This window comes from Peromyscus leucopus, chromosome X (assembly GCF_004664715.2).
Source record: "Peromyscus leucopus breed LL Stock chromosome X, UCI_PerLeu_2.1, whole genome shotgun sequence".
Classification (NCBI taxonomy): domain Eukaryota; kingdom Metazoa; phylum Chordata; class Mammalia; order Rodentia; family Cricetidae; genus Peromyscus; species Peromyscus leucopus.
This window is the reverse complement of record NC_051083.1, coordinates 15,787,805-15,859,893: the sequence shown is the minus strand read 5'-3', so window position 1 is coordinate 15,859,893 and position 72,089 is coordinate 15,787,805. Positions and strand designations below refer to the sequence as shown.

The 72,089-nt window shown below is 44.6% G+C and overlaps 1 protein-coding gene and 1 long non-coding RNA gene across 8 annotated transcripts; one reads left to right on the top strand and one right to left on the bottom strand.

Annotated features, from left to right (window-relative positions):
• Positions 1 to 12,068: 12,068 nt before the first annotated feature.
• On the bottom strand, positions 12,069 to 62,983 carry LOC114701314. 7 transcript variants are annotated; one of them, XR_003735807.2, is made up of 7 exons: positions 58,354 to 58,393; positions 55,355 to 55,431; positions 53,986 to 54,095; positions 44,542 to 44,647; positions 43,108 to 43,306; positions 40,222 to 40,359; positions 25,124 to 26,114 (listed from the first exon to the last, which is right to left on the bottom strand). It is a non-coding gene; the product is annotated as an uncharacterized LOC114701314 (long non-coding RNA). The 7 variants fall into 7 exon arrangements; XR_005090060.1 differs by lacking the exon at positions 53,986 to 54,095 and adding an exon at positions 46,783 to 46,870; XR_005090062.1 differs by lacking the exons at positions 25,124 to 26,114; positions 53,986 to 54,095 and adding an exon at positions 12,069 to 12,752.
• LOC114701335 (putative protein SSX6) lies at positions 43,296 to 49,413 on the top strand. The gene is made up of 6 exons (XM_037199458.1): positions 43,296 to 44,048; positions 44,384 to 44,479; positions 45,473 to 45,522; positions 46,055 to 46,142; positions 48,760 to 48,870; positions 49,283 to 49,413. The coding sequence occupies exons 1-5, from the start codon at positions 44,015 to 44,017 to the stop codon at positions 48,864 to 48,866; spliced, it is 375 nt and encodes a 124-aa protein (XP_037055353.1). The 5' UTR covers positions 43,296 to 44,014; the 3' UTR covers positions 48,867 to 48,870; positions 49,283 to 49,413.
• Positions 62,984 to 72,089: the final 9,106 nt, after the last annotated feature.

The following is a 72,089-nucleotide window of genomic DNA, read 5'->3' as shown; positions in this document are numbered from 1 at the left end:
TGAGAAATGGGGGTTCTGGCACCTGTCTGAGCAGGTAAGCATCAGGCAGCGTAGCTGTTTTCCTGCTAGCCCCAGTCTCAGGTATCCCGGGTGTCATTCACTCCACCAGACGGGGCCTTGTGGGTCACGGTCAGCTCGTCCATATCTGAGCAATTAACCGCAGGCAGGGGGTGCTGTCTTCTTGCCACCAAGAGCCTTGAGAACCACGGGTGGCCTCTTCCTGCCTGACAGAGCCTCGGGGGTCCCAAAGGCTAGCCTGCAACACAGCAGTTACTCATGATGCATGGATGGCTGGAATCCCACCAGCCGGGTCCTTCGGGGTTCAGGCCAGCTAGCATCTGTCTGAGCAGTGGTTAGGGGTTAAGCCCCAGGTGGGGGGTGCCTGTCTTCCCACCAGCCACAGCCCTGAGGACACCGAGTGGCAGTCACTCCAGCAGCTGTGGCACTGACAAGCCGGGGTGGCTGTCATCCCAACAGCCTGGGCCATGAGCACCCTGAGTGGCTGTCATCCCACCAAGGGGACCTTGGGGTTCCCAGTCAACCCGCCCTTTTCTGAGTAGTTAGTTAAGCATCAGGTGGAGGCGGCTGTCATCCTACTGCCCAAGTCCTTGAGGACCCTGGGTAGCTCTCTCCCCACCAGCCAGGGTTTTGGGGTTCCCGAACGGCCAGCACCCATCTAAGCAGTAAAGCGTCAGGCAGGGCAGCTGTCTTCCGACTAGCCAGAACTTGAGGAAGCGGGTTGGCTGTCTTCCCGCCACACGCAGATATGTGGTTCCCTGCTCCTATCTGAATATTAAGCATCAGGCAGGGTGGCTGTTTCCCTGCCAGCCGGCGCCTTGGTGGCCACAGTGAGCTGACCCCTGTCTGAGCAGTTACCCATCAGGCAGGGGAGGCTGTCTTCTTGCCACCCAATGACATGAGGACCATAGGTGTCCTCTTCCTGCCTGCCAGAGCCTCGGGGATCCCAAAGGCTAGCCGGCAACGCAGGAGTTACACATGACACATGGATGGGTAGAATTTCACCAGCCAGGTTCTTTAGGGTTCAGGCCAGCTAGCATCTGTCTGAGCAGTGGCTAGGGGTTAAGCATCAGGTGGGGGGTGCCTGTCTTCCCACCAGCCACAACCCTGAGGACACCGAGTGGCAGTCACTCCACCAGCTGAGGACTTCAAGACCCTGGGTGGCTGTCATCCCAAAAGCCAGAGCCATGAGGACCCTAAGTGACTGTCATTCCTACAGCGGAGGCCTTGGTGTTCCCAGGCAGCTGGCCCTTGTCTGAGCAGTTAATCATCAGGTGGAGGTGGCAGTCATCCTACTGGCCAGGTCCTCGAGGACCCTGGGGGGCTGTCACCTCACCACTCAAGGCCTTAATGACCCCGGGTGGCTCACTTCTCACCAGCCAGGGCCTTGGGGTTCCGGAACAGCTAGAACCCTCCTGAGCAGTTAAGCATCAGGCAGGGGTGGCTGTCTTCCTGCTAGCTGGAGCCTTAAGGACCCCAGGTGTCTGTCTGTATGCCTGATGGAGCCGTGAGTTCCGGAGGGTGGTCTAATTTGAGATTTGATGCCACAGGTACGGGTGGCTGTCTTCCAGCCACCATGGGCTTTGGAACACGTGGCCCAGTAGCACCCCTCTGAAGAGTTAAGCATCAGGCAAGGGTGGCTGTCTCAAGGCTACCTGGAGCCTTGTGGACTCCTGGATATTTTCATGCTCCAGCCAGGGCCTTGAAGACCCCAAGTGGCTGACATGCTGCCAGAGAGCACCTTGAAGACCCCAGGTGGCTGTCTTCCTGCCTGATGGGGCTTTGGGGGTACAGGAGAGTGGCCGAGTCTGAGAGGTTAAACCTCAGGTTGGGGTGGCCGTCTTTCAGTAAGACTGGGCCTTGCAAGTTCCTGCCGCCTAGCAACTGTCTGAGCATTTATTCATCAGGCAGGTGTGGCTGTCTTCCCACTGGCAATAGCCATGAGGACCCCGCTTGGCTGTCTCCCTGCCACCCGGAGATATGAGCGTCTGTGCCCATTCTGAAGAGTTAAGCATAGTGCAGGGTAGCTGTTTTCCCACCAGTCAGAGACTTTAGGGCCCCGGGATACTTTCATTCTCCAGCCAGGGCCTCGAAGACCCCAGGTGGCTGACACCCTCACAGCCATGGACTTGAGGAACCAGGATGGATGTCTTCCGGCCACCCGGAGACATAGGGGTTCAGGCACCTCTCTGAGCAGTTAAGCATCAGACAAGGTAGCTATTTTACTGCCCCAGACAGGACCTTGAGGAACCAGGGAGGCTGTGTTCCTGGCGCCCGGAGATATGGGCGTTCCCGGATCTGTCTGAGCAGTTAAGCGTCAGGCAGGGTAGCTGTTTTCCTGCGTGGCAGATCCTTGAGGACCCCTGGATGTTGTCATCTTCCAAACAAGGACTTGAAGACCTCGGGTTGCTGACATCCCCCCAGACAGGGCCTTGAATACCCTGAGTAGGCGTCTTCCAGCCACCTGTGGACATGGGGCTTCTGGCACCTGTCCGAGCATTGACCATCAGGCAATGTAGCTATTCTCATGCCAGGTGGGGTTTGAGGAACCCTGGATGTTGTCATCCTCCAACCAGGGCCTTGAAGAAATCGGGTTGCTGACATTTCCTAGCCAGGCCATGGAAGAACCCGGGTGAATATCTCCTGGCCACAAGGAGAAATGGGGGTTCCGGCCCCGTCTCAGCAGGTAAGCATCAGGCAGGGTAGCTGTTTTCCTGCCAGCCCTAGCCTTGAGGATCCCAGGTGTCATTCATCCCACCAGCCGCAGCCTTGTGGGTCAAGGTCAGCTCGCCCATGTCTGAGCAATTAATCATCAGGCAGGGGAAGCTGTCTTCTTGCCACCAGGAGCCTTGAGGACCATGGGTGGCCTCTTCCTGCCTGCCAGAGCCTCGGGGGTCCCAAAGGCTAGCCGGCGAGGCAGTAATTACTCATGATGCATGGCTGGCTGGAATCCCACCAGCCGGGTACTTCGGGTGTTCAGGTCAGCTAGCATCTGTCTGAGCAGTGTCTAGGGGTTAAGCCCCAGGTGGGGGGTGCCTGTCTTCCCACCAGCTACATTCCTGAGGACCCCGAGTGGCAGTCACTCCAGCAGCTGTGGCACTGACAAGCCGGGGTGGCTGTCATCCCAACAGCCTGGGCCATGAGCACCCTGAGTGGCTGTCATCCCACCAAGGGGACCTTGGGGTTCCCAGTCAACCCGCCCTTTTCTGAGTAGTTAGTTAAGCATCAGGTGGAGGCGGCTGTCATCCTACTGCTCAAGTCCTTGAGGACCCTGGGTGGCTCTCATGTCACCACCCAGGGCCTTAAGGACCCTGGCCGGCTCTCTCCCCACAGCCAGGGTTTTGCGGTTCCTGAACGGCCAGCACCCGTCTGAGCAGTAAAGCATCAGGTGGGCAGCTGTCTTCCGACTAGCCAGAACCTTGAGGAAGCGGGTTGGCTGTCTTCCCGCCACACGCTGATATGTGGTTCCCTGCTCCTGTCTGAACATTAAGCATCAGGCAGGGTGGCTGTTTCCCTGCCAGCAGGAGTCTTGAGGACCCCGAGGGGCTTTCACCCCGCCAGCCGGCGCCTTGGTGGCCACAATGAGCTGACCCCTGTGTGAGCAGTTACCCATCAGGCAGGGGAGGCTGTCTTCTTGCCACCCAATGACATGAGGACTATGGGTGGCCTCTTCCTGCCTGTCAGAGCCTCGGGGTCCCAAAGCCTTGCCAGCAACGTAGGAGTTACACATGACACATTGATGGCTAGAATTTCACCATCCAGGTTCTTCGGGATTCAGGCCAGCTAGCATCTGTCTGAAAAGTTGCTAGGGGTTAAATATCAGGAGGGGAGTGCCTGTCTTCCCACCAGTCACAGCCCTGAGGACACCGAGTGTCAGTCAATCCACCAGCTGAGGACTTCAAGACCCTGGGTGGCTGTCATCCCAACAGCCTGGGCCATGAGGACCCTAAGTGGCTGTCATCCCAACAGCGAAGGCCTTGGTGTTCCCAGTCAGCTGGCCCTTGTCTGAGCAGATAAGCATGAGGTGGAGGTGGCAGTCATCCTCCCGGCCAGGTCCTGGAGGACCCTGGGTGTCTGTCATCTTACCACCCAGGGCTTTGATGACCCCTGGTGGCTCACTCTCGTCAGATAGGGGCTTGTGGTTCTGAACCTCTAGAACCCTTCTGAGCAATTAAACATCAGTCAGGGGTGGCTGTCTTCCCACTAGCCCGAGCTTTGAGGACCCCTGCTATCTCTCTTTAGGCCTGATGAGGCCTGGAGGTCCCGGAGGGTGGCCGAATTTGAGATTTGATGCCACAGGTGCAGGAGGCTGTCTTCCAGCCAGCCTGGGCTTTGCAAGGCCTGGCTCGGTAGCACCCCTCTGAGCAGTTAAGCATCAGGCAAGTCTCAAGACTCCTTGTAGCCATGAGGACCCCTGGATATTCTCCTGCTCCAGCCAGGGCCTTGAGGACCCCTAGTGGTTCACATGCTGCCAGTTAGGGCCATGAAGACCCCGAGAGGTTGTCTTCACGCCTGATGGGGCCTTTGGCATCCCGGAGAGTCGCCGGATTTTAGAATTTAGGCCCCAGTTGCTTGTGGCTATCTTCAAGCCACCTGAGTTTTGCCAGGCCTGGTGCGGTAGCACCCCTCTGAGCATTAAGCATCACGCAAGGGTGGCTGCCTCAAGGCTACTCGGAGCCTTGAAGGCCCCAGGTGGCTGTCTTCCAGCCTGATGGGGCCTTGGGGCCCCGGTGGGTGCCCGAGTCAGGTTGGGGTGGCCGTCTTTCAGCAAGACTGGGCCTTGCAAGTTCCTGCCACCTAGCAACTGTCTGAGCATTTATTCATCAGGCAGGTGTGGCTGTCTTCCCACTGGCAATAGCCATGAGGCCCCCGCTTGGCTGTCTCCCTGCCATCCGGAGATATGGGCGTCTGGGACCCTCTCTGAAGAGTTAAGCATAGGGCCGCGTATCTGTTTTCTCAGCAGTCAAGATCCTTTAGGGCCCCGAGTGGCAGTCATTCCACTAGCTGATGTCTTCAAGACCCTGGGTGACTGTCATTCCTACAGCGGAGGCCTTGGTGTTCCCTGCCAGATGGCCCTTGTCTGAGCAGTTAATCATCAGGTGGAGGTGGCGTTCATCCTACCCGCCAGGTCCTCGAGGACCCTGGGGGGCTCTCATCTCACCACCTAGGGCCTTAATGACCCTGGGTGGCTCCCTTCCCTCCTGCCTGGGCCTTGGGGTTCCCGAACAGCTTGAACCCTTCTGAGCAGTTAAGCATCAGGCAGGGGTGGCTCTTTTTCTAGCTGCCAAAATCTTGAAGACCCCGGGTGGCCTTCATTCCACCAACTGGTGCTTTGGTGTTCACATTCAACTGTGCCATATCTGAGAACATAACCAACAGGCAGGGAGGCTGTCTTATGTCTCCCGGAGTCTTGAGGACCCTGTGTGGCTCTCTTTCTGCCTGATGGGACTTTGGATTCCTGGAGGCTGTCTGAATTTGAGCTTTTTAGCCTCAGCTGCTGGTGGAGTTTTTGTAACCTGCCTTGGCCTTGGAAACCATGGCTCACTCGCACCCCTTGAACAGTTAAGCATCAGGCAGGGTTGGCTGTCTTCTCAGTAGCTGGAGTCTTGTGGACCACGGTGGCTGCCTTCCTCTCTGAAGGGGTTTGGGTGTCCCATTGCCTGGCTGAGTCTGAGATACTAAGTGTCAGGTTGGGGTGGCAGTCTTCCATCCAGCCTGGGCCTTGGAAGTTCTGCTGGCTAGGACTGGTCTGAGCAGTTAATCATCAGTCAGTGCTAGAAGTCTTAACATCTCGAGGAGACTTGAGGATCCTGGGAGGTGGCATCTCACCAGTCAGGGTCTTGAGGCCCCCAGTTGGCTGCTTTCAGGCTAGCCAGGGCCTCAAGGATCCCAGGTCACTGTCTTCCTACCACCCGGAGTTATGGGGATCCCCGCACCTCTCTGAACTGTTAGGCATTAGGCAGGGTATCTGTTTTCCCATCAGCCAGAGCCTTGAGGTTCTCGGGTACTTTCGTCCTCCATCCAGGGCCTTGAAGACCCCGGGTGGCTGACATCCCCCCAGACAGGGCCTTGAGGAGCCAGGGTGGCTGTCTTCCTGCCACCCAGAGACATAGGCGTTCCGGTACCTGTCTGAGCAGTTAAGCATCAGGCAGGGTAGCTGTTTTCGTGTCAGGTGGAGCCTTGAGGATCCCCTGGATGTTGTCAATCTCCAACCAGGGCCTTGAGGACCCCGGGTGGCTGACATGCTGCCAGACAGGGCCTTGGGGACACTGCTTCACTGTCTTCCCACCAACTGGAAATATGGGGGTCTTGGACCCTGTCTGAACAGTTAAGCTTCAGGCATGGTTGCTCTCTACCCCCTAGCAGGAGCCTTTAGAATCCCGGGTTGCTCTGTTCCCACTAGCTGGGGTCTTGGAAGTCCCAGTTGGCTTCTCCCTTTCTCAGTAGTTAATCATGGCAGGGGTGGCTTTCTTACTGCCAGCTGGTGTCTTCAGGTTTCCTGTTGGCTATCCCCGGCTGAGCAGTTAAGCGTCAGTCGAGGGTAGTTTCGTTCCTTCCAGCTAGAGTCTTGTGGACTCCTGGCAGCTCTCTTCCCACCAGCCGGGGCCTTGGTGGTACTAGGTGGCTTGTTCCCAACTGAGTAATTAAGCAAGGGGTGGGGGGTGGCTCTCTTCCTTCCAGCCAGGTCTTTGGGGTTCCTGCCTGCTATCCCCGGTATGAGCAGTTAAGCATCTGTCGTGGATAGCTGCTTCCTGCCAGCCGGAGCCTTGTGGACCCTGATAATTATTGATAGATGTGTGAAGCTAGAAGGGAAGGATCAAGTGGGGAGGGAGAAGGGATAGGGGATTGTGCATGGGAATATGGGGAGAGACATCTAAAATTAAAGAACATTTAAGTGGTAGTATGTAAACCTATTATGGAAGAAACTCCCTCATATATATGTTCGATCTAAATGAAATTGCCACATAATGGGGGAGACAGAGCCCTATCTGGCCATCCTTTGTCACCAAGTGAAGTTTCTGGTACTGGGATTGGGTTTCATCTCGAGTTGTTGGCTAAAGGCGTCCCAAGGGAATCCCCAAACAACCCAGGCTGTTGCCAAGACTCCAGGTTGTTCTCCACAAACTGCCAGCAAGGCCCCACTGCTGAAGACAACACCCACACAACTCATTGAACATGGAGATGTTGAGCTGGTCCCTACATAGAGCCTTCACCCCTACATTTCTGGGTCTTTAGTGCAGGAAGGTACTCGGTTTCTTCCCATCCACAAACCCTTTATCTACAGTGCTGTCCTATCTACAAGATACGCTAGGGCAATGGTGGCACAAAGTTTGTGGGAGTTACCGACCAACGTCTGATCTGACTTAAGGTCCACTCCATGAGATGGAACCCATACTTGACACTGCTTGGGTGACCAAGAACTAGAGACTAGATAGCTCAGGGACCTAGGGTAAAACCAAATAATACTGGTCTAAGGAAAGGGAAAAAAATCCAATGTGATAAAATGACTCCTAATGATATTTTACTATATTCATGTATCAGTGCCTTGTTCAGCCATCATCAGAGAAGCTTCCTCCTGCAGCAGATGGGAACATATACAAAGATCCACAGCCAGACAGCAGTAGAGATTGAGAGACCTTGGCACATTTAGCCTGAAATGAGATATCTACATCAACACCCCCCCTCCCCGAGCTATGGAAACCATGAGGAAGAGGAGGCAGAAAAGAATACAAGGGCCAGAGGGGATGGAGGACACCAGGGGAACAAGGCCCTCTAAATCAACTGAGCAAAGCCCTTGTGAACTCACAGAGACTGAAGCAGCATGCACAGGGCCTGCATTGGTCTGTACCAGGTCCTCTGTGTATATATTATGGCTTCCATTTTAATGTTTTTATGGGATTCCAGAGTGTGCAAATGAGTGGGTTTCTGATTCTCGTGTATTGTTTTGGGCTTTTTACTTCTGTTGGTTTGTCCTGTCCAACTTTGATGTGATAGTTTTTGTTTTATCTTATTTTATATGATTACTACTTATTGTTATTATTATTATTATTATATTATTTTAAGAAGCAGGGTCTCATTACATAGCTCTGGCCATCCTGGAACTCTCTCTGTAGAGCAGGCTGGTCTTGAACTCACAGAGATCTACCTGCTTCTGCCTCCTGAGTGCTGATATTAAAGGCATGCACCACAACACCCAGATCTTACTTTGTTATATTTAAAAGTGAATGAATGATTGAACAAATGAATGAAAATCTAGCCACTAGGGTAAAGGTTAACAACTGAACTGTCACTTTTACCTGCTGGGAGAGGGAAAATCTGTTTTCTTCAATGGAGTGGCACTAGGTATACTGGCCACTCCAGGGCAGGCCTCATGCTCAGGGGTAGTTGACAAACACATAGTGGACTCCACAGTTTTTTTAATGTGTGTTTAGTTTCATTTGGTTACAGTTTGTTTTTTTTCCTTTTGGGGTGTTATTTTATTTTGTTTTCTTGGTTTTGGGGGTTTTATTGTATTGGTTTTTTGTTTTTTGAGGAAGAATGTAAATTTGGGTGGGTAGAAAGGGGGAGTAGATTTTGAAGGACTTGGGGGAGGGGAAACTATGATCAAATATATCATATAATATATATGCACATATATCAAAATATATTTAATATTTTCACCAGCAGTGATGATTTCCTCTCATCTCATGTCCTTCTTATCTCTCTTATGGTTTCAGTTAATAGACTTGGATCTTTATTTCCCATTCTCTCAAACATACATGTTTGTCACCTTCCCTATTTTCTTTCTTTTTTTTTTTTTTCCTGAGACAGGGTTTCTCTGTGTAACTTTGCACCTTTCCTAGAACTAGCCCTGTAGCCCAGGCTGGCCTCGAACTCACAGAGATCTGCCTGGCTCTGCCTTCCGAGTGCTGGGATTAAAGGCGTGCGCCACCACTGCCTGGCTACCTTTCTCTATTTCCTATTTGACACAGTGTCTTGCTACATAGTTGTCAGGGTCAGGCTTTTGTGCACTTGACACAAGTAGAGTTATCTGGGAAGAGGAACCTCACTTGAGAAGATGTCTTCATCAGATCTCCTGTAGATAACTGTATAGGACATTTTCTTGACTAGTTATTGAGGTGGGATGCCCAGTCCACTGTGGGTGGTGACAGCCCTAGGAAGGTGGTCCTGGGTTGTATAATAAAGAAGACAGAAAACCATGGAGAGTAGCCAGTTAGCAGTGTTCTTCCATGGTCTCCAGTTCCAGCCACCAGTTCCTGCCTTCAGTTCCCGTCTTGGCTTCCCTCAACAGTGGACTGTGATGCAGACATGTAAGCCAGGTAAAACCTTTGCTCCCAAAGTTGCTTTTGGTTTTAGTGTTTATCACAGCAATAGAAAGCCCACTAAGACAGCAGCCTAGGTTGTTTTCCGTGTCACAATGCTTCTGATCTAGTGCCTTGAATGATGAGATTACAGATGTGCACCACTACATCACAATCAATTTCTTCTCTTACCCAAAGACAGGACTTGTCTAATCTTTAGCCAAACACTAATTCACAAACCAAGGAGGCAATGGCAGCTTCATTTATGCACTGTGCCCAACGCGTATTGAGTTGTTCTAGCGGGGACCTAAAACGCTGTTCTGGTCACCTGTATATACTCCACTTCCAATCTCGAGTGAAACAGTTTCCTGGAAACCGCCTATGGAGATGTGGCAGAAGCCACTAGGGCTGCAGAGAGAAGAACATGAACATCTCTTTGCTCCCTAACTCTTCCTCTCTGCCCTGTTCTCTGAGCTCTTCTAGCCTTCCTTTCCATTCTTCTCTTTACCTTTCTTGCTTCACCTTTCTGCTCCACATTTCCTCCCCTCCATGCCCTTGAGCACTCATTAACTCCCCTCTCTTCCTCTCCTCTCTGTCCTTCTCATCTGTTCTCTAGGCTCCTCTTCCTAAAGTGGGGTTTTTTTTTTTAAAATTTTGGGAGTTGGGTCTCTGAGGTGGGCAGTCAGAGACTGAAGATATCTACAGAGTCCTTATGTTTGTAAACAAAACAAAATTCATCTTAAAAAGCCCATTTTTGATTCTTTGAGGAACACCTATATGTTGTATAAAGTTTTAGCCAGTAGCCAATCGGTCCTGACTCCTAGGAATTTACTCTCTTCTCCCTTCGTCCGAAGTTTCAGAGCTGAATGTCCTTCTGAGGGATGCCCCTTCCTTTCCATAGACTGCAGGGTGTTCCAGTGTGTTGCCTTTTCATGGTGAAGACCCAGGCTTAGCTATCTTTTCACAAGCCCTTGAAGGGGATTATGCATATGCCTGAACGTGGGGTGGTGGGTCGGGGAGGGGTGCTGCAAGGTGGAATGTCCACGTTAAATGGCAATGGGGTAGAGTATTACTTCGGGCTTCTTGAGCTTTTAGTAGGATTTGTAAGAAACTCTTGAAGTCTGTGGTATTTTTGCAGCTTGTGCGGCACCCCTTGGGTGTGATGACTACAGGGCTTGGCAAGACTAAAATCCACGGGATGGCCTCCAAGCTAGATGTCTAGGCAGATGAAATGGCAGTTAGCAGCTGACTAGAGAACCAGGAAGACTTGACACACTCAATCAGTTCTGCAGGCAAGCTGGACCCTCACGGGCTCTCCTTTTCTGCCATTCCTGTTTGATTACACACTCAACTTTGCACAAGTTACTTAACCTCCCCAAACCTCACTTGCCCCGCTGTCGGCATAGCCGGCTCTGTATCTTTACACCTACATGAGCTTTTCCAGATTCCTCCCCTCATTGGAGTCTGCACTCAACATTTAGAGACCAGAAGTTAAACATGGCTTTGTGTTCCCCAGTGACTAGCACAAGTCACCAGATCATGTTCAATGAAGCTGATACCAGAAGGAGACTTGTTCCTTGTCCCCAGACACAGGGGGGGTTTCCTATAACTTCTGGTGATGTCCTTAACCTAGTCTACCCTTGTAAATTGCTGAGGATGCCATTAAAGAGAATAACAATGCGGCTTAACCACAGAAGCCTGTTTTCTCCTCAAAAATATTTTCTGTGATTGCTCAGAGTCTCTGCAGCAATTCCTTGGACCTGCCTCCTGGGTTGGGTAATTCAACCATGACTTTGATCCTCCAGGGAGAAAGATGACAAAAATTTTCTCTCATTTCCTATTTGCATAGAGATCTAAAGTAATAGTCTATACTCAACCCTGTCTCAGCCCTGCTACTGAGCCAACTCTCTTTTGTCTGGGTGGCAACATTCCTCTTCCCATTTCTTCACCTCGCTCTCCACAGTCTGAAGGCTCTACACGTGGAAAAATGACTCCACAACGTGTACCCAGAGTCTGGACTAGATTCTGGGCAGATCCATTTCTCCCTCCCCAACTTGCACCCTAGGCATCCTCAATGTTCCTGACATTGTAATGAATTTCTAACTCTTCTTTTCCCGTGGGAGACAAATACTGGAGCTCTGGCAGGAGGCCTCACATGTACCAGGGTCTCCAGCTTACATGAACACGAGGGTAAGAAAGTTGAGATTCCACCCTCTATGGCTGTGTTTGGTCCAACAGTACGAAGTTATAATTATTCCTTAATGACTCCATTTGGGAATATTGGTTCAAGACCACTGGTAATTTCTTTGCTTAGTGCTGAAGGACTCTCCCAGAGCTTCAAACGTGGAAGGAGGCATTTTTAACACAGATGTACACCTCGTTTAACGTGGGAGTCTTTCATTTCCTCCAGCACAAAATGGTATGCTCTGAAATACAGTCCTCTCTCCCACTCCCTTCCCTTTCCCAGAGCTGACTGCTTCATCTCTGTACCTTGCAAAATATACTGGGAGAAGACTGTTCCATCCCAAGTCTTTATCCCAAAGCCAGTCCTCAAGTCCTCGGTTGTGAAATATCTGATGGTCTGTTTATCATAGCTATACCCCCACTTCTGGACGAGAACTTTCTGTACTAATGTACCACATCTTTTTGATTAAATATCAAAAGAAGCAACTGAAGTGAGAAAGGATTCATTTTGGCTCACCATTGAAGAGAACACCATCTACCGGGTGGGTGTGGGGGTGGGGGTGGGGTGGGGTGGGGTGGCAGGCTGGAAGCTAGGGCTCTGTCTGTGGTTATAGGAATTTGTGGCATATCTTATTCATCTCACGTCAGCGGACCTGAAAACTGAATGCTTTGTCAGGAAAAGGATCTAGTCTTATAGCCTCAAGCCTAACCCCTATGAAACAGTGTCTAATAGCTGGGTCCCATGTCCAAAAGATTCCATAGCCTTCCACAAAACACCAGTGGTTGAGGCCCAAGGCTCAAACACATGAGTGTCCATATTATTGGGTTTTTTTTTCACTCAACTTCATAATTTGAGGATTCAACTGTGTTCTGTTTTTGGCATATTTCATTCCTTCTTCAGTTGGGCATATTTGCAATGTTATCTGTTCTGGCACCATCTAAAGACAAGGCTTATGGAATGCTTGACACCGAGTCGGAGCAGCGGAACCCAGTGTTGGACACAGAGCATGAAAAACGCAACAGCGTGCTTGTCAGTCAGAGCAGTGCTGATAGAGTGCTCCAGAAATGGCGAAAGCAACACATACTGAACAGCACCAAACGAGAGCAATGGTGATAGAAGCGGTAAGAGAAGCACTGACCAATCTCGCACATGGTAAGAAGCAGGCTTTGCTTGCTGCAGATGTCTCGGCAGTGAAAAATACTTGCTGCTTTTCTAGATGACTTGAGTGGGGTTCCCAGAGCACACATCTGGAAGCACACAACCATACATAATTCCATCTTTATGGGATCTGTCAAACTCTCCAGGCCCCACAGGTAGGTTTTTCTGTCTTTCTCTCTCCCTCCCCCATCTCCATGCACAGAAACAGCATGCACATGCAGAGACCAACACACATACACACAAGTGAAAATGAAAATAAACCGCAAGAAAACAGAGAATCAGGATTGAGAGTGTGCTTGGCACAGAGTAATAATGGTTCACTATAGGACAATTTCCTTTTGTTTGTTTTAAAGCTGGTTTTTAGGATTTTAGAGTTGTGCCCATGATCCTGAGTGTCCTTTTCTTCACAGGCATTTTTTTCCCACCTGCCTGGGGTTGAGACAAGGAGAAAGAAGGAAAGGAAATGCCAGTGAGCCAGGTGGTGTTGGCACCTGCCTTTAATCCCAGCACTTGGGAGGCAGAGGCAAGCAGAGCTTCCGATTTGAGGCCAGCCTTGTCTACAGAGTAATTCCCAGGACAGCCAGAGCTACACAGAGATACCCTGTTTCAGAAAAAAAAGAAATGCCAATGAATTCCCACTGATACTCAGTCATGAACTCTTTACCCTACCTCCAGAAGCCTGCATACCAGCACTTAGGACACTCTGGCTCTCTTTGGAGGTTTTGTGTTAGAAAACCAAGAGAACACATCTGGTCTCCTCTACCCTGAATTAATTCCTTAAAAGCACAAGGTTCTGGACAACTGTCCAGTTTTACCCTATGATATTTATATTGCCTGACAAGATAAGCCCCCCCTCTCTTCCTCCCTCTCTCTCTTTCTCTCTCTCTCTTCCCTGTAACACATAGAAAATATCAGTGTCTTCATGTGTGTATATGAGGTGGAATGTGACTCTGTGTTTAGGATGGGATACCACACAGTGCACACTCTAACTGAAGGTGGTACATATTTGCTATTTACTCATCATCCATAAAGGAGCTGCCTATAACCTTCTCAGCCATCTTGACTGAAAATAATATCCTTCATAATGAATATGTGAAGAGATCTTGAGTCTCTATGAAAGGTCAGGTGCTTGTTGGATACAGCAGGTACAGGAGGACAGAAACCACAACGTTCTCATCCATATGTGGAAGGAGAAAAGTTTCCTTTATAGAAAGTAGGAGCCAGAGGCGTCAAGGACACCACAAAAAACCTCACAGAATCAACTAACCTGGGCTCATGGGCTCACAGACTGAATCGGTAACCAGAGAGCTTGCATTGGACTGACCTAGGTACTCTACATGCATGTTACAGTTAGGTAGCTTGGTCCTCTTGTGGGACTCCTAACAGTGGCAGCAGGGGCTGTCTCTGAATCATCTGCTGGCTTTTGGGACCCTGCTCCTCATACTGGGTCACCTTGTCCAGCCTTAATACATGGGGGGGGGGTGCTTAGTCTTACTGCAACTTGATATGCCATGTTTTGTTCATACTCATGGGAGACCTGACCTTTCCTGGATGGAGATGGAAGAGGACGGGATTGGGGGGTAGGGACAGAGGGGATGGGGTTGACAGGGAGGAGGTGGGAGGACAGGAGGGAGGGGAAACTGTGTCCAGGATGAAAAATAAATAAATAAATTTGTAAAAAAAAAAAAAAGAAGGTAAGAATCAAACACTGGTCCCAAGAGGCTTGGCAATGAGGAGTTCATCAAAAGTAGGTAGGATGATAAGTACCAAATACAGTTGGAGAGGAGGTCTAAGCTCTAGTGAGTCTTAAAAACATTTACTACTATGACTACTACTACTACTACTACTCCTACTACTACATGCATTCCTGATGTGCTTATGTGTGTACATGTGCCACTGTGAATGGCAGACAGTAAATCTGTATAGTCGGTTCTCCTTCCATCTTTATATGGGTTCAAAGGACCCAACTCAGATAGTCAGGCTAGCTATGCAAGAACCTTTGTGGTTGAGCCATCTCTCTCTATCCCAAACGACAATATTTTGCAGTAGATTTCGAGTGCCTGCAGTTTATAACATGTTATGATAGGTTATGTAGGAAAGCAGGAGAGAAGGCAGGTCTGACTTCAGAGACCTGCAAACAGATAATCTGGAGGCTGAGAAAGAAGAATCTCTTGTTAAAGGACTGCCGTGGCTTCATGATCAGAGCCATTGTGGGCATTGTGATGATATCCTGAATAAAGACTGAAAAGAGGTGAGAATGACACACAGACATGGTCCTGGAGAAGTGCTGGAGAGTTCTGCATCCAGATGTGAAGGCAGCAGGAAGAGAGAGCCACCTGCTGGCTTGGACTTTTGAAACCCTAGAGCCTGCCCCAAGTGACACACCTCCTCCAACTAAGTCACACCTCCTCCAACAAGGCCACATTTCCAAATCCTTCCTAAACAGTTCCATCGAGGACCGAGTATTCAAATACATGAGCCTATGGAGGCCATTCCCATTTAACACATCACATTCTACTCCCTGACCTTCACAGGCTTGTGCTTGTATCATAATGCAAAATTTCCTTAATCCAATTTCAAAAATTTCCATAGACTTTCACAGTCTCAACAGTTTAAAAGTCCACAGTCTCTTCTGAGACTCAAAGTAATCTCTTAATTGCAAACCCCTGGAAAATCAAAAAGCAAATTACATGTTCAATATACAATTGAAGAGAATATGCACTATGATTCCGAAAGAGAGGAATGTGGGCATAGTGAATAAATATTGAACCAATACAAGATTGAAACACAGCAGGACAAACTCCAACTCCTGTAGCTCTGATGTCAAAGGGCTTAGATGCCTGCCCCTTCAGCTTTGCGGACTGTAACATACTTCTTTCTCTTGGGCTGGTTCCACTCCTTGTCTGCAGTGCTCTTTGGGAGATATCTCACCGCTCTAGAATCTCCAACATCTTGGGGTCCTGAACACAATCTGGACTTCACTTTCAAAGCTTCATGCAATGACCTCTCGGTACCTCTGTGCAGGGGCTCCCCTGCCACACACCTGACTTCATAACATTCCTTAACGGTGGAGGAAGATTCTACAACCCCTTCATTCTGGTATCCTTCATGACTCTATTGGCAGTACCACCTGGCCGATGCTGCCAAGTTTGGCTGCCTGCTCCGGATGGAACCTGGTGCCCACCTTGAAACACAATTGCATAAGCTTTGAATTATTGATAACCTTTTAGGGACAGACAATTCTTTAGGCCTTTCCTTTTTACAGGTTGAAAGCTCAGCTGGTGGAGGGCTTGCCCTGAGGGTGTCACCCCCTTTATTACCTCCTGTATCAGGCCTGCCCTTATCTCTTTTAGCACAAGCCTTGGCTCTAACATTACATTTCCTGGTGCTCTTTTTTCCCTCAAACTGTATTTTTTTTTTTTTTTGCTCCACTTGCTCTTTCTCACTGTAGGTCTGCATAAGAGCGATTGCTAATTGCCACACAACAGAATCAATAACAGGCTGTCCTGAAATCTCCTCTGCCAATGAAATTGGACCAAGACACTTTAATTCAGCCTCGGGCATATTCTTAGGACAAGGACAAAAACCCAGCCATCTTCTTTGCCAGAATATCACAGGAATGGTCTCTAACCTAATTGCTAGTATTGTTTACCTTTGAAACCCCCTGAGCAGGGTTTTAATAGTTCACATTGCTCTCAGCACTTTTGTCTTCCAGACTCCTACTATTAGTCTCTTAATCCCCGCTTAGAGCATGGGGAGGCCCATCACAGCAATATCCTACTCTTTGGCCCAACTCCTGTCTTACTTTTCCATCGCTGTGAAAAGACCATGACCAAGGCAACTTATAGAAGGAAGAGTTTATTGGGAGCTCACAGTTTCAAAAGGTGAGTCCATGATAATCATGATGGGGAGCATGGCAGCAGGCAGGTAGACATGGTGCTGGAGCATTGGCTGAGAGCTTATATCTTGAGGCACAAACACAAGTCAGTGTGTGGGGAGGGAGAAAGCCAACTGGGAGAGGTGTGGGCTTTGAAAGCCTGTCTTCAATGACACACCTCCTCTAACAAGGCCACACCTCCAAATCCTTCCTAAACAATTCCAACAACTGGGAACCAAGTATTCAAATACATAAACGTATGGAGACCATTCTCAATCAAACCACTACACAGGGTTTCACTATATAGCTGGGACTGGTTTGGAGCTCTCAGTGTAGATCAAACTGTTCTTGAACTCATAAAGGTCTGCCAGCTTCTACCTCCTTAGTGCTGGGATTTTGTAGTTGTGAGCTACCCCATGTGAATGCTGGAAACTAAACTGGGTCATCTGGGATCTCTTCATCCTCTTAAACTTTTATTAAAACAAGAAATTACACGTTTCTGGGGAAATCTTAGACATCAATCCATGGATATACATCATTAGGTGTGTCCTTTTAATTTTTTCCTTTGAGATACTGTGTGGCTAAGATGCCAAACTGATAGAAAACCCTAGGATACAGACTTCTGCTCCATGAGCAGGTTTCTTGCTTTTTTTTTTTTAAATTTATTTATTATGTACACAGAAGAGGGCGCCAGATCTCATTACAGATGGTTGTGAGCCACCATGTGGTTGCTAGGAATTGAACTCAGGACCTCTGGAAGAGCAGTCAGTGTTCTTAACCTCTGAGCCATCTCTGCAGCCCTCAAGTAGGTTTCTTTTGTGTGTGTGGTTTGATCTGACATAAAGTGGGTGAGATGATTGTCACAGGTAGAAGAATCTCTCTTACTGGTGCTTTTAGTGGTTAACAAAGGGGATATGTGGCTCTGGTGTGCTGAAGAGAAGTGGATTTGCTAAGCTGAGTGAATTGTAGGGCTGTCACTGGGCTAATTTAGAAAGTATTGGAGAGGAGAAGAGAGCTGGAATCTCCAAGTCTACAAGACCAGCTCTCACTCAATTGAAGGAAGGTGGAGTGTTTCGGTATGTACCAATCTGGGACTCCCCAAAATGAAGTTGTTGGGAAAATTTCAGTTAGTGGACACTGAGAAGTCTCTGGGACCATGGTGATTGTACCTTTATACCAGAGGAGATAGGAAATTCATCACTAAGATAGAGAGTACTTGACCTTATCTCTGACTGAAAAAAAAAAAGCCCTCAAGGCATCTAACAGATTTTGAAGTTTGTAGGGTAAATAGGAGCACTGTTTTCCTCAGAAATAGTGGCACAGGAGTCTGTTAGATGTACACTTGTTGTAGTTTCTGGACTCAATAGGGAATCACCTAGTGAGTAGTTAGCTCAAAGAATAGGTCTGAGGATCACTGAAGCCACAGAAAAGGCATGAGTACTTGGGCCTTCTACAGAGGCTCCTGGATTTTCCACCTGCCCAGGTTTAATTTGTTCAGGGTGTCTCTCATAGAGGACCTACCTCTGGTGTGAAGGGATCAGGCAGTATTTTCCAGAAAGAGACCAAATGCCTTAGTTCAGCTGCCCCTTGAGAATTATAATCAAGCAGGGTCATCAGTGGCCATGGATGATTCAGGAAAGTGGGTTGGATGAATGAGACAAGTTCTGGCCCAGGGTTCCGTGGTGAGAAGGACTTAATAAAGGTGTGTTCCTTGAATGTCCCACCTAAAGTAGCATATTTGTTCTTCCTGGCACTGACTACTCCAGGATCTGCTGACCTGTTGAAGTGCAAGTTTCTATGCCTGCTCGGCTTTCCCCTCATGTCCAGATCCATCATTCCACTCTGCTGCATAGTAAAAATATGATCTATGTGACCAGCCACACTAGTGAAAGCCCATGAACTATAGGCTAGTGGCTGTGGAGCCCCACGGGACTGGACTAGGCCATCTGGATGTGGAAGATGGTTGTTTAGCTCGAATTGTTTGGGGAGCACCCAGGCAGGGGGATCGGGATCCATCCCTGGTACGTGGGCAGGCTTCTGGGAGCCCAATGACTGTGGTGCCTTGCACAGCCTTGGTGCAGTGGGGAGGGGCTTGGACCTGCCTAGGCTCAGTGTGCTGGGCTCTGCTGACTCCCTATGGGAGACCTTGATTTGGGGGATGTGGGGATGTGGGGTGGCTTGGGAAAGAGGGCTGGGGGTGGGAGGAGGGAGGAGGGGGGTCTGTGGGTGGTATGTAGAGTGAGTAGAAAACTTCTTAATAAAGAAAAATATAAAAAAGACAGACGATCTATGCTTTAGTGTGCAATCTCATGTCCCCCTCAGTCTGTTTCTTCCTTAAGAAATCTATCCTGGGATCTCTCTGCAATAACTTGACAACACTGAAGTACTTTATAAAATAATTACTAAAATTAAAAATCACTTCTCACTGGGCGGTGGTGGCACACACCTTTAACCCCAGCGGATCTCTGTGAGTTCGAGGCCAGCCTGGGCTACAGAGTGAGTTTCAGGAAAGGTGCAAAGCTATACAGAGAAACCCCGTCTCAAAAAACCAAAAAACAACAAGAAAAACCAATCTCTTCTCTATGTGATTTTTTTTCCTCAAGAAGGAATCCAGAAGAGTGTCTCATACCCTGGAACTGAAGTTACATGTGGTTGTGAGCTGTCCCAAATGGGTATTGGGAAACAACTTAAGACCTCTGCAAAAGCAATATGGGTACTTAATCATCGAGCTATCTCCAACCCTTTTTCATTGTTTTCAGAAATACATTTCTTTCTTTTTAAAAAATTAACTTCTAGGTTAGAATCCAAATTGTTTCCTCATTGCGTCTTCTTCCACATTATTCATTTGCTCTCATTCCCTATTGCCCTCTCTTTTGTAGCCTTGCAGCCTCCAACTTCTTTCCATTTCCCCTTAGTTTCCCTCTCCAATAGCCTATTACAAGTATTCAATTACTCTCTCTAGTCTATACCTGTCTTAAGATCTCTTCCTGTCCTTTCATGATCCACTTGCAAGTTTGGTGACCTACATAGATAGATGGGTGGATGATGGACAGGCAGATATAGATAGATAGATAGATAATAGATATGTACATGCATGCGGATGTACACACTTCTAACTGATATATATGATGAATTTAGGTTTGACAGATAAAAGGAAACATTCAGCATTTCTCTTTCTGACTCTGACATTGAGCACAGAAGTAGACACATGATCAGTAATGAGCCAACATTGGCTGTTGCTCACTTTAACCACAAACCCGGTACAAATGTGCATTTATTCTGTAGCTACTGGTTTTATGCTTTCAAAGAGTCTTCCTCTTTTCATTGAAACGCTGGCAGTAAATTCCAGATATGCTGTTGTATAGCTCTTCTGTATCATTGAGGAGCACCACTAGTTCTTCATAGAAAATCTTAACATTAACCTCCAAGAAATGTGTGATTTTTTCGAGACAGGGTTTCTCTGTGTAGCTTTGCGCCTTTCCTGGATCTCACTCTGTAGACCAGGCTGGCCTCGAACTCACAGAGATCCGCCTGGCTCTGCCCCCTGAGTGCTGGGATTAAAGACGTGTGCCACTACCGCCCGGCGAAATGTGTGATTTAGAGGAAAGGATGTGTTACATATTTTATTTATTTTGCAGTTGAGGGACATTTGGAATGCTTCTAGCTTTAGGCTTTTATGAACAAGCTGCACTGAAATTTATTTGTACAAGTGTTGGTAAATACATTTATTTGCTTCACTTTGGATAATGATGTAAAAATGGAGTAGATGGATCTACTCTAGATAGGAACTATTTCACAAAGTGTTTGTCCACTTTCCTTATTTATTCTTCCATTCTTTCTTTCTTTGTGGTTTGAGATAGGGCCTTTCTATATAGCCTAGACTGTTTTAGGACTCCCTATGCAGAGCAGTCTGGCCTTACATGGTGGCGGTTCCTCCTGTGTGGTCTGATGATTGCTAGGGCTCTAGGTGTGCACCACCATACCAGACTGTTTCACATTTTCTATTTATTTTCCTTTTAATTAAAAAATGCTTTTGAAACAAGGTCCCTCTATGAAGCTCTGGCAGGTCTGCAACTCACCATGTAGACCAGGCTGACTCACAGAGCTCTACCTACTCCTGTCTTCCTAATACAGGGATCAGAGGTGGGGATCACCAAACTTGGCTTGTTTCATTTTTTTGAGACAGGTCACTGCACTTCTACCCAGACCAATCTTGAACTCATGCTCCCCCCCGTGCCCCCCCCCGGGTGTGTGTGTGTGTGTGTGTGTGTGTGTGTGTGTGTGTGTCTGTGTGTGTGTGTGTGTGTATGTGTGTCTGTGAATGCAGAGACCAGACCAGAGACTGGCTTTGGGTATTTTCCTCGATTGCTCTCCTCATTATGCTTAGAGGCAGAGTCTCTCAAGTCTCTCATTGAATCTTGCACTCACATATTGGCTGGCCTGGCTGGCCAGAGAGTTCTGGGGACCAGCCTGTCTCCCACAGCCCCTGCCCCCGCCACATGCTGGGATTAAAGACTTGTGCAACCATGGCAGTTTTTTTTTCCATGTGTTTCTTGGAAACCCAAACGGAGGTCCTCATGCTTGAACAGAAGTCATTTTCCTAACCGAACCATCTCCCTAGCCTTCCTGGTACCTGTGCAGTGACCTTCAAAGCACCTGGGACCAGAAGCACATTCTGACATTCTGTTGATGTCTCAACACATAAAAATGCCTTGCAGCAATGACAGAATGCCCCAGCTTCTCCAGGTATGTGGCTTGTATGAGACTTAATCTATATTGCCCAAATGAGAAACTCTAGAACCATTTAGGAGACAAGCCCCTGTCCATGCCTACAAGTGGTTCTCTCCATTAGCCTCTAAGCACAGCTATGAGGAATCATCTAGATTAGGTTCATGGATGTGCAAAATATGCCCACTGTGGTCACCATTCCAGGGATGGCCTGGACTGAATGAAAAAGGAGAAAGCCAGCTGCATATTCATTATTAATAAAGGTCACATGGTACCTTCTCCCATTTATTTATTTATTTATTTATTTATTTATTTATTTATTTATTTATTTATTTATTTATTTATTTAATTTTTTTATCCTGGTGTGACTGGACTCCAGATGGCCTGGGAATTGAACCCGGTTCCTCAGGAACATGAGTCAGTGCTCTTAACCGCTGAGCCACATCTTTCCTCATGGCATCCGAGTTGGTCTCTTCAAGAGGTAGATGTCCAGTTTCTAGGGACTGGAATCCTATCTCAGGTAAAACAGAGTTCGAGATGGGTTGAATGCATATGGCCAGAAGGACAGAGAGAAAGGCTGAAGCCATATGTGTGTGGCAAATGTTGTGGCGAATCTTTGGGGCCAAGATCTGTTGCAGCAATGGAATAGCCAGATTTAAATTTCTCCCATCTCAGAAATAGAATACAGGGTATCATGTGATCCCTCTCTCTTCTCTTTATCAGAGGTCACTTAGAATGGCAGGAAGCACCACCTCCTTTGGGCCAGATAGGTCATGGGGAGTTTTAAAAACATGCATTTCCACATTTGACACTGGTATTATCTTTTTCAGCTCTAGGGATCTGTTCTAGGGTCTTGCCCATGGTAAATAAATGCTCTACCAGTGAGCAACAAATCCAGTATTCTGACATGAGTTTTTAATGTTTTAATTACTTTTTTTTTGGTTTTTCGAGACAAGGTTTCTCTCTGTAGCTTTGTGCCTTTCCTGGAACTCACTCTGTAGCCCAGGCTGGCCTCGAACTCACAAAGATCCTCCTGCCTCTGCCTCCCGAGTGCTGGGATTAAAGGCGTGCGCCACCACTGCCCAGCTAATTTACAGTATTTTAATATATGTGTGTAATGTATTTTGATTATAATCACCTCACACTATGCTCACAAGGCCCCGTCACTCCCTGAGGATCCATAGGCAGTTAATCTTCTCTGAAGAAGGGTGACATTTACTTTCGGGGGATAGTCACTAGTAAGGTACCCATTCTTCTGTGAAATAACCCATCCACTCACGCTCCTTGAGGTAACCATAATAAAACTCATGGCTTGACAAAATAAAAAGGAAATGAAACTAGAAGAGGTATTATTTGGGAAGAGTTAGGGAGTAAGCAGGAGTGCGAGGGGTGAATAAGAGAGCATAATGTGAGGTAATTGAAATCAAAACACATATGCATCTATTAGAATATCACAATGAAAATATTTTTAAAATGGTAACACAACTACCTCCAAAAAATCATGTCAGAATATTGGGTTTGTGGGCTCACTGGTAGAGTATTTTCATGCCCTTAAAATCTATTGATCTTTCTTTCTTCCTACCCTCTTCATTCCATCTTTTCCTCTTCTCTCCCTTTGTTCCTCTCTCTTCTATTGAACCACACTTCAAGCCAATTTCACTCTCCAGATTACTGAAGGTTGCTGTAGTGGATTGAATGAGAGTAAGCCTCATAGGCTGATCTATTGAAATACTTAGTCCCAGTTGGTGGAACTGTTTGGGAAGGATTAAGAGGCGTGGCCTTGTTAGGGGTGTGGCACTAGAGTGGAGGCAGACTTTAATGTTTCGAAAGACTTATGCGATTCCCAGTGCTTTCTCTACCTGATAGCTGTGGAACATGGTGTGAGCTCTCAGCTGTTCCTTCACTCCACCGTCATGGACTCTAACCCTCTGAAACTGTAATCCAAATCAAACACTTTCTTTTATAACTTGTCTTGGTCATGGTGTTTTATTCAAAGTAACAGAAAAATAATTGAGACAGAATTTGGTACCAAGGAATAGGCTATTGCTATGACAGGCCTGATCATGCTGTGTTTTTGGAGGAATGTGGAAGACTTTGGGACTTTAACTAAGAAAGTAGTTGAATGATGTAGAGAAGCTTAATGAGCTATCCTGGTAGGAGCTTGGAATACAGAAGTGCTGAAAATAACATAGACTATGGAAATTTTAGAGGGAAACTGCTGTGGGATGGTCTGTATTTCAAATTGCTCTGATTGGTCAATAAATAAAACACTGATTGGCCAGTGGCCAGGCAGGAAGTAGGTGGGACAAGGAGAGAGGAGAATTCTGGGAAGCGGAAGGCTGAGGCAGAGAGACACTGCAGCCGCCGCCATGACCAGCAGCATGTGAAGATGCCGGTAAGCCACCAGCCACGTGGCAAGGTATAGATTTATGGAAATGGTTAATTTAAGATAAAAGAACAGTTAGCAAGAAGCCTGCCACGGCCATACAGTTTGAAAGCAATATAAGTCTCTGTGTTTACTTGGTTGGGTCTGAGCGGCTGTGGGACTGGCGGGTGACAAAGATTTGTCCTGACTGTGGGCAAGGCAGGAAAACTCTAGCTACAAATGGCGCCCAACGAGAGGGCAAGAGTTTCCACCTAAAACCTGAGAAAAGATTCTAAAATGGAGCTAAAAACAGCTTCCTAATTGTCTCTCTCAAATGAGCAGCAGCTGCCGGTTTGAGTTCCTGGCGGGTTCCTGGCGTGTGCGCTCGATCTGCAGTATGGCGGGAATGAGGCCTCTGCAAGTGGCACATTAAGCTGCATGGTGGATTTAGCCTTTGCTAGTACAAAACAAAAAGAGGTTTCTGGGCTACACGCTGCTTTGATAAGAAGCACAGACCCACTATTTCTGAGAGTTGATGGCTCCCAGAGCTGGCGGAAAACGTACCACCGCTGTGTTGGGAAGCTGAAGTGGGCGGAGCCAGCAGCCACAGTGCTAAGAAGGCTGCAGTTTAAAGCAATAGGCTCAAGGTAATATAAAACATAAGCCACATAAAGATGGCTACCACACAGAGAAACTGGATTATGTTCTCTTTGATATTTGTAACTGAAGAAAAACATTTGATTGTAAAAGCTGTTGAGTTATGCCAAAATGTGTATTTTAAAGGTACCTTAACTTCAAAATTTGGATGTAAGGATATGTTGCTTTGGAAAGGAGGCTCTGCTTTTGTTTCCACAGAAAGCCAGAGGCTATGGATTTGTTCCAGATTAAGATACATCAGGTTTGACCAGCCAAGACCACCTGAAAGGTCTCTGATGACACCATGGCCCAGATGATCCAACATCCAGAATCGTTTCAAGGCAACTGGCTCAGACGATACGGTCTCACGGACTACTCCATGATCCTAAAATTTTCTTTGTGTCCCTATAAGATACAGCGCCCCCCTCCAGCAGGAAGTAGTAAGAGAAGCTACGCCCAAATTCCCAAATATACCAAGCTGGCTTTGGAGATGTGTAAAAGTTAAAACCTTCCTTTTTTAAAAAAAAGAAAGGGGAAGTGCTGTGGGATGGTCTGTATTTCAAATTGCTCTGATTGGTCAATAAATAAAACACTGATTGGCCTGTGGCCAGGCAGGAAGTAGGTGGGACAAGGAGAGAGGAGAATTCTGGGAAGCGGAAGGCTGAGGCAGAGAGACACTGCAGCCGCCGCCATGATCAGCAGCATGTGAAGATGCCGGTAAGCCACCAGCCACGTGGCAAGGTATAGATTTATGGAAATGGTTAATTTAAGATAAAAGAACAGTTAGCAAGAAGCCTGCCACGGCCATACAGTTTGAAAGCAATATAAGTCTCTGTGTTTACTTGGTTGGGTCTGAGCGGCTGTGGGACTGGCGGGTAACAAAGATTTGTCCTGACTGTGGGCAAGGCAGGAAAACTCTAGCTACAGGAAACAACACTAATAACTTGGCTAGAGAGAATTTTGTGATATATTGGCTGCCTATTGCCCTTGTCCTAAGAAGTTGCCAGAGGCTAAATTGAAAAGTAATGGACTAATTTCTTTATTAGAGAAGATTTCAAGATAGCCTAATATTGCAGGTCTACAAAGAAAGAGAAAAAGTGGAGCAAAAAGAAATACAAAATGTGGTTTGAAGTGAAAAGGAACACCAGAAAATTTAATGTTGGGGCCAAGGCTTGTGCTGAAAGAGATACAATTAATGAGAAGCCTGGTATGAAAAGGAATAAAGGGAGGGTTCCCTCAAAGCAAGAGCACACCCAGCTAAGCTTCCAACTTGTGGAAAGAAACAAGGAATTTCCTGGCCCTAAAATGTAACACTAATCAAACCTGCTATGAATGTGATTCAAGGGTGCCAGGGTTCACTCCAAAGTTGGCAGTCAAACTCAGCAATGCTGTCTATGTGGTTCTGGCTTTAGAATCATGAAGGATACACGAATAAAAGGGTTTTGGAATATTCCTAAGTTAAGGAGAGCAATTGAGGCCAGTAATATGGCAGGAGAGTCCCATCATGGAGGCCCTGAGAGGCCATTGTATGAAGAAGATGTTAGAGGTACCAGAGCAGTGGGATATCTACAAAGGAGAGCTGCCGATAGGGAATGGAACAAGACCAAGAAAGAGAAGAATGTTGTAGGCAGCAAATATGGAAAAATGGATCCATCTAAGCCATTTGATATCAGACACAGAACTACAGGATTTCTTAAATGTAACCCAATGTAAAATAAAAGGGCAAAGTATACACTTCTACCATACGGTGGCACAGAATATACATTACCATTACAAAAGGAAATGAGAAGGGGTTGGGGATTTAGCTCAGTGGTAGAGCACTTGCCCTGGGTTCGGTCCTCAGCTCTGGAAAAAAAAAAAAGGAAATGAGATAATAGTGAGGAAATACTGGACCAAAGCAAGACCAATACCCTGCAGGGCAGACTTCTGCTTCATCTGCATTGGGATGTCCAGGTCTTGCTGTTGTAGAATCACTAGGCTCTGGTGGTACCATATTGCTGTTTATGTTGTTGAATTATTCTTACACTGTCATTTACCCATTTGGGTTTGGGATAATTTTATAGGTAAACATGTTGATTCTTGTGATGTCTTTGTTGGATGGGTCTTTTGTTCCTTTATTGTCTGTTTCCTTTATTGTCTTTTGGCCTGGATGGCCAAGGGTTCTGCTGATTGGCTGGTTGTCAGAATGAGTAGAGTTGTCTCAGCTGAGGTTTGTGGGGGTTTGGGTGCCTAGATCTAGCATATCATCCAGTTTTTCTGGCTGGTTTGGGCTTTACTTGTGCCTATGGGATCTATTCTTCCAACAGGTGTAGGTTTTGCCTGTGCCTGTTCTTCTAGCTGGTGTAGGTGGCACTTGTGCCTATAGGGTCTGCTGATGTTGCTAGAGAGGGCTGTTCATGGGGAGGATGATCTTCCAATTGGTGCAGGTGGTGCTTGTGCCTCTAGGGGCTGCTGATTTTTCGAGGGAGGGTTGGCCAGAGGGAGGATGATGGGCTTGGTAGATTTGGGTGGCAGGGTGGGTCTTGTAGGTTACAGGATCCTTAGGGAGTGATGGGGCCTTAAAGAAAGCCAAGAAAGTCAAGAAAAAAACAAGCAAACAGGTGAAGGAAGTAATTTAAGACTTGAAAATTGAAATAGAAGCAATAAAGAAAACACAAACTGAGGGAATTCTGGAAATGAAAAACTGGGTAAATGCACAGGAATTACAGATGCAAACATAACCAACAGAATGCAAGAGATGAGAGAGAGAATCTGAGGCATTGAAGATACAATAGAGGAAACAGATTCATCAGTCAAAAAAAATGTTAAATCCAACAAATTCTTAACACAAAACATCCAGGAAATATGGGACACCATGTAAAGACCAAACCTAAGAATAATAGGGATAGAAGAAGGAGAAGAATTCTAGCTCAAAGGCACAGAAAATATATTCAACAAAAAAAGGACATGCCTATGAAGATACAAGAAGCTTATAGAATACCAAATAGACTGGACCCCCAAAAAAGTCCCCTCACCACATAATAATCAAAACACCAAATATACAGAATAAAGAAAGAATATTAAGACCTGCAAAGGAAAAAGGCCAAGTAACATAGAAAGGCAGAACTATCAGAACTACCCAACTTGTCAACAGAGATTCTGAAAGCCAGAAGGTCCTGGACAGACATAATGCAGACACTAAGAGATCACGGATGCCAGCCCAGATTACTATGCCCAACAAAGCTTTCAATCACCATAGACGGAGTGCACAAGACATTCCAAGACAAAACCAGATTTTTTTTTTTTTTTTTTGGTTTTTCGAGACAGGGTTTCTCTGTGTATAGTTTTGGTGCCTTTCCTGGAACTCACTCTGTAGCCCAGGTGACAAAACCAGATTTAAACAATAACTATCTACAAATCCAGCCCTAAAGAAAGCACTATAAGGAAAACTTCAACCTAGGAAAGTTAGGTGCACCCACGAAAACACAGCAAAAACGATAACCCCAGAGCAGCAAATCCCAAAGAAGAGAAGTACACACACACTACCACCAAAGGATAACAGGAATTAACAATCACTGGTCATTAATATCCCTTAATATGAATGGACTCAGTTCTCCTATAAAAAGACACAGGCTAACAGAATGCATATGAAAACAGGGTCCATCCTTCTGCTGCATACAAGAAGCACACCTCAACTTCAAAGATAGATAGTACCTCAGAGTAAAAGGCTGGGAAAAGACTTTCCAATCAAATGAACTTAAGCAAGCTTGTTTAACTATCCTAATATCTAACAAAATAGACTTCAAACTAAAATCAATCAAAAGAGATCGGAAAGGACATTATATATTTATCACAGGAAAAATCCACCAAGATGAAGTCTCAATTCTGAACATTTATGCCCCAAATACAAAGGCACCCACATATGTAAAAGAAACACTACTAAAGCTTAAATCACACATCAAAACCCACACACTAGTAGTAGTGGGAGACTTCAACACCCCACTCTCACCAATGGACAGATCTGCCAGACAGAAACATAACAGAGAAATAAGGGATCTAACAGATATTATAACTCAAATGGACTTAATAGATATCTACAGAACATTACATTCAAATACAAAAGAATATACTTTCTTCTTAGCACCCCATGGAACCTTCTCTAAAATTGACCACATATTCAGTCACAAAGCAAATCTCATCAGATTAAAAAAAAAACAACCGGAATAACCTCCTGTATTTTATCAGACCACCATTGCTTAAAGTTGGATTTCAACAACACCACAAATTACAGAAAGCCTATAATTGCATGGAAACTGAATAATGCTCAACTGAATCACCGATTGGTCAAGGAAGAAATAAAGAAATTAAATACTTCCTAGAATTCAATGAAAATGAATGTACTGCATACCCAAACTTATGGGACACTATGAAAGTGCTAAGGGGAAAGTTCATAGCACTAAATGCCCACCTAAAGAAGTTGGAGAGCAGGGCGGTGGTGGCGCACGCCTTTAATGCTAGCACTCGGGAGGCAGAGGCAGTCAGATCTCTGTGAGTTCAAGGCCAGCCTGGTCTACAGAGCGAGATCCAGGAAAGGCGCAAGCTACACAGAGAAACCCTGTCCCAAAAAACCAAAAAAAAAAAAAGTTGGAGAAATCTCACACTAGCAATTTAACAGCACACCTGAAAGCTCTAGAACAAATGAAGCAAACTCACCCAGGAGGAATAGATGCCAGGAAATAATCAAATTGAGAGCTGAAAGCAATAAAATAGAAACAAAGAGAACAATACAAGAATCAATGAAACAAACAGTTGATTCTTTGAGAAAATCAACAATATAGATAAGCCCTTATCCAGACTAACCAAAAGGCAAAGAGAGAACATCCAAATTAACAAAATCAGAACTGAAAAGGGAGACATAACAAAACTGACAAAATCCAACACCCCTTCATGATAAAGGTCTTGGAGAGATCAGAAATACAAGGGACATACCTAAATGCCAAGGACAATTGTAAGAGCCATGCCATATTGCCTACCTGAGTTAAGTTTCTGTTGTCCAGTATTGAGCCACTAACCAGAAACTTTGGACATGCCTGGACAAGTCCTGAGTTATTAGAAAATAACTTAACATTTCCTTATCTTTCTGCTACAGTGACCATTAGTAACGATGTTTTGTGGTTAGGTTGCTTGGTTAGGTTGCTTGGCAACTCAACAGTCCCCTGATCTTTTCCCAAAGAAAGTTTCCTGGTCTGCTACTATAAAACCCACCTGAGAAAAATAAAATTTTACAGCTTGATCAGAATACTGTCTTGCTGTCAATTCTTTGTGTCTCTTGTCCCTTTAATTCACCATTCCTCCTTCTAGGGTCTCTGCTGAAGATCCCGTTGGTTGGGACAACTGGCGCCCAGGTGAGGCTCTGGGACGTGGAGGAGTGGTGAATGTCATCACACACCAAGGCAGGACTGCCTAAGAGTTGGACCACCGTGGAAGACGACTCCACAAGTGAAGGTCTGGTCAGTGATCGCCATGGAAACGCCTGGTGGAGAGACAGATCCGGAGGAATTTTAACGTGACAATGCAAGGTAAGTTTACCATGGGACAAGCATTTAATAAACAGGATTTGTTTATTTCGGGACTGAAACAGTCTCTCAAGACATGAGGAACTAGGGTTAAAAAGAAAGTCTTAAAAAAATTTCTTAACTATATTGGAGATGTCTGTCCTTGGTTTCCCTAAGAAGGAACCATAGATGAAAAGCACTGGGGACGGGTTGGTGACTGTTTAAATGATTTCTACCAGACCTTTGGTCCTGAAAAGGTTCCCATTCAAACTTTTTCCTACTGGAATTTAATTAATGATGTCTTAAAAACTTATAATCATTTCCCTGATGTTCAAAAATTAATTAAGGAGGGAGAAAAAGCCCTGAAAGAGTACTCACATCCACCTTCTGTCTGTCATTCTGTCAGTATTAATATTCCTGAACCCCCCATGTCTAGTCTTCTGGCAATAAATAACCATCAGAGAATAAAAAAAGAGGGAATCCCCTACTCTGGGTCCACCTACCCACCTCTCCCTCAAAGGTCCTGGCCACTTATCCATCTTTAATGGACAAGCTAATTATTAAGGGCAGAGAAACAAGTCGCCAATACTTTGGAAAAGATCCTGACTCCACAGTCACCCCCTATACACGAGAACAATTAGATTGGCTGCTTCACACAAATGATGAATGGCCCATTGCCTGCTCCTTCTTCCTTGGTACTATTGATAACCATTATCCTAGTGATCCCTTGTTACAGTTTGCCAGAATTCATTCCTTTGTTTTCCCCAAATTAACTGCCTCACAACCTATAAGGGAGGCTCCCCTGATATTTACAGATGGCTCAGCCAATGGGATTGCCGCCTATGTTGTGGATGGAAAGGCTACCTCCTGCCTCTCCCCATATTCCTCAGCACAGCTTGTTGAACTTTATGCAGTCATTCAAGTTTTTCAATTATTTCATTCTCAACCCTTTAATTTGTATACTGATAGTGCTTATGTTGCCCATTCTGTTCCCCTATTGGAAACCGTTCCCTTTTTTAACCCTCTACCAATGCAGCTTCACTTTTTCTTCAGCTGTGCTCCTTGATTATGGCTAGACAGTGCCCCTTTTTTATTGGCCATCTACGGGCCCATTTAAAATTGCCTGGTCCTCTATCAGAAGGAAATGCCTTGGCTGATGCAGCCACACAATTAGTTTTTTTTGTTCTTGCAGGATCCCTTTCTCAAGCTGCCCAAGCACACTCTCTTCACCATTTAAATGCTCAGTCCCTTCGTTTGTTGTTTAAGCTTATCAGAGAACAGGCCCGAGAAATTGTTAAAAATTGCACTGACTGTGCTGATTCCCTTCCGGTTCAACATCTGGGAGTTAACCCCCAGGGCTTGGTTCCTAATGAAATTTGGCAAATGGATGTTACTCATTTAATTGAATTTGGCAAACTTAAATACATACATGTGACAGTTGATACCTTTAGTGGTTTTATATTTGCCTCTTTCCAGGCTGGAGAGGCCTCCACAAATGTTATTTCCCACATTTTACAATGCTTTTCCGTCCTAGGAAAGCCTAAAGTTATAAAAACTGATAATGGCCCAGGATATACTGGAAAAAGTTTTCAATCTTTTGGCCAACAACTTCAGATTAAGCATGTCACTGGCATTCCTTACAACCCCCAAGCCCAGGGCATCGTTGAACGTGCTCATCTGACTCTAAAATCCATGCTTCATAAATTAAAGAAGGGAAGCCTATATGATACGTGAGGCAAACCCCCCCCCCCCCCGAAATCTTTTACATCATGCGCTTTTGTCCTTAATTTCCTTACCTTGGACAAGAATGAAAGGTCTGCAGCAGATCGCTTTGGGCATCCACAAACTCAAAGCCACCAAGCATTGGTCATGTGGTGAGACCCCTTAACTGCCCAGTGGAAAGGGCCTGACCCAGTCCTGATTTGGGGTTGAGGGTCAGCATGCACCTATGACCAAACAGAGGGAGGTCCTTGTTGGCTCCCCGAGAGATTAGTTAAACAAGTCAACTCTAACCAATCACCCAGGGAAAAGGATAGTCCCTGAGGTTGTTTCCCTTTCCTTCTCCTTCTTTACAGATGCTGATGAAGAAAAAACTGGGAGAATTTCCCTGGATATTCTGGATCTTGCTGCTAAATGTACCTTCTTAACAGGACCAGAGACCAGTTGACACATCCCCATTTGCATGGCGCTTTTATTTGACTGAAAATTATACTAAAACACAGACCTTTGGCCACCTATTGGCTACCACTGATTGCCCCTTGCAAGGATGTCAGAGTCCCATTTTACTCAACTTTACTGATTTCCATAATTCTCCCGGCAAGGTGGCTCCTGCTATCTTTTTTTTTTTTTTTTTTTTTGTACGATCAGACTGTTCACAATTGCAAAACTTATTTGAGGGAGAAAAGCATAGGATACCCCTATTCTTACTGCAAAATTCATGATGCCATTCCTCCTGCTAAGGGACAGGTAATTGGGAAAGAATGGAATGACCCTAAATTTTATAAGACATCCACAGGATATTCCCTAGTGGTTTGGGACCCGTGGGACTCACAATGGACTAGTCCAGTAGAAGGAACCATGTATACGGCCTGAACAGCCACATGGCCTAGCTCCAGACTCTACATTTGGCGCTCTTATGTACAAGTACAATTTACAGTCCATCATAATATCCTTATACAAGAAAAAACATTTAATGATAAAACTATCATTCCCCTCCTCTCCATTTTCTTGGCTTTCCCTCCTCCAAGAAGGCCTTATGTTTGCCAATGTTACTGGCATTGGAAATCTCTCATCATGCTTCCTATGTGCAGCCTTGGGACGTCCTCCCCTGATAGCAGTATCCCTGCCTCAGGTCCTTAATTGCATCACCACTGATAATTCCCATGGCTTCCGCCCCATCCCTGAAGTACCCTTGTTTCTTGACCCAGGCTGCTCCAAATTTGATTTTTGCTTTTCCAGTGTTTCCCTTCTCTTTTGCAACCAGACCGTATTACCCAATCATCCTTTTGCCCCCCCCCTATCAAAAAATTTGACCATCCCTATCCCACAGGACATGCTCTGCCTACCTGTCACTCTGGTCCTACAACTTATGCTCAGGACCCCTTCGGAGTTCTTGGGATGGGATGCCCCCCAGCCCAAGCAAAAAAGAGCTGTCTTCTTGCCCCTTGTGGCCGGAATTTCCTTCGACACCTCTCTGGTCTCTGCAGGCTTGGTGGGATGTCCTGTGTTATTCCCTCATAACAACAGCTCACCTATCCAAGCAACTTCAGGTAGCAATTGAGGCTTCTGCAGCATCCTTGTCCTCCCTCCAGAGGCAGTTAACCTCTCTTGCACAGGTTGTCCTACAAAACCGACAGGCCTTGGACCTGCTGACACCAGAAAAGGGTGGGACATGCCTTTTTCTGAGGGAAGAATGTTGTTATTACATTAATGAGTCTGGAATGGTAGAAACCCAGATAAATAAGCTACACAAACTTAGTCTAGAGCTACATAAGCAGCAGTTCTCTGCGGCAGCAGATGATTGGTGGAGATCATCCATGTTCTCCCTTTTGATGCCTCTTGCAGGACCATTAGTCAGCATCATGTTATTTGTAACTTTGGGTCCCTTCATAATTGGCAGGCTAATCCAATTCATCAAAAAACAAATAGACTCCCTGGTATCAAAACCTATACAGGTTCATTACCATTGGCTCAAAAGGCTGGATCGAGGATGTGGTCCCTGTGATATTTCTCAGTCCTCTTCTCCTTTAGGAGCAGCATAAAGTCTGAACCTATGCTTATTGGCATCAGCAGGTAAGGACACCACTGGGTGCAAGGCCAAGCACTGCAGGGGAAGGCTGATTTAATAGCCCTTGGTTCGATTCCCTGAGAGACAAACCTGACTTGCATAGAGGTTGGTATCTAGAGGCACCAAAATGCCTAAACCCTTTCCTCCCCAAAAGGTACCCTTTTTTCTCAAGCCCGCAGCAGCTCTAGGAGGAGTCAGGTCAATGTCTCCCCCAGCCGATTAAGGTCCACCACCGTTCAGGTGGGCACACTCCCTCATAAAATAAAATAAAGGGAGGAGATGTCAAGGACAATTTTAAGAGCCATGCCATATTACCTGCCTGAGTTAAGTTTCTGTTGTCCAGTATTGAGCTACTAACCAAAAACTTTTGACATGCCTGGACAAGTCTTGAGTTATTAGAAAATAACTTAACATTTCCTTATCGTTCTGCTACAGTGACCACTAGTAACAATGTTTTGTAGTTAGGTTACTTGGTTGGGTTGCTTGGCAACTCAACAGTCCCCTGATCTTTTCCCAAAGAAAGTTTCCTGGTCTGCTACTATAAAACCCACCTGAGAAAAATAAAATTTTACAGCTTGATCAGAATACTGTCTTGCTGTCAATTCTTTGTGTCTCTTGTCCCTTTAATTCCCCAACCCCCCTTCTAGGGTCTCTGCTGAAGATCCCACTGGCCGGGACACCTAAACATAATAAATGCAACTTACAGCAAGCCAACAGCCAACATCAAAATAAATGGAGAGGAATGCAAAGCGATTCCACTAAAATCAGGAACAAGACAAGGCTGCTACTCTCCCCATATATATTCAATATAGTACTTGAAGTTCTAGCTAGAGCAATAAGACAACAAAAGGAGATCAAGGGGATACAAATTGGAAAGGAAGTAGTCAAACTTTCACTATTTGCAGATGATATGATAGTATATATAAGTGACCCCCTCCCCCAAATTCTACCAGGGAACTCCTACAGCTGATAAATTCCTTCAGTAATGTGGCAGGATACAAGATTAACTAAAAAAAAAAAAAATCGGTTGTGGCTGAAGAATCTATAGCCAGTCTAACTGAGACCTAACTATCTGAGCTTTCTTACAGACCCCAACAGAGATACCATCACCCCCTAAACAGCAGGAAGCAATTCTAAGAAAACGATGCCCATTTTCCCAAAGGTTTCATGTTTCTCAGGGTTATGGATGGTGGTTATAGGGTTGGGGGTGGAAGAAAATATTAGACCCAGTATTCTCCTTAAGAAAAGAAAAAGTGTCTCAAAAAACAAAAAACAAACAAAAAAAGAAAGAACAGAAAAAGTGGAATGCATAGATATAAGATATTAAGGTAGATTATTGTATATACTAGTAAACAAATTTAGTAAAATAGCAGCCTTAGATAATTTGCATTGCTATGGATTCTTGTATATTGATACAAATGTGAACTATTCCTGTTTAAGATAATCTGTATATTGATACAAATACAGAACTATATTTGTTGTAATGTACATATATTTCTACTCTTATTTGAAATATTTGTATATTGATACAAATGTAAATTTATATCTGTCATACTGTATGTATGTTCTACCTCTGTTTAGGATTATTTAGGATTATTGTCATATTGCATATTGCACTATACATTCCTACCTCTGTTAAAGATATTTTGTGTGTTGTCACAATTTTGAAGTCATTGTCCTTCTACCGTACATTTGCTTACAGACTGTTTACCTTGTTGACATGAAGCCTTAGTCCTTAGGTTATTTTAGTAGATAAGACTTACAGATTTATAGTCACCTATGTTTGTCATTTCTATAGTTATGTTAGTTAGGTTATCCAGCTTTACAGAAACATAGGTTGGATGGACAGGTAATCTTCAAGCACTTTATGGACCTAGAGAATATGGCATTTAAATAACTTAGAATTCTGTTGCCATGAGACACAATTGCTCCTGGCAGCACCAATTTGATCCCAAGAGAACATTGGGCTTCTAAGACATTTCCATTTGGAAGTTTGTCTTCTTGGCACAAAATGGCCTACTGGGCAAAGAACTGCCCTTGCCTCGACTGCTGACAGTACAAATGCTGTCCTTTCTGGACAAGTGGGACACAAGGAAAGCGACCACTGTACTCTGCCAAGACAGGGTAAGATGGTCTTTCAGAATTCCTGCTTCTGAAAATGGTCTGTCAGATACTCTAGGCCTGTAGCCAATTTGAACGCATCAACAATGCTGAGAAACATTAGGTGACTGTCCAGGCTGCCAGCTGTCTCTGTCTACTCTTGCAAGATTCCCGAAAGTTGCTTACATCCATCTTCCATTTCTCAGGTATCATTATATTGCTTCTCAGGTCTTTGATGGGATTGAAGACTAGCAGTTATAGTTACAACTTAGTATATATATAATATCTTAGATAGAACATATTAAGTATTAGATTTAGGTTCTTTAGGATAGGACACCGTTTGGAATGATCTTTGTAACATGCCATTTACCTATGTTCCAGACTTCTCTGGATTTTAGTATGTGTCTCTTGTTTGATGTTGTTTGTGGGTTGTAGTTCCATCTTATCTAGGTCATTATCCCTTATTACTCCTGGACAATATTTGGTAATCATTCCTATTGTATATAGTCTTATATTAGGTTAGAACCTTCTTATTTAGACAAAAGGGGGAGATGTAGTGGGTAGCTGTTCCAGCTTTGACCTGGAAGTACTACCCCCATTGAGGCTTCAGTAACTGTCCTGGCTACAAGGCGGGGCTGAGACAGGAGCCCTTAAGACCTGAGATCCGGATGTGCTGGCTCTCTTGGTTCCTGGATCCTGGATATGGGAGGTAGATTGAGCAGAGTTCTCCAGAGAACACTGCTGAACTGTGCTACACCTTTCTCTGACCCTGTAACCTATCCCTTGACTTGTAAGTTACCCCACAAAATAAACCTCCCTTTTAACTATGTGGAGTTGCCTTAATACTACAACCAATAGTAGCCCTCCTATATACAAATGATAAACGGGCTGAGAAAGAAATCAGAGAAACATCATTTTCTACAATAGCCACAAGTAATATAAAATACCTTGGGGTAACTCTAACTAAGCAAGTGAAGGACCTGTATGACAAGAACTTTAAGTCTCTGAAGAAAGAAATTAAAGAAGATATCAGGAAATGGAAAGATCTCCAATGCTTATGGATAGGTAGGATTAACATAGTAAAAATAGCAATCTTACCAAAAGCAATCTACAGATTCAATGCAATCCTCATCAAAATCCCAACACAATTCTTCACAGACCTGGAAAGAACAATACTCAACTTCATATGGAAAAACAAACAAACCCAGGATAGCTAAAACAATCCTGTACAATAAACCAACTTCTGGAGGCATCACCATGCCTGACCTTAAGCTCTACTATAGAGCTATAGTTATCAAAAGAGTTTGGTATTGGTATAAAAACTGACATGTGAACCAAAGGAATCAAACTGAAGACCCTGACATTAATCCACAAACCTATTTTTGACAAAGAAGCCAAAACTGTACAATGGAAAAAAGAAAGCATCTTCGACAAAGATGCTGGTATAACTGGATGTCAACATGTAGAAGACTGCAAACAAACCCATATCTATCGCCATGCGCAAAACTCAAGTCCAAGTGGATCGAAGGCCTCAACATAAATCCAGTTACTCTGAACCTGATAGAATAGGAAGTAGGAAGTAGCCTTGAATGCATTGGCACAATAGACCACTTCCAAAATATAACACTAGTAGCACAGACACTGAGAGCAACAATTAATAAATAGGACCACCTGATACTGAGAAGCTTCTATAAGGCAAAGGACATGGTAAATAAGACAAAACAACAGCCTACAAAATGAGAAAAGATCTTTACCAACCACACATCTGACAGAGGGCTGATCTCCAAAATATTTAAAGAATTCAAGAAACTAGACATCAAAATACCAAACAAACCAATTAAAAAATGGGCTACAGAGCTAAACAGAGAATTCTCAATAGAAGAATCTCAAATGGCCAAAAGACATTCAAGGAATTGCTCAACATCCTTAGTCATCAGGGAAATGCAAATCAAAACGACTCTGAGATATCATCTTACACCCATCAGAATAGCTAAGATCAAAAACTCTGAGGACAGCTTATGTTGGAGAGGATGCGGAGCAAGGGGAACACTGCTTCACTGATGGTGGGAATGTAAACTTGTACAACCACTTTGGAAATCAGTATGGTGGTTTCTCAGAAAATTGGGAATCAATCTACCTTAAGACCCAGCTATACCACTCTTGGGCATATCCCCAAGGAATGCTCAATCATACCACAAGGACACATGCTCAACTATGTTCATAGCAGCATTATTTGTAATAGCCAGAACCTGGAAACAACCTAGATGCCCTTCAACTGAAAAATGGATAAAGTAAATGTGGTACATATACACAATGGAGTACTACTCGGTAGAGAAAAACAATGACATCATGAAATTTGCAGGCAAATGTATGGAACTAGAAAATATGATCCTGAGTGAGGTGACCCAGAATCAGAAGGACAAACATAGTATGTACTCACTCATAAGTGGATACTAGATGTAAAGCAAAGCATAACCAGACCACAATCCACAGCTCCAGAGAAGCTAGCAAACAAGGAGAACTCTAAGAGGAATGCGTGGACCACCCTGGGAAGTTTCCATGAGTAAACTGGGGATGAGGTGTGGGCAATAGAGAGTAGGGGATGGGGGATGAGAACATAAGGGAATGGGATGGTCGAGCTGGAACAGAGACGGAGTGGGAGAGCAATAAAAGAGATACCATGATAGAGGGAGACAGCATGTGTATAGGAGAAACAGGGAGCTAGGGAGGTTCCCAGGAATCCACAAGGATGACCCCAGCTTAGACTCCTAGCAATAGTGAAGAGGGTACCTGAACTGGCCTACCCTAGGATCAGATTGGTGACTACCCTAACTGTCATCAGAGAGCCTTCATCCAGTAACTGTTGGAAGCAGATGCAGAGATCCACAGCCAAGCATTGGGCCGAGCTCCAGGAGTCCTCTTGAAGAGGGGGAGGGAGAAAGGATTGTAGGAGCTAGGGGGTTCAAGATCATGATGGGGAAACCCACAGAGACAGCTGACCCAAGCTTGTGGGAGCACACAGACTCTAGACTGTCAACTAGGGAGCCTGCATGGGACTGACCTAGGCCCTCTGCATGTGGGAGACAGTTGTGTAGCTTGGTCTGTTTGTGGGGTCCCTAGCAGTGGGACCAGGACTTGTCCCTGGCACATAAGCTGACTTTTTGGAACCTATTCCCTATGATGGGATGCCTCGCTCAGCCTTGATGCAGGGGGTTGGAGCTTAGTTCTGCCTCAACTTGATATGCCATGGGTGCTGTTGACTCCCATAGGAGGCTTTACCCTTTCTGAGGAGTGGATGGGGGGAGTGTAGAAATCCATACTGACACTGCTAAGTGGTCAAAAACCTGAGGCTAGATAGGTCATGGGCCTAGGGGAAAACCTAATATTATTATTTTGCTAAAGGAACATAGAAATAAATGACTCCTAATGACATACCACTATACCCATAGATTAGTGTCTCAACGCTCTTTAGAGATACTTCTTACAGTCTATGTGAATTAGCACAGACAGCCACAACTAGAAAATGTGCAGTGAGTGAGACAGACTTTGGAGCACTCAATTCTAAATGGCATGTCTTCCTCAGGTTCTCCTCTCAAAGCTCATGGATCTATGCAGAAGAGGAGGTGGAAAAATGTAAGAGTCAGAGGTGATGAATGAGTCCAAGAAAATGATGTCTTCTAGACCCAACAGAATTGATGTACATACATACTCACAGAGATTGAGGAATACACAAGACCTGCACAAGTCCAAGTCAGATGGGATCTCAGCACTTGGAGGAAAAAGTGGACACCCAACCCAACCAAACCAAAAAGCTATTTGCAATTGATATCTTCTGGCAAAGGGAAAATCAGTTTTCTCCAATGGGTTGTCACTGGGTGTATCAACCACACTCCAGGGCGGGCCCCATACTGTGAAGTAAGTAGTTGGCCAACATAAAATGAACTCTATGGGGTTTTTCTTTGGGGGAATGTTTCATTTTGTTTTGGCATTTTTACCTTATTGTTTTCTTCTTTATTTTAATTTTCATGTTTGTGTTCTTGTATGTTTTTAAGAGAGAGACACACACACTATTAGAGAAACCTTCCTAACAGAAGCACTTGGGAACCCCTTAAAGAGTACAATAAACTGTAATTCCATGCACACTGTGCACTATTATTCCTAAGAATATTAATAGAAAGCAAGCTCCTGGGTCTTTGGGGAAATAGCATATGTAGGAATAATCTCAATTTTAATAATTTCCTTAATAAATAGTTGACATGTTATTAGTTTATTGTAGAGAGATCCCAGTTAGACTGATTAAGGAGTACTGAGGAGGATTTGAAATGGTAAGCCATTTTTTAGATGAAGAACCGCATAGTAGAGGGTACAATATAGTCCAGACATACTCTAGAAATGTGCATCTCAACAGGGCAGCTGGTCCTGGCGTGGCCAGTGCCATGACTGATGATGTCATCTTAGGTGGGAGCCCCTCCCCCTGACACTTGTGATGTATTACTGTTCCGGAACTCTGGGACCCCAAACTGCTTCTTACCTTAGTTGCCGAGTCCACTTTCTTGAGGCAGTTGGCTGATCCTCTAGGCTCAGCTGAATCAAGATATTTGGTCTCTGTCTGGAGAAACACTCCTTCATCTCCTCCTGTGTGAGGTAGGTTCTTTCTGTGGGGTGCCCCCTTAAGTTAAATGGGAGCCGATAGGAAAGTTAAGAGCCTGTGTAGACCAGCCAAGTACTTGTGCCTTTCCTGTGTCTTCAGCTCTCTTTAGCGCTTAGGACTGGGCTTTGAGCTAAACCCTTACTGGGAAATTCCTCAAGGATCCTAGAAACTATAACTATCGGACAGACTCATGTCGCACTATTTCTAAGGGAAGCAGTAGTATGTCTCTTAGCTTCACAAACTTTGAAATTACCTATGTGCCTGAGATTTCCTCCATCCTCAATGTCACCAAATAGTCTCCGTTAGAGAGCTACTTCCCAACTGCCTCTTAGATAAAGCTGCAGTCTTCATGGTCCCAGAGATACCTCAGTGTCTACTCACTAAACTTTTCTGATGACTTGAGTGTGAGGTCAGACTCCAGTACCTTGAGACACATCAGATTTACTCTGCATGACAGTTGGTCTGGTAGATGGGGAGGTTCCAGCTGTTTTATCTCAGCAGGAATTTCTAAATTAGCCCAGGAATTCACACTCTACTTAACAGATCCACCTCTTTTCAGCACTGCAGAGCATCATATATTTCTTTCGTTGACCTCTGAAAATCATGAGTTGGGGAGACCATTAAACCAGAGGCAATTCCCTCACCAACTTTATCTCAGAATACGTACACATGTCACAGGACACTGTACCATAAAGCAGCAATCTAAATTACTTAGTAGGATGATACAGGGGAATTACTTGAGCCTAGAGTTTCTCTGTCAGCTTAGCATCATGTCCATACCATTATCTTCAGGGAAAAAATTGAGTCAGTAATAATGTAGACATATGGATTTAAATTTCAGCAGGTTCCTAGAAATGTGTCTTTTATTTAAAACTTTATTGTGTCTGTTAATTTTTTTAAAATAAAAATAAAAGGTTAAAGCATTTATTTACTGCTGAAGGAAAAAATTCTGCTGGGTTGAGAGGTGAGCAAGTGACTGAAACTGAAAAAAAGAACAATAACTATCTAAGGTTGTCTTTAGCATGAAAAGTCTACATTTACCAATATGTACCTAATAGCCTTGAGGCTATGAAGGGGATTAATAGTGGGAAGTTAAGAAAGTATCTAAAGCTGGAAGAGAGACTACAGGGAAGGAGCAGGGAAGTGAAATATAGATGAGACAGTTGTTTAGCTTCAACTGTTTAGGGGGCCCCCAGGCAGTGGCATCAGGATCCATCCCTGGTGCATGAGCCGGCTTTTTGGAGCCCAGTGCCTATGCTGAGACACTTTGCTCAGCTTTGGTGCAGGGAGGAGGGGCTTGGACCTGCCTCTACTGAATGTACAGAGCTCTGCTGACTCCCCATGGGAGGCCTTGCCTTGGAGGAGGTGGGAATGGAGGGTGGGTTGGGGAGGACAGGGGAATCTGTGGTTGGTATGTAAAAGGGATAGAAAATTCAAATAAATAAATAAATAAATAGATAAATAAATAAAAATTTAAAAAAAGCTCACCCTGAGAAAGGCTTGGGTATATACTGGGATCCTGGACCCAGTGTAGTCGACACCTGCTAATAAGACTTCTTTTTTTTTTTTTTTTTTTTTTCGAGACAGGGTTTCTCTGCGTAGCTTTGCGCCTTTCCTGGAGCTCACTTGGTAGCCCAGCCTGGCCTCAAACTAACAGAGATCCTCCTGGCTCTGCCTCCCGAGTGCTGGGATTAAAGGCGTGTGACACCAACGCCCGGCCTATAATAAGACTTCTATTGGCTTAAAAAAAGAGAAAAGTATAATGGGATACATGTATGAGTAGATCAGCATGAAAGCCATCTTTTGAAATCTAACCACAAAAGCTAATAAATAATAAAAAGACATTTACAGAGGAAAACAGCTTAATAAAGAGGAGAGCATTCTTATTTTGTTGGGTGCCTAAGTTTGATAGTCAGGATCCACATGGTAGAAGGGAGAAGAGACTCCTGTACGGTGTTCTCTGACCTCCAGAGACTTATCATGGCATGGGGGTCATGGGCGCACATACACATACACTCTAAATAAAAATGTAATGAAAGAGGAAAGCCTATTTTGCAGTCCCTTTGCTGACTCACTAACACAGACATGTTCGTTTTCACACTGCTTTTCTGTTTCTGAGACAGTCTCTTATATGTACTACAGGATGGCCTTGAACTCGCCCCATCTTCCTATCTCATTATCCCAAGTGCTAGGAACACAGGTGTTCACCACCAAGCCTAGCTTCCTAAGAGAATCTGTTCTGAGTTTTGTTCATGATTTATTTTAATTGATAGACAACAATAGTGCATATACAATTAAAATCTAGTATGGTGATTCAAGATACACATATGTGTGTGCTTATCAAATATGGGTAATTCATATTTCTCTGTCCTTATGTAGTCATCATGTCTTCTACTATTTTCTGGCAAAACTGGGAAATGAATGCAAGGGCCTCTTACATAGTAGGTAGGAAGGAATCCTACAGGATTTAACTACATATTGCCCAGCCTGGCCCCGGTCTCACTTTGTAGCTCAGGCAGGCTTTGAACATAGGACCCTTCTACCTCAGCCTCCCAACTATCTTGTATTACAGGCATAGGACTGGACCTGTGGCTTCCCTCTCCCTTCCTCACAAATTCACCCTATGGAGCTATAAGCTGTAGTCACTAAAGTGTACTGCAAAATCCTAGCAGCTATCCTTCTCTCTACCTGTACTGGGTGTTTGTGTACCTCCTTTTTCTGTACTCCCCACCACCCATCTTCCAGTGACAATTGTTTTATTCTTACCTTCTATGAAATCAGTTTTCACCTTCCTCATATGGCTGAGAACAAGTGTCTGTGCTTGTCCAATTCAATATCTTTCTCTTCGCTCTTAATCTCAATGAACATTCCAGGGCAAACAATCAGGACAGAAGCTTGACCCACTCTTGGAGACTCCATTTAACTTCATACATGCTCCTTCCTTCACAGGACATTTTGTTTAGTGCTGAAAGAAAATTAGATGGTGTCTTTTCAAAATCCCATTAATCCTACCGACATGAAAACAGTGAGTTCCTGCGTAAAGAGCTCTGTGGAAGAGACTCGTGAGCCAAAGAACATAACTGAGGTGAGGTGATCAGGCAGTGGGTGGGCAGAAGCAGCTGGGTGACCAAGGGCTATGGTAGAAAGATTTTTCAGAAGGTAGAAACTAGAGGCACTCAGGACAAGGACCAAAGTCTCCACAGGACCTCCATAAGTCTCAGGATGTCTCTCCACACACACACACACACACTCACTCACTCACTCACTCACTCGCGTGAGCACTCAATAAGTCCTGTTCCAGCGTCCCTGAAGACTTGAGATTGGTGATCTAGTACTAAATGCATTTGGATGACACTTAGCTCCTTGTAAGTGGGGGGGGGGGGAGAACTAATAACCAGCACTGAGCATTTCCACTCTAATTGGGAAATGGCTGTCATTCACATCTCTCACTTGACCCTCACATTTCCAAGGATCAATCATCTTGATTTTCTAGATGGACTACCAAGGTCCTCCAACACAGAGGTATTCTGGGATGAATGGTACACGTGTGCAGCAGAGTAGTTGCCAGAATTTGTATTTCTTTCTTTTCTAGGCTATCCAGGATATTTCTACATACTTCTCTGATGAAGAGTGGGCAAAGCTGACCAAATGGCAGAAAAGTGCCTACGTGTATATGAAAAGAAACTACATCAGGATGACGGGCCTAGGTAATAGGAAGGTCTGGGTTCAGACAAGCCTGGGTGTCTCCCAGTTACTTTCTCTGCCCCAGCTTCTTCTCAACATGTAGCATGTCCCTATCCCACACGATACTTTTCTTCCCGGGGAAACGTCAAGGTGCTTGCTGAGCATGCTGCTCTTCTCCATCTTGTTCAGGGCTGAGAGCATAGAGCTTAGGCAACAGGGCTCGGGCCTGCAGCCTGCACTTGCCTTCCCTACAGGCTCATGTTCTTGGGGGCCTTAAGGTCTGTGCTGCATCCCAGATCCTAGCTGCATTTCTCCTCTGTGCTGTCTGTTACAGAACAAGTACTTTGCTTCCTTTTAGGGGTCACAGTCAACCAACCAGTTTTCATGCGCTGCAAGGAACAGACCAAAGAGAAGGTGGCGGAATGCACTAAAGTTCGTGGCTATGACAGGGAAGGTGAGTGGTCAGCGGGTTGGGGGGGGTGGGGGTGGGGGGTGGGAAGGGTTGTGAAGGGTCACCTTTTCAGTCAAGATTCCTGGTAAGGTGATAGGCAGGTCCCCTCCTCCTCCTCCTCCTCCTCTCCTCCTCCTCCTCTTCTTCTTCTTCTTCTTCTTCAGGTTAGGGCTGTGTGGAAAAGAGTACATTCAGAGGATTATGTAGAAGATCCTGTCATATAAAAGTCTAAAACATTGAAAAGAATGTATATTATTTTGGATAATAAGTAAATGGCAAATGGGTAATATCTTCAGTTGTAATGTGCACTGTCCTGTATCACATCCTAAACATAGGCAGACATATCCACCCTATACACATACATGCAGACACTGTCACAGAGATACAACTCAACTCAACACACACACACACACACACACACACACACACACACACACAGTGACTCCCCAGGAAAGCAGGCCAGATCGCACAAGCTCCCACAAGCTCCCACAAGCTCCCACAAGCACTTTCCTTGATCTCAAACTCCAGGCCTGAAATTTATGCACAGTTTTTGAGAGCAAAGGAGAGTTATTACACTAGATAGTCCCCAAAGCACTGAGCTAAATCACTGATCCTTCCTCACACAGTTAACACCTGAATATTCAAATCATTTCATGTGTTAAGTAAGATTTTCATTATTCCACATCTGAAAGTCTATACAGTTCAAATTTCCTGAAATCAATTTAATATTATGAGGTAAAAGGAATGTCCTGGGATAGGATGAGGCAGTGATGAGGCGGAGACAACATTTCATACACCATCATCAGGAGACTTCTAAACTTCTACTATAGATAATGCCTATGCCATGAGTAAAGTGAGAGAGAGCCATGCTCCACCAGTCCCTCCTCCATGAGGAGACTCTAACCCTGCGCTCTAGCATTCCCTAAATCAGCAGGATCTGGAACTTTTGAAATATTTACTAACAAACAAAACCTTCTGACTTGTCACTTTCCATAGAGGTACTTCCTGGAAAGACTTATGATGTAAAACAGATAAAACGCCTAAAGGTGAGTAACACCTCTTTCTGTAGGAATGCCCCATGCCTGCCCTTCAGTTCATGTCCACATTGGCAAGGATAGTTTTCTTTCTTTTTTTTTTTTTGTTTTTCAAGACAGGGTTTCTCTGCATAGCTTTGTGCCTTTCCTGGAGCTCACTTGGTAGCCCAGGCTGGCCTCGAACTCACAGCGATCCGCCTGGCTCTGCCTCCCGAGTGCTGGGATTAAAGGCGTGCGCCACCACCGCCCGGCAAGGATAGTTTTCTTTTGGGTGGTGGATAAGTGTATATGATATATTTGATGCTTAAAGTGTAAAATTTAATGTGAAGCATCACATGTTGTTTCCAATGCCAATTCTAACTGTATGGAAGTTCACTGGGTTGTATAGACTTTGGGTCTGGTTCATTTTGGTGTGTGATGTTTATTTGCAAGGTCCTGTGTTAAATATTATCCAGCAAATTAGGACAGCTTGAGTCACGTGGCAGAAATACCACCTGTAGATTTCGATTTGCCAAAGTGCCTTACCCATGATTCTCTCTTACAGCTGACTCCGCTGACAATAGACCTCTATGACATAAAAGATAAACTTACATCCGGAGGTGTGACTGTCACCACCGTTTCTATTTTACCAGGTTGGATGCAATCTAATTCCTGTTCCTTAATAATGTCTTCACTCTTTTTCAATATGGTGTTTTATTTAATTCTTTGAGGATTTTACATGATGCATTTTGATCATATTCACACATACCCCACTCTTTCACCTAATTAACATAAGACATCTTTCCTAGATGTTTTTCTCACTTCCCCACACTCTTCAAATTCATGTCTTTGTTTTTTATTTTTTTAAAAATGACCAACCAAGTTCGATTTGTGCTGTTTATGTACTGTGGGATGTGGAATTATTCACTAGAGTATGGTTGACCTAACAGGGGCCATACCCTTAAAGAAAACTGACTCTCCCTTCTCACAAAAGCCATCTACTGTCAACAGCTACTCACAAAGGGGTGGGAGCTCATGAGTCCCTACTCACTCCATGCTAGAATGCTGACAGGCTTGATCCTAATCAGGTCTTATGTAGGCAAAGCCAATACCGGTGAGTTCGTGAGTTTAACACTCCTGTCATGTCCGTAAAACACTATTTTGCTCTGGTCCTCCTTGTCTTCTGCTTCTTACAATCTCTCTATCCCCTCTTCTGCAATGGTACTTGAGCTTGGGGGGAAGGTGCACGACATATATGTTCAATGTCTAGCTGAGCATTCCATAGACACTTACTTTCTGCAGTCTAACCAGACGGGAGCTTCTGTATTAGCCACCACTCACTGCACAACAAAACTTCTCTGATAATGTCTGAGAGTTATCTCTGGGTAGAGAGAGAATGAATTTAGAGGTCACTTTGTACTATATTCATTTAGCAAACTCCATGGGTTCCTCCTAGGGCCTGTGCAACCCCAGGTCTTGGTCAGATTTACAGTACCAGGCCTGCATGTCTTCAATCACAGCATTCTAATAATTAGAGTATGATAATGAGGATCAACACAAGTGTGCTAAATTATTGGCCTGAAGAGCAGTTTCACTAGCTCTCTAGTCCATAGCCCAAACCGCTGAAATGCATTCATGTCTTCTTTCATTTCTGAAATCCAGGTGATCCCCTTGTCAGGCAATCTCCCAGTCTGTTGGTTCTTTCATCCTGACCCTCACTTTCCAAGCAGAAAGAAACTACCAGCTGGCCTCTGCTCTGTAAATGGAGCATGCACGCCTCTGGCTGGAAGTCACAGGGCTTTCACTGTGGACTCCTCCCATTCTGATCTACTCCAGGACATAGCTACAGCGGGGAACTGTCTTCCCCACAGACCAACCCAGAGGAACCTTCAGAGACAGCTGACTATGAACTGGGAGTTTCTATAGTTGGAGGTTCCAGTCTAGTGTAGAGAGCTAAAGGAGCTGAGAGTTAGTGGCCAGTGAGGACACAGTTAAGGACTGAATGAAAAGAAGAGATTATAAGAGCAAGTATTCAGTTTTATTATTATATCATTTAAACAGCATTTCCATTTGGGTATGTTTGGCATGCCTATAATTGCAGAGCTCTGTAGGATCATTAGACCAAGACTTTTCTAGGGTGCATGAAGAGATCTTGTCTCAAAACCAAAACCAAATGAAAAAACAAAAGAAATAAAGGGAGTATAAAGAAACTGCTCAATGGTTAAGGGTATCTGCTGTTGTTCCAGAGGAGTTCAGTTCCTAGCACCCACATTGGGTGGCTCACTATTATCTGTCACTCCAGTTCCAGAGGATCTGACACAGTACTCTTGCCTCCCCAGACACCCACACATGTATCACACATACACAGAAACATGTACACATAAATAAAATATAAGTGTAAATAAAAGGCAATAAGTTGTGTTTCCAAGCTCAGAAACAATGTTCTTTCAGTTCTATATAGACTCCCTCATGCATGAATCAGGAAGTTGAATGAAAGGTAGCTTATGATTAGTGACCAATGACACAGCTTGATATTAGCAGAAATGGTGCAGGCGCCACCTTGCCCAATTCCACACGAGTCTTTTCACCAGCATCCACGTGATACCACACCTGGCGTCACATTCTCTGATAGAGATCAGTGTGTCTCCTCCTTTCTTCTCCGTCCCCTGCATTCATCTGTGCACACCATCATGGCACAGTACTGTCTCCTCCCTTCTACGCACTCTTTTATCTACTGTCCACGTATGCACCACAAGCTTATGTGTGGGGCCTCGTATTTCATAGATGACCTGCTTTTCATAGAACCTGTGGATTCTGCCAGTGCTTTTCTTCCCCAAGTCTTCTCTATTCCATACTCCTAATTAAATGCACATCTCTTTTGCTTGCATAAATGGCAGTCTATAAAGAACATAAAGGCAAATATTTAGTCCCAGAAACATGGTGTACTTAGGACATTCCTTTCCCATTTAAACACCTGTGTTCTTTTTTATTTGGCTACAAATAATGAAATACTTTGTCAGGTGCAATTAGCATGTTATGAAAATCCATAAAAAAAACACCTGCAAACAGTACACTGGATGGTATAACCTGAAGTGGCCTTGGTCTGTACTGCTGTATGGCTAACATCTCAGTTTTTGTGAGCCAGCAGATGTAAAAACCAGACAATGGAGAAGGCCCATGGTCTCATGGGGGGAACAAGCCCTGTTCTTTTCTGACAAAACAAGGCCCTAAACTACCTAGCTCTCATGCACTAATCCCTCCCTATTTCAGGAGGCGGATTTCGGATAAATCCCTGGCGCCACCGGTTGCGAGAAAGGAAGAATCGAGTGATATATGAAGAGATCAGTGATCCCGAAGAAAGCGATGATGATGATTAAATCGGTAAGTGGTCCTTTGACACATCTCCTAAGCCCCAGAATACACCCTTTTCTCGTATGGGAGTGGATCCGTCATCTCCTTCTAGTCCTTAGGGGTGGAACACTGAAGCTGAAGTAATATGTCATGCTTCCTTTACTGCAAAGCTGGGTAGTTTGCAGACCTTCCCTACCTGGGATGCTGTGGGCTTCCAAATCCCAGGTCAGCTCTGAAGGTACAGGCCATGCCTTCCTCTGGCTTAGGAATTCAAAGACAAGGTGAGGTAGTCCCTGTGCTCTGAGCAGAGGGTTTTGCCTGTAGAGCAGAGGCTCTGAGGTTCGGGAAAGAATCGTAGACTTTGAAGGACGGGAGGAAACAGACCAGTGAGTTGGCAATGTGAACTCACTAGCATTTCTTTTCTTTCTTGTCTCAACCACAGAGAGTCGAAATAAGCCCAGGATGAGAAGAAGTATGGCGAGAATCCTGGATCAAAGTCATGACTTTGAAAGACTACGTATCAGTTCTATATATAGATAGATATATGTATATATTTATTAAAATTCATTATAATTTTAAGGTTAAGCATCTGCTTTTATATTATTTGTCAAGTGTTCTCTTAGCAATTTTGTGGGATGTGTCAAACACTCTGTCAGGACTTTATGCCAAGCATTTCCTATGTATGACTGTCACTGTGCTAAGCCCAGCAGAATTGTTTGTTCTTCCTTTGCCAGGCAATCTTTAAGCATAGATCCATAGATCTCACTGCATGGCATCTGGTCAGCACTGGGGATATTACATGCTAAGCACTCTGTTAGTATTATTCTTACTGTGAAAAACCCACTCTCGTAGAATATCAATGTTTCAAGTAGGCTAGATGGCTCAGTGGTAAAGGATCCTGCTGCCAGGCCTGATGACCCGAGTTCAATTCTAAAGACGTCCATGGTGGACAGAGAGAACTGACTCCCTGACATTGTCTTTTGAAATTCACAACTGAACACACACACACACACACACACACACACACACACACACACACACAATGAAAAGTCTATCCATATTCCATTCAGCGAGGCATATTCTTAATGCATACTGCTGTTTGTCTGCCCTGTACCTGTCTTAGGAATCATGTGCTATCAGTCATCCTCTGCACTGAAGCACACTGCCCTTCCCTTGCCCAGGACTACTGAGCAGAGTTCTGTTGGTTTATTTTAACACATTTCTCTGTGCTTGCACACACATATACATGTCATCACTATGATCATGTCATCTGCCATGCTCCACTAGAAATGTGTCTAGTCACAACCACCTTATTTCATTTTCTGGTCAGCACACACTTTCTCCCCTGTCTGCACACAGGTTACAAATCCAAATTCTGTGATGTAGGAGAATCTGGATTCTTGACAACACATGTGACCTTCATTTACCTAAGAGCCCGAGGCTCAGTGTAGACCAATACTCTAACCTTACCTTTTTGGAAGTTGTAATATCTGATTCTAAGGATTGAACCCTAGTCCTTCTGCATGCAAGGCAAGTGCTCTACCACTGAGCTACATTGGACTAGTAGTTACTGCCTGAGAAAAATAAAGGAAGAAAGGTTCCTTTGGGCCTAGAGTTTCAGCGGGTTGTCGATGGATACTTTTCCCATACATGCAGCATGTAGTAGAGGCTGGTCCTGCCTTTTGACTGACTAAGATACCCAATAGGACCAGGGCTCAAGGTGTTACTCTAGAAAAAAATAAGACACACTGAGAGAGATTTAGAATTTATATGAACATGAATAGATGATGAAGTAGCTATTTAACCGAAATCTAAGGAAGGTGGTTCAACAAGTGTGGGACTAGAGGCTAAAGCATTATTAACAGATGCCAAGTACAAGGTCAGGACAGGCCTGAATGGCATCAAAGGCAGAAGATGTAGGGTAAAAGGGCCAGCCAAAGAAACCCACCCTGGCCCTGAAATCAGAGCCAGTAACAGAAATACACCATGGCCCTGAAACTAGAGCCAAAAAACTAAAAAGGGCCAGTGAAAGAAAGACACTTTGGCCCTGAAACGCCAGCTCTGCCCCTGACCAACTAAACCAACCAATCCCTGAGCAGAACATCTTCCCCCTGGAAAAACTCTACCCCTAAGAAGTCATACATAAGCCCCTTTGCCTGTCCTTCGCCATCCTGGCAGAGGCAGCCACTCTCCTGGATTCCTTCTTCCCAAATAAATCCCTTTCTTAAAAGAGCTTTGGGTGATCTTTTGCCGGCAAGGAGGAGAGTCTCTGCTGGGAAGCTCCCTTGGGAGCATAGAGAGTAGAGCAGCAGAAGAAATGGATACCTCTGCTGGGGAGCTTCCTTGTGGGGGGCAGAGCAGAGCTCAGCTGTGACAGCTTTCTCTCGGAAAGGATCATCCCTACCATGTCCCAGCTTTAGGTGTAGTCTGACTTTCTGACAAGCCAGGACACCTTTCCCTCCAGAGCTGTGACACTTGCAGGTATAGCCTGACTTCCCAACAAGTCAGGATACCATTCCCTCCAGAGCTGTGACACTTGCAGGTATAGCCTGACTTCCCAACAAGTCAGGATACCTTTCCCTCCAGAAGAGTTTAGAGAATAAGGGATTTAAGGCTCAGATCTGAAGAACACAGATGGTACAAATGAGATCTAGGGCTCTGGAGCGATGTAGACAAGGGACACTTAATCTGTATGTGCTGGAGTCAGGTCTAGACTTCACTAATATTGCATGGCAGATGCTATAAGGTAAGTGGCGCCATACATCCATCTCATACACCAATCATATGTAGGAGCCTAATGCCCAATGTAGCTCTCCTAGGGGTGAGAGAGGTAATGTGGGTCCCATGGCTATGGCTTTGATGAACTGAACTGGTGGCCTGGTGGAGAGGTAAGAGACCAGAGATCTCTGACTCAGCACTATGTGAGGATGCAGAGAGGAGTCAGAGGTGTTGATAAATGATCATGTTCAACAAAACAAGCCGAGTGCAGAAAGACAGATGCTTCAAGTCTCACTTCAATGAGTAACCACATTTAAACTTGTGTTCTTGTGTAATTTTGTGTGTAGGACATGGAATTAGAAAGGGTCCCATAAAATGGGAGGCTCAGTCCTTAAAGAGGTAAAAAGAGTGACTCTATACAGGGACAACTGGGGAGAAAGAAGGAGACCTACGAGATGAGGACAGATGGTGGGACAGGTGACTGGCACTTTGATTCAAAACCAAGAACATGGAGACATGTCATTAGGAAACCCATCCCTTTGTATGCTGCCTTAAAACATTGAGTCAACAGAGTCCTGAGGGTGAAGTGCAAAGAGAAAACGATCTACGTCTGAAGCAGAATTAGTGGTCTTCTGGTGGAGAAAAAAAATCTTAGAGGAAATTTAGAGGAAACTGGGATCCATGAAAACGGAAGTTAGAAACTGGCCGTTCTTGTGACTCTCCAGCAGTGCCCTTAGCCTGTCATCTGTCTCACTAACACCCACTGTATGGCCATCAGAACAATCATACATGGCAAGCAGAAACTGAAGAGCACTCCCAAGGCAAGAATAGTGGCAGACTGATGTCTCCAGCTGCAGTAGCATGCTCAGAGGTCTGTGGGATGGACCTTGTGTTCTAGGTCTCTGAAAATGTGGTCTAAGCCATTTCGTATTGCAGTCATGCAGAATAGAAGAATAATAACAATGGCTCAATTGATTTATGGATATTTAAGTATTCTTCATATGCACCTATAGGGATTAAAATGTATATGATTTGCCTTCAACATATTAGGCATACCCAAATAGTAACTATTTATGAAAATACCAAATACACAATGAATACAACTTAAATGATCCAAGTGCCAATGGAGACATTTGGAAGTTCCGTATCTAAGTTATTCAGAATTCAATCTGTGTTTGCATCTGGATTTTGCTTCCTGGAGGATACTCAGCAGGTACAAATTCGCCTGGAAAGGACACTGAATCTGGTGTGGGTGCCACCCTTCCAGGGTACTATGCTTGCTAGGTTGGCTGGCATGGGCTGCTCTTGTAATGACCAAATTCACCCAGCTTCTTGAACAAGTCATTTCTACCAGAGCTTTAGGCCCCAATGCTGAGCCATCATCTACAGTTTATGGCTCCAGGTACTGAAGAAACTGTTGGTTCAAGGAAATGATAAGCAGAGTTACTGCATGCTGCATTGTTTTAACTGTAGATCCTGGTAAACTGGGATCTTCATTCAGCTCATCTGGCTACCCTTCAGAGGCTCTGCCCAGATGCTCTTCACCTCCACTCTCATTCTTAGTGTGTCTGGAGCAGCCCTTTCCCCTAGAAACTCTTCTGACAATGGAGAATCTCATTCCAAGTCACCAATCTTACCCAGCTTGATGAGCATAGTTTTAGGAAGAAACCTGTAGATGAACAATGCCAAGTTTATTGCCTCTTAGAATGAGAGAAACTAAGCATAATGAATACAATGGAATGTTTCAAGAAAGAAAGGAAAAGATAGAGCTATATTACATGATTTTTTTGGTTTTTCGAGACAGGGTTTCTCTATGTAGCTCTGGCTATCCTGGAACTCACTCTGTAGACCAGGCTGGCCTCGAACTCACAGAGATTCGCCTGCCTCTGCCTCCCAAGTGCTGGGATTAAAGGCGTGCGCCACCACCGCCCGGCACATGATTTATTAAAAGGTGAAATTTAAATGTTCCCTGTTCTGCTATATCAGCCTACATAGTTCAGCTTGCATAAATCTATACATTGGCGGAGTACATCTGTGGATGTACCTACTTCCAAAGCAGAACTCTTGAAGCTCTGCATTATGGCTTCTGTCTTTTGGATAATTCTTTTAGCGAGGAGCTATTTGTGCATTTTAGCAGGTTTAGCAGCATCTCTGAATGCTGTCCATCCCAATTGTGGCAAGAAAGTCGAAATGTCAAGAGGAAATGTGGTAGCAATAAACATGACTGGGATCAAAACTCTATAATCAAGAAAAGCTCCCGATGGGTGGTTTCTGTGTTCACTTTTGTGTATTCTAGCACATTAAAATGTCAAGTTTGGGTATAAGGTCAAATTTCCTTTAAGTATTTAAGTTTATGCCCATAAGTTAGTGCTGCTGTCAGAACTGGCCAGAGAAGTGTCTGGTAGCAGGTACTCCAGGGATTCTTACCTGGCCAAAGTGTTGAGAACATGTGATTGTTAATCCAAGCCTTAAATGAGACATGCATGTCATCCGCTCCATGGGTCAGGGGACTCCATGGAAGAAAGTGAAGGAAGAATCTAAGAGGTAGAAGAAAGGGTGGAGGGGTGTGGACTTTAGTCTCTAGGACATGGCACAGCCTTTGCATGCCTGCAGAAGACTGGGCCCTCACCATTCTGTCAAGGAGAGAGTAGACAGCTCATGAGCCTCTCTCCCATTCCTGACGAATGGTAGAGGGTTACGTTTGCTAGGGAGACAGGCTTGTGAAATTTCGTCCCTCCCTAAGGATCTATAGGTAGTTCATGCTTTCAGAGGGTGAGAGAAATTTACTTCGGTGATGTAGCCACTAGCAAGGTGCCCATGATTGTAACCCCTAATGTGGTGATAAGTTGTGTACCCTAATAAAATTTGCCTGAAGATCAGAGAACAGAACAAGCCGCTAGATTAAACATAGAGGTCAGGCAGTGGTGGCATACACCTTTAATTCTAGCACTTGGGAGGCAGATATCTGTCTGGATCTCTGTGAGTTCAAAGCCACCCTGGACTACATGAGATTGACTCAGTCTAGGAGGGAAATGGAGCCAGGCAGTGGTGGTACACATCTTTAATCTGCGCACTTGGGAATTACGTGCCTTTAATCTCAGCACTTGAGATCTCATGCCTTTGCTTGGGAAGCACACAAGCCTTTAATCCCAGCACTAAGAAGGAAGTGATGGCTGGGTGGAGCAAGGTATATAAGGTGTGAGGAGACAGGAACTGAAGTCTTTTCAGGCTGAAGAGTCCTAGAGGTAAGAGGTGGCTGTGGCTTGTTCCTTTGTCTCTCTGATCCTTCAGCATTTACCCCAATATCTGGCTCTGGGTTTTTATTAATTAAAAGACCTATTAGAATTTCATGTTACATCCTAATACATGCCACTATAGGAAACAAATGAAAAATAGGTGTTGACCAAAAGAGTCCTGAAGATAGAAGAGAAGGTACCTGTGGACTGGCTCATTTCTACCTGGGTACTGGGATCAGGAGTAGTGGTAGGGAGAAAAAAGCAGGTTACTTGGAGGTGATGGTGATAAAAATACATGGATGGGTGACAATCCGTTAAATAACTCCTCCACACATGCTCCTCTAGGTAACCTTAACTGAAGTTACAGGTTGAAAAAAGCAAACAAATAATCAAACAAACAATCCCATGAAAATGGAAGGAAGACTGGTTGAGAAAAATACTGAGATCAGGAGGAATGGGAGGAGGACACAACTTGGTGATGGGACATAGTCATGAACAAAACATATTATAGGCATGTGTTAAATGTCTCAATGAAATATGTTAAACCAACAGCAACATACCTCCTTCCTAGTGTCAGAATCCTGGGTTTGTGACTCACTTCTTAGCATGGGCCAGCTCCTGGGACAGATCCCTAGAACTGCAAAAAATAACACTAAAGTCAAAAATGATAATGACCAGTGGATGAAGAGATGGTTCTGTGGTTAAGGGTACATACTGCTCCTACCAAATCCCAGATTTGGTTCCCAGAAGCCACATGGCAGCTCACCCAGTATTTAACTCCACTTCTAGGGTTGTGGTTCCCTCTACTAGCCTCCACAGGCACTGCACACACATTGTGCATATACACCCAGGCAGGCAAATCATTCATAGAGATAAAATAAAAGCAAATGAAACTGTTTTTAAAAAAGGGACATGATCATCTGCATAGGAAATGGGACAATTCATTAAAGATCTCCTGTGCATGTGCTCCTGATCCCCTTGAATAACAGAACTCAAACTTGTGCTCTTAACCCCAACCAGCCCTGCCTGTGCCCCCACTGGGCCTCTTTGTTCCCCATATAGAGTCAAAGCCTATACAATCAAGCTGTGAACTCCATCTACCCCTACTCACTGGACCCATCTCCTAAGCACACCTGGTCCCTTCTCTAGGCAGAGACATTAGTCATGTTGCCAAATCCCCTCATCCCTGCAACCCTTCCAGAGAAGGGCACTGGACCCATATCTACAACTTCACTGACTCTAACTACTTACTGTAGGATTTCATGTCCCATGTCTGCCCCTCTTCTTTACGTAGAGATCTTAGTCCATCACCATCTCCACTAGAACCCTTTGCCAGAGGAAAGTCCTGAGCACCTCTCCCAGATTCCTGAAGACTGCCTGAGGGAATCTTCTAACTTGAGCGCCATCAACCTTACTTAGTCTGGGCTGAGCCAAAACTGCTTCTGATAGCCCAGCTAAACATCAACATTAAGTTGCCCAAAGGCTGAATCCTAAATCCCATACAGCTGATCTATCATTTGCCAAAAAAGAAAGCTTCAACAGAGGAAACAGGATCTCCATACCAAGAAACAATACCAATGACCTAATTCTAGATACTTAGGTCTAGATGAATAGGCAAAACAGTCTTAGACAAAAATTAATACTCCAACATTAATGTTACCCAAGAACCGTGACTTGGATGATGTATAATGATTTCAAAATAGCGGTAATAATCATGATTAAGGAACTCAAAAGGATATGAATCAATTCCATAATAAAGACTGTCTAAACACAATTAAAAGAAATAATGAAACAGTTCAAGATATGAAAATAAAATTCAATAGAGACTCTCTGAAGAAAAGTCAAAATGAAATAAGATGTGAAAAGAAAATTTCAGTAATTCAAACATAAATTCAGAGGAAATCCCCACCAATATATTGGATCAGGTAGAAGAGAGAATATTGAGTCTTGAAGACAAGGTAGAGGAACTGGAACATTCAAAGAAAATGTCAAATCCAAAATAAAGAAACTCAAGAATGAAACATGCAGGAACTCTGGAACACTATAAAAAGAACAACTCTATGAATAATAGGTAGAGAAGAAGATGAGACCCAGGTCAAAGGCACAGAAAATATTTTCAATAACGCCATAAAAAATAAACTAAGGAAAAGAGGGGCCTATCAATGTCCAAGACATAGTCAGAATACCAGAAAAGAAAGTCTGTGGTTTCTGCTCACATCATATAATAGTTAAAACACTGAATGTACAGAACAATGAAAGGATATTGAAAACTGCAAGAGGCAAATATCAAGTCACATACAAATGCAGGCCTATCATAATAAGAGCTGATTTTTCAATACAGTCATGAAATCCAGAAGGGATTAGACCACTGTTACACGTTTGGAAAGACCACCGACATCAGCCCATACTACTATATTCAGGAAAACTCATGTATAATTAAAGAAGAAAGTAAAACTTCCCGTCATAAAAACAGATAAAGGAATTTATGATCATTAAGTCCACTCCATGGAAGATGATGAAGGGAATACTCAGGTCTGAAGAGAAGGTTTCACATGCCCAAGAAAGCATAAGGAACAAATAAATAGATGCAGAAAATTGGATCAAAAGAGGTTGAATGAAACACCACAAAGCAAGAAAATGACAAGAATACACATTATTTAATAATAATTCTTAATATTAGTGGTCTTGAATCCCCAGTAAAGAGTCACAGACTAACAAATTGGATTAGAAAATAGGATTCATCTTTTTTTGATACCTCCAAGAAATGCATCTCACTAACAATGATTGTGGTGGTATTGTGTTCCCCAAAATATTGTGTACTCTAATAAATTTATCTGGGGTCAGAGAACAGACAGCCACTAAATACAAAGGCTAGAAAATGGTGGCACTCACACCTTTAATCCTAGCATTCCAAAGATAGAAATCCCTCTGGATCTCTGTGAGTTCAAGGCCACATTGGAAATAGCCAAGCATGGTGACACACGCCTTTAATCCCAGAAAGCCAGCCTTTAATCCCAGGGAGTGGTGGTAGAAAGCATAAAGATATATAAGGCGTGAGGACCAGAAACTAGATGATTTTGGCTGGTTAAGCATTCAGGCTTTTGAGCAGTAATTCAGCTGAGACCCATTCCGGATGAGGACTCAGAGGCCTCCAGTCTGAGGAGACAAGACCAGCTGAGGATCTGGCGAGGTGAGATAGCTGTGGCTTGTTCTGTCTCTCTGATCTACCAGCATGGACCCCAATAACTCGCCTCCGGTTTGATTTTATTAATAAGAACTTTTAAGATTCCTGCTACAAATGATAGAAACTACCTTAGGATAAAAGGATGGAAAATTGTATTCAAAATAAATGGAACTAATAATAAGCAAGTGTAGTTCTTCTAATATCTAAAAGAAACTAGACTTTAAACCAAAATAATCAGAAGGGATAAGGAGGGACATTTCATACTAATTAAAGGAAAAATCCAACAACAGCATTGTCTTAGTCAGTGTTCTACTGCTGTGAAGAGACATCATGACCATGATAACTCATAAAAGAAAGCATTTAATTAGGGCTTACAGTTTCTGAGGTTTAGTCCATTATCCTCATGGTGGGGAGCATGGTGGCACACAGGCAGATACGGCAGCTGAGAATTCTGGATCTGAAGGCAGCAAGAAGACAGAGCCACTGGGCCTGGCTTGGGCTTTTGAAACCTCAAAGCCCACCCCCTGTGACACACTTCCTCCCACAAGGCCACACTTCCTAATCCTTTCAAATAGCTCCAGTCCCAGGTGACTAAGCATTGAAGTATATGAGCCTATGGGGCCATTCTTATTCCAACCACCACATTCCACTTCCTGACCCCCATAGACTAATGGCTATATTATAATGCAAAATGCATGTAGTCCAACTTCAAAAGTTTCCAAAGTCTATCACAGTTTCAACACTACTTAAAAATCTAAAGTTCAAAGTCTCTTCTGAGACTCAAGGCAGTCTCTTAACTTTAACCACCAGTAAAATTAAAATAAAAAAGCAGATCACATACTTCCAACATACAATGGCAAAGAATATAGATTACTATTCAAAAATGGAGGGAAGGGAACATAGTGAGGAAATACTGGACCAAAGCAAGACTAAAAACCATCTGGGCAAACTCCAAACTGCATCTCCATGTCTGATGTCAAAGTACTCTTCAGATCTTCAGCTCCTTTCAGCTTTCTTGAGTACAACACACTTTTCTCTCTTGGGCTGGTTCCACACCCAGTCTGCAGCTTTCCTTTGCAGGTATGATACCCATGACTCTGCCATCTCCAACATCTTGTGGTCTCCAACACAATCCAGGTTTCACCTTCACAGCTTCACATGCAATGGCCTCCCTGAGCCCCTCTATGCAGGGATAACCCTGACACATGCCTGACCTCAGTGGCTTTCCTTAGTTGCAGAGGGAGATTCCATAACCCCTTCTTGTATCCTTGACTCTAAAGTCAGAACTATGGTGGCCAAAGCTGCCAACTGCTTCTTGCCAGGGCTGGAACATGGGCCCCTCTTTCAATTACATTGGCATCAGCTTTCTGTTGATGGTTTCCTTTACTACTTAAGCTTTTCTTTAATCCCCTTTTACAAGTTGGAAGCTTAGCTGGGTGGGGTCTTTCTCTGAGGTCAGCACTCCCTTTATTCCATTTAGGATCAGGTTTCTCTTTAAACTTTTTATCTCCTTGAGCACAGGATTTAGCTCTATTATACTTCCTGGTGCTCCTTTTCTCCTCAAACTGTACATTTTCTATTTTTCCTTGCTCAGCTTGCTCCTTTTCATTATAGTCCTGCATAAGAGTAAACATTAATAACCACACAGCAGGGTCAATACTAGGCTGTCTTGAAAATCCTTTGCTAATAACATTAATCCAAAACTCAATTTAGCCTCATACAGATTTTTTTTGACAAGGGCAGAAAGCAGCCACATTCTTTGCCAAAATATCACAAAAATGGTCTCTAGGCCACTTACTAATATTTTTCTTCTCTGAAACCTCTTGATCCAGCCCATCATAATCTACACTGCTCTCAGCACTACTGTCTTCCACACTCTTACTAGTGTGGCCCATTAAGCCCTGCTTTAAGTGTTCAACTGCTTTCTAGTCCAAAGTCCCACAGTTCACATTCCACCAGCAAGCAGCATGGTCAGGCCTGTCACAGCAATACCATGCTTTCTGGTACCAACTTTTGTCTTAGTCAGTGGGAATATGGCAGATACATGCAGACATCGTGTTGGAGAAGTAGCTGAGAGTTCTACATGTGGATCCAAAGGGAGCAGAGAAAGAGAGACACTGGGCCTGGCCACCCCTAGTGACACACTTCCTTCAACAAGACCATACCTCCTAATCCTTTCAAACAGTGTCAGTCCCTCCCTGGTGATTAAGAATTCAAATATATGAACCTATGGGGGCCATTCTTATTCAAACCACCACAACCATATTATAATACTAAGTAAGCATATAGTCACCAAACCCAGGAGCACCATATTTCATACAAGAAACACTATTAGATTTAAAACTACAGACTAACACAGTGATAATGGGTAATTTTAATATCTCATGTTCATCAATATATAAGTTATCTGGAAAAACCTAAATTGAGAAACTCTGGAGTCAAAGGACATCAAAAATTAAAGGGGCATCTTTCTCCAGGATCTAGCCAGGTGAGATCTGATTTTCCTTTCTATGCACCCTCCTCAATCCCCAGATCTAACTGGGGTCCAACATCTGGTGCACAGGTCTAGTCCAGCCACCTTGGCCTGCACTGCAACCTACCTCTAGGTGTACACTAGAACCAGCCCTTCCTGCCCCTGACCCACAGGCCCACCCATACTATATCCAACCTCTCCACCAATTCATATACTGCACATCATACCACAGGGTCTAGCTGGGTAGTAGGTTTGCCTGATCCTCTCCTCCACACACCCTCCCCAACACTCAGATATGCCCCCACACTCCAGGCTTGGACCAGGATGCACATCCTGTACACAAGCCCAGTCCTTTGTGTCTACCTGACTATATCCTTCCTAAACCATATTCAACCTCTAAGCTAAACCCAACCCACCTATTCTTTCTTTTGCCCCAAACTGCTCTGTCCATACTATATACAGAACTAACAAAAGACATCCATATGCCCAGATCTCATCACAAAATAAACCATGTGTAAGGTCAAGACTATTTCTTCCCAACACCTACCAGTCCTGTAGAAATGTTCTCTAATGATAATTACCTAGATGAGCCCCAGGACACACATTTTAAAGGAACAATCATAAACTTATTCAAAGAATTTAAGGTTTTTTTTCCTATAAAGGAAAACATTTAATTGTGGCTGGCTTACAATTCAGAGGTTTAGTCTTTTATCATCATGGTGGGAAGCATGGCAGCATGCAAGCAGACATGGTGCTACAGAAGGAGTTGAGAGTTCTACATCTTGACTCATAGACAACAGGAAGTGGTCTGTCTCACTAGGTGTGGCTTGAGCATATATGAGACCTCAAAGCCCACCTTCCACAGTGACACACTTCCTCCAACAAAATTACACCTACTCTAACAAGGCCATACTTCCTAATATGCCACGCTATATGGGGGCCATTTTCTTTCAAACCACATTCCACTCCCTGGTCCTCAAGGGCCTGTAGCCATATTATAATGTAAAAATGCATTCAGTCCAACTTTAAAAGTCCCCATTGTCTATAACAGTCTCAAACTTATTTAAAAGTCTAAAGTTCAAAATCTCTTCTGAGATTCATGTAGTCTCTTAATTGTAATCACCTGCAAAATCAAAATAAAAAGCAGATCACATACTTCCAACATACAATGGCACAGGATATATATTACCATTCCAAACCGTAGGGAAGGAAGCATATTGAGGAAATACTGGACCAAAGCAAGACCAAAAAACGAGCTGGGCAGACTACAAATTCTGTATCTCCATGTCTGATGTCAAAGCATCTTCATATCTCCAACTCCATCCAGCTTTGTTGACTGCAACACACTTCTTTCCTTGGGCTGGTTCCACTCCCTGCTAGCAGCTCTCCTTGGCAGGTATCCCACAGCTCTGGCATCTCCAACATCTTTGGGTCTCCAAGGCAATCAGGCTTCAACTTCATAGCTTTATGCAATGGCCTCTCTAGGCCTCCATTCAGGGACAACCCTGACACATGCCTGGCCTCAGCTCATGGAAGCAAGTTTCATAGGCCCTTTCTTCTATCCTTGACTCTAAAGCCAGAACCATGTGGCCACAGTTGCCAAGTTCTGCTGCTTGCTGGGGCTGGAACATGGTCCCCTCTTTCAATTACATCTTTACCAGCTTCCTGTTTTCTTTGGTTTCCTTCACTGCCTAATCTTGGCATTCCAGAAACTGGATCTGTAGGCCAGGCTGGCCTCAAACTCAGATATCTGCCTGCCTCTGCCTTCCCAGTGCTGGGATTAAAGGCATGCACCACCACATCTGGCTCTAAACTTCTCTTTAATTCCTCTTCAGAAGTTGTAAATTTAGCTGGGTGGGATCTTGCCCTGAGCTCACCACTCCCTTTATTCCATTTCTTAATCTGTTTTTCTCCTTGAACATAGGACTTAGCTCCATTCTACTTCCTGGTACTCCTTTTTCTCCTCAAATTTTACATTTTTCTCTTTTTCTTTGCTCAGCTAGCTCCTTTTCATTACAAATCTTTATAAGCATGAACACTAGTAACCACAGGACAGAGTCTATACTAGGCTGTTTTGAGATTTCTTTTGACAAAGGGAATTAATCAAATCTCTTCACTTTAGCCTCAGGCAGAGTTTTCGGACAAGGGCAAAAAGGAGTTAACCTAGAACAATCTCTAGGCAACATACTAAAGTTCTTCTCCTTTGAAAGCTCTTGAGTCAGACACTCACAGTTCAAATCATCCTCAGCACCACTGTCTTCCATGCTCTTACTAGGATGGCCCATTAAGCAGCACCTAAAGCATTCCGCAGCTTTTCTAATCCACAGTCCCAAGGTCCACATTCCTTCAAACAAAAGCATGGTCTGGCCCATCACATCAATACCCCAGTCCTTGGTACCAACTTCTTAGTTAGGGTTTCTATTGCTGTGAAGAGACACCATGATCATGGCAACTCTTATGAAGGAAAACATTTCATTGGGGTGGCTCACTTACAGTTCAGAGGTTTAGTCCGTTATCCTCATGGCAGGAAGCAAGGCAGCATGCAGGCAGACATGGTGCTGGAGAAGGAGTTGAGAGTTCTTACATCTTGACTCACAGGCAACAGGTTGGTCTGTCTTGAATTCAAGTTTTAAAAAGACAAAAAGAAACATCTCAATAAACTCAAAGAGAAAGAATTTAACAATAGTAATTGTCTGAGCGATGCCCAAGAAAAAACAAACATGAAGTGGAGGGAAATGAGGAAAACAATGCAGGATTTTAAAATGGAATTAAATAAAGAGCAATTTTTAAAGGACCCAAGCTGAAATGAAGATGAAATTGAAAAAAAAAACCAATAATCTAAAAGAAAATTCAAAGGAAAACCCCACAAGTTATATGAACCAAGCAAAAGCTAGACTATCAGGACTCAAAGATAAAAAAATACATAGGAAATGTGGTACACCATGAAAAGACCAAATCTTCAAATTATAGGCATAGATGAGGGAGAAGCCCAGGCCGATGTCACAAATCAGTTCTCCAACAAGATCACAGAATACAATTTCCCTAGACTAAGGAGAGACACACCTTACAAACAGAAGCTCACAGAACACAAAATAGACAAGACCAGAAAAATAAATCCCCACAGCATAGGAGAGTTAAAACACTAAGTAGACAGGACAAAGAAAGTGTATTGAAAGCTGCAAGAGAAAAATAGCAAGTCACAAATAAAGGAAAACCTATCAGAATAGCAAATGATTTCTCAATGGAAACTTAGAAAGCCAGAAGATCCTGGAACAATGCTAACGAACCTCAATGACCAAACTAGACCAGTTTGTCCAGTGAAACTATCTGCCATAGCTGAAAGAGAAAGACAACCTTTCCATGATAATAAACAGCCACCAGGAAGACACTGCTGTCCTAAACATATATGCATCAAACTGTGGTATACCCAATTTCATTAAAGAGACAGAGTAGCAACAACCTGTTAATTCTATGTGAATTCAATATCCCAGTTTCTCCAATAGACAAGTCATCTGGACAGAAAATAGAGACTCATGAGAATTAAATGGCATCATACATCAAATACATTTAACAGATTACCTACAGAACATCCCACATAAACACCAAAGGACACACCTTTCACTCAGCAGCACAAGGAACGTTCTCTAAAACAGACCACATCCTGGGACACAAAACAATTCTTTACAAATTCAGAAAGATTAAAATAACACTGTGTATCCTATCTGATCATAATGCAGTAAAACCTCAAATTGACAGCAGACATTTCTCTAGTAAATACACAAACTCGTGGAGATTAAACAGTACATTACTGAACGATGAATGAGTCAAAGAAGAAATCAAAAGAGAAATAAAAAAAATTTCTGGAACTAAAGGAAAACACGCCATGAAACCTCTGGGATACATTGAAAGTAGTCCTATGAGGGAAAAATTAGAGCTCTAAGTGTCTACAATAAAAAAAAAATCAGAAAAAAAAAACGCACACCTCAGAAAAGAGGTGTGGGCTGCAGCCCCTCAAGAGCCTCTGATCAGGAGGGCTGGGAGAAAAGCCAGCTTTTTGCCAGTCTGGCGACCCACTCAGGTGAGCCACCACCACTGCACCCCTCCATCTCCTCCACCGCCCCCCTCCATCCTCCATCCTCCCCCCTCTAGCGCGCCCCCAAGGCCGGCTCCGCCCCCTCTTGGAGTGGGTGGTGTGCTCCTGCGGCTCCTGTCGTGTCGCAGGCACACGCACCGTTGGCGGAGCTGCACTTAAAGTGGTCTGAGCAGGTCCGGCATTGCCCCCACCACCGCGCAGACCGACTGAAGCGACAGGCCCAGCGAGCTGCTCGCTTGAGTTTCCACCAGCTCGGGCCCATCTTTCTCTCGGCGTCTGGGCCAAACACATGTAACTCGCATCTGGCCGCCCAGGTACCCCGCAGCTGACGCCCACCGCTGTCGTCGCCTGGGGCAGGTGCTCAGCGCGGACGAACTCGCGGCGGGCAGAGGCCCAGGCGGCCAGCGGCCTACCCGACCATCGGAGCCCGCCTCTCGGGCCTCGTTCCCAGCCAGTCCGGGGTCGCCTGCCTAGGGCCGTCATCATGGGCCACCTTCTCTCGAAGGAGCCTCGTAACCGCCCGAGCCAGAAGAGGCCTCGCTGCTGCAGCTGGTGCCGCCGCCGGCGCCCTCTCATCAGGCTGCCCGGCCGGACTTCGGCCAAGTCGTCCCCGCAGTCGCAGTCGCAGTCGCAGTCGCAGTCGCCGTCGGCGTCCCCTCAGAACCGCGACTGCTTCTTCCGCGGGCCCTGCATGCTGTGCTTCATCGTGCACAGCCCCAGCGGGCCCGCCCCCGCCGGCCCAGAGGAGGAGCCGCCGCTGTCGCCGCAGCCGCTGCGGGACAGGGCCTACGCCACCCCCCTGCAGCACCTGGAGCCGCGCTACTCGGCCTTGGCGTCCGACGACGCCGCCGCGGCCGCCCGCCGCTTCCTGCTGTCCTCGGCCGCCGCCGCCGCCGCCGCCACCTCCTCGGCCTCGTCGCCCGGGACCCGCTGCAAAGAGCTGGGCCTGGCAGCCGCCGCCGCCTGGGAGCAGCAGGGCCGGAGCCTCTTCATGGCCAGCATGGGCCCGTTGCGCTTTCTCGGCCCCCCGGCCGCCTCCCAGCTTTTCCAGGCGCTGCCGCCGCCTCAGGCCGAGTACCCCGTGCCCCCCGAGATCGTGTGCAAGCGGAAGGGGGTTGGGAATGCCGACTGCACCTTTTGCAGGCAGCCTCGCTGCGGCGGTGCGGGCGCTGGCTGCGGCGGGGGAGGATCTGTTGGGGGAGGTGCCTCTCTGATGCAGCCGCTGGATGCAGGATGCTGCCAGGCCCAGGAGCAGCTCCTGCCACCGCTCGGCTCCAGGCCCGCCTCTCCTGCCTCCGAGTGTGACCTCTTTGAGGACGCCGGAGACGTTTTCCGAGCTGGAGGCATCGCCCACTGGTCGGTCCAGCAGCCCGAAGGCCGTGACGCAGATTATCAGAAGACCTCCGAAAACGCCTGCAGCTATTTTAGGGAGCCGGTCCCCGAAACCCTCGATGTTAACCAACTGCCAGGGTCCATCGTGCTTGAGGTGGATCTGGATGATTAGGCCTAGGGATGATAGTTTCCCCGCAACCCCGGCCTCCGCGCCCTCCTGAGGCCTTCTCCCCCTCCCCCCACCGCCCCCCCCCTGCATGGAGGAGTGGGGTTCCTTGGCAGCCGGGGATGCCGAAGGGGATACTGGGAAGCCACTAGGCCCTGTGCTTAAGGCCTGTTTTGACGCAGAAAAGCTTGGAGTCTGCTGAATGCCTTGTAGTAGATTAGGTCTGTTCCCACAATTCAGGATTCATTTATTGCATTAGCAAATCCCGATATAGAAGCTATTAGATTTCTGTGGAATAACTATATGCACACTTGAGCAATTTATATTTGGTGGGTAACAACTTTACATATTGCTGTTTGAACGTTTTCAAACTGTTTTCAGGTTTGATAGCTGCTAGTTAGTGCCAATAGCTTACAATTAAGCATGTACCGTGATCAATCACTGTATCAGAGCTTTATATATATATAAACCTCATGGATTCCTCCATTTGATGCTGTGAGACAAGTGCTGTTAACATTTACTGTATTCAAAAAGAAACTGACATTCCAGTGTTTTCAGACAGATGGCTTACTCCAGTGAGCCAGGAGGACAAGGACTTCTTGTTTTGTCTTGTGAAACTAACGTTTTGTCTTGTTTTCTCTTGTGAAACAAACAGTCTAGATGGACTTGAAAATGGTTGAATGACTGGTTCAAGGCCACACCCATAAACTGAAGTGCAAATCTGGGTCTTGAAGCGGGGAATTTTGGCCAGCTTGACTTGAAGAAAACCCTGTTGTTTATGCTGTTGTATCCCTTCTTACATCCTTGCCTTTATATGCAATGAACTGTACCAGAAGTCAGAAGTCTTTCATGTTGGGGTTGGGTCAGTGAAGAAGTGAAGTGCCTGCTGGGAATTTTGTGTCACTGTCAATTGCTAAGTAACATTTCCTGCTTTGTCAGAGCTAGGGACAAACTTTGTGATAGTGTATATTAAGTTATTGACTCCCTCCCTTGGTTTCTGTCTTTGTTCCCACACCTTTTCCTGGAGATAAATAAGAACTTGATTTTTCAGTGTGAACCATATTTAAATAAGACTAGTCAGAAATGACCTTCAGGAGAATGTGGCTGCTTTCATTGTTACTGAATTAACTGCCAATGAATTGTAAATGTTACTGTCACATCAGTGTACCTTATTTGAGTAGACTTTTAACATATGTGTAACTATGTACTTGGATCTGTTTTACTGTGACATTGATGCTCTTGTGAACAATACAGCAAAAAACCAGACACGTGTCCCATTTTCTTGTGTCAAAACGCAATGATTTAATTATTATGGAGGTGTATTTGCTGGAGCAGTAATTACTTTGTGTGTTCAGGGGATGAATTTTGGGGCAGAGGGAACTTCTCAAGTCCTTTAAATCACTGGATAATACAGGTAAATAAAATAGCAACAAAAATATCAGAGAAAGCACAAATGATACAACTCAAAAATTTGGAAAAATAAAAACAAACCAAGTCCAAAACAGCAAGAAGTAATAAAAATCAGAGCTAAAATCAATAAAATAGACAACAGTATAAAGAATCAACACATCTGAGAGCTGGTGCTCTGAGATGATTAAAAAAGATTGGCAGGCTGCTGACCCAACTAAACAAAAGAAAGACAGGACCCCAATTCACAGAATCAAAAATAGCAGAGAAAAAATTACAACAAACACTAAAGAAATTCAGGATATTATAAAGGAATATTTAAAAACCAGTAATCCATTAGGTTAAAAATCCTAAAAGAAATAGATGAATTCTAGATTTACCTAAGCTACCAAAATTAAAACAACAAGAAGAGAGCAACCTAAACAGCCCCATAACAAATGAGATCAAAACAGTAATGAAAAGCCCTCCAACTAAAAAAAGCCTAGGCCCAGGTGGAGTCACACCAGAATTCTATCAGGTCTTCAAAGAAGATCTATAAGCAATCCTTAAAATTTTAAATATATATTTATTAATACTAAACATAAGCAATACATATTAATATATTTAAAAACCATTTTAAAAATTTAAATAATAAGTATATATATTTAATTATGAGCACAGGTGTGTAAGCATGCGCACACACATCCCCCCCACTCCCCACCCCCCACCCCCACACACTTACACAAAATACTTCCAAACTCCTTTTACAAAGCCAGCTGTCACTCTAAAACCAGACAGGTAAAGACAAAACCCAAAATGAAAGCTACAGGCCAATATCCCTGGTGACTATAAATTTAAAATGTGTAACACGAATCTTAAAAGGCCTTATTGATAGAAAACCCAGAGCCAGATATTGGGATGAAAGCTGAAAGATTAGATAAGCAGAGCAAGCCACAGCCAACTTCATCTTACCAACTCCTCAGCCTCCAGAGCGCGAGAGACTTCCTGTTTATTCATGCCTTACCTGCCTTTCTGTGCCCTGCCATCTTCCGTCTTTCCTAGTGCTGGGATTAAAGGCGTGTGCTCCCCAAATACTTGGTAGCAAAAGCATGAGATCTCAAGGGCTGGGATTAAAGGGCTCTGTTTCCAGTGTGGCCTTGAACTCACAGAGATCCAGAAGGATCTCTGCCTCCTGAGTGATAGGATTAAGGGTGTGTGTCACCACTGCCTGACCTCTGTGTCAGTGGCTGGCTCTGTCCTCCGTTCCCCAGGCACGTTTATTAGGGTACACAATATATTGGGGTAAACAGTATATCACCACAAATAAAATATATGTAAACGGAATGCATACACACATAAAAATGATTATTCACCATGACCAGACTGGATTTATCCCTGAAATGCAAGTCAATAAATGTAATAAACCACATAAGTGGGTGTTGGTTAAACAGCTCACTGCTCCTGGCTGAGGAATCACAAGCCATAGTTACCTTTTTAGAGCTTTGTTGGGGGGGGGGAGAGGAAGAGGGGGGGTACAGACGGAAGGAGAGAGTGGAAAGAGAAGGGAGGCGCACAGAGGGCCCACCCACTTTTTAGGCTGGGACGCCATCGCAGGCTGATGACGTAATTAAGGACAGAATCTTTACAGTGGGGATAAAGACAGAATCACATGATCATCTCAATAGATGGCAGAAAAGCCTTTGACAAAATCCAACATGCCTCCGTGATAATAGTCCTGGATGAAGTAGAACTAGAGGGAACATATATAACTCAACATAATAAAAACTAAATATGATAAACCCAGAGTTGAGATCAGCCTAAATAGAGGGAAATCTTGAAGCAATCCCACTGATATCATGTATGAGACAGGGATGTCCACTATCTCCACTCCTTTTCAATACTGTGGTCAAAGCACTAGCTGGAGTAATGAGGCAAGAGAAGGAAATAAAAGGGATACAAATAGGAAGAGAAGTCAGATTGCCCCTATTTGCAGATGACATGGTATTATATATGAGATTCAAAATTTCTATCAGAAAACTCTAGAAACAAACAAATTCATCAATGTGGCAGGATACAGAATCAGCTTGCACAAATCAATAGCTTTTCTATACACCAACAAAAACATGCCTAGAAAGAGATTGTAGACACATTCACATTCATAATAGCCTCAAAGAAAATAAAATTTCTAGGAATAAGTCTAACCAAGGAGATTAAAATACCTTTACAATGAAAACTTTAAACCTATGAATAAAGAGAGAGAGAGAGACAGAGACAGAGACAGAGAGACAAAGACAGAGAGAGACAGAGAGAGAAAGACCCTAGAAAATGGAAACACACCCCATGCACATGGATTGGTAGAATTAATATTGTGAAAATGTGTAACATGAACCTCAAAAGCTCTTATTAATAAAAAAAAAAAAAACCCAGAGGCAGATATTGGGGTGAAAACTGAGAGATCAGAGGAATAGAACAAGGCTACAGCCAACTTCACCTTACCAACTCCTCAGCCTCCAGAGAGAGCTACTTCCTGTATACTCATGCCCATATACCTTTCTATGTCCTGCCATCTTACTTCCTCTCTCTTTGCCTAGCTACATCCTTCCTCTTTCTGCCCAGCTCTATCACTTCCTGTCTGTATAGACCTCCAAACCTCTATGGTTAACTTGTACTGGGATTAAAGGTGTGTGTGATCACGCCTGGCTCTGTTCCCAGGGTGGCCTTGAACTCAAGAGATCCCGATGAATCTCTGCCTCACGGAATGCTAGGGTTTAAAGGTGTGTGCTACCACAGCCTGACTTCTATGTTTAATATAGTGTCTTACTTTTTCCTCTGATCCCCAGGCAAGCTTTATTAGAGCACAAATAAGATATCACCACAAAAATGACAATTTTACCAAAAGCCATTTATAGATTCAATGCAATCTCAATCCAAATATTTATCTCACTCTTCACAGAAATAGAAAAAAAATTATCCTAAAATTCTTATGGAAGTACAAAAGATTTATATAGCCAAAACAACCCTGAGCAAAAAGAACAATGCTGCAGGAATTACCATTCAAATTCTCAAGATGTACTACAGAGCCATAGTAATAAAAACAATATGGTGTTGGTGGAAAGACAGATGTGAAGAATTCTATTGGTTACCCCCATAACATCTGTGGTAGTTTGAATGTAATTGGCCCCCATCATCTCATAGGGAGTGGCACTATTAGGAGGTGTGGCCTTGTTGGAGTAGGTGTGTCCTTGTTGGAGGAAGTGTGTCACTGTGGGGGTGGGCTTTGAGGTTTCCTATGCTCAGGATACCAGCCAGTGTCTCAGTTGACTTCCTGTTGCCTGTAAGATGTAGGACTCTCAGCTACTCCTCCAGTAGCACAACTGCTGGCAGGCTGCCCTGTTCCCAACCATGATGATAATGGACTAAACCTCTGAAACTGTAAGTGAGCCAGCACAATAAATGTTGTTCTTTATAAGAGTTTCCATGAGCATGGTGTCTTTTCACAATAATAGAAACCCTAACTAAGACAATATCTATGCCCCTATGCACCTTTAGGCATATCTTGCCATGATGGTCATTATCCTACCTCACAGGGTTTACAGCTGACAAAGACTGTTGATGACTTTCCCCCCTCCAGAACCATACATAACAATTCTGTATTATAAAAGCTAGCCACTAGTGCAGGGAGCCTTGCTCCAAATGGGCCTGGCAACCTGGGACAGATATATGAAGTCGACACAGTGAGGAAACTATGACCACCTGTTTCAAACAAGTAGCCCTGGATAGCTTGGGCCATTTTTATTTTTAGAATTTCAATGGTTTGCATGAACAGTTTTACAATCAAATTTGTTTCCTCATGTGCTGAGATGGTCTTCCTGTACACTGTGAATATGTGTTGCTACCATTGGTTAATAAATAAGCTGCTTTGGGCCAATGGCAAGGCAGCTTAGAGGCAGGTGGAAAATCCAAGCAGAGACACAAAGAGGAAGAAGAGCGGAGTCGGGGGAGATGCTGAGAGTCGCCTGGGGAAGCAAGATATAATGCAACACAGCTAATGCCATGGCCACATGTCAAAACATAGACCAAAACAGTTTGTAATTAATAGTAAGCCTCTGAGTGACTATTTTATAAGCTGCTGCGGGCTGGGAGGGACTCAGGAAAACTTCTAGCTATACTCATGTTTCTAATAACGGTGACCATCATAGCCACTTTGTTCCTTTACCTCGTTCCCCTCCCGTCCCCCAACTTTCCCACCAGTAACCATCACCTTCTTGGTTCATAGCTCTACTGTTAGAAGCATCAGCAGAGTTGCGAGCAACAAGGGAAGTTTTCTAACTAGGCACACCTACAGGTTAAACAGTGTGCCCAGGTGGCAGCATTTGTGATTACAGTGTCATGCAAAGTGAAAGAGATTTTTGTCTCTAGTGGTTAATATTTACATCAGGTAGGGTCTGAGTTCTCACAATCAACTCCCCAGCCGAAGCTGGATCAACCCATTCTACATCCTGTACCAGTCTATCTCCTCCAGATTCCCCCCTTATCCTATAGGCAACTTAACTTGGAAGCTCACTCTCAATAGCTGGCACTACTTATCCCTTTTGTCATGTCTCCTTCCTCTCAACTTCCTCCAGTACTGGCACAGCCATTAGGAAGGAGGGCACTGTGGG

Excerpts from the sequence above, each read along its gene's own strand:
- LOC114701335 (XM_037199458.1), top strand. The coding sequence starts at position 44,015 with ATGAAAAGAAACTACATCAGGATGACGGGCCTAG. Across the intron at positions 44,049-44,383 it reads CATCAGGATGACGGGCCTAG|GGGTCACAGTCAACCAACCA; the intron begins GTAATAGGAAGG and ends GCTTCCTTTTAG. Across the intron at positions 44,480-45,472 it reads TCGTGGCTATGACAGGGAAG|AGGTACTTCCTGGAAAGACT; the intron begins GTGAGTGGTCAG and ends CACTTTCCATAG.